The sequence below is a fragment of the Phyllobates terribilis genome, unplaced genomic scaffold (genome assembly GCF_046119375.1).
Source record: "Phyllobates terribilis strain yellow unplaced genomic scaffold, ASM4611937v1 Scaffold_23__1_contigs__length_19252631, whole genome shotgun sequence".
Classification (NCBI taxonomy): Eukaryota; Metazoa; Chordata; class Amphibia; order Anura; family Dendrobatidae; genus Phyllobates; species Phyllobates terribilis.
In genome coordinates this window covers 17,447,952-17,520,040 of record NW_027362783.1, presented here as the reverse complement: position 1 = coordinate 17,520,040, position 72,089 = coordinate 17,447,952, and positions in this window count along the sequence as shown.

Genomic DNA, 72,089 nt, shown 5'->3' with positions numbered 1-72,089 from the left:
ACATGGAGAGCCTGGTGTGGGTGGGGACAGCTTTCTCAGCTCTGCTTCATTCTAAATCTAAAAGCTCTGATTGGGTCAGAACTGCTGCAACCAGTAATCTAAGTGATACATTGTTGGATTCAGCTTCTATTTGTCTACATTACGCTCCTCTCAGATGAGTAGTAAAACCTGCCGACAAATTCCCTTTTAGATTTTATTGCCGGTGTCAAGCTATTGTTTATATGTACATTTTATAAAACCTATAAAAAGTTTGGAATCAATAAAATATAAAGTCATAGATTTCATTATACCTTCTGAATGCTCGTAGAGTTGTTCGCTAGGCCCACTTGCACTGCAGATTTAAGAAAAAAAAAGACATTACTACATGCATGTGAGAATTATTAACTACAATAAAAAATGGTTCTTTCCTTAAAGGGAACCTGTCACCTGAAAAAAACACAATCAGCCTGCAGATATGGGGATAATCTCCAGATTAACCCTGCTCTGAACTTTATTTCTCCCGGCATCCATTGGATTCAGTCACCGCTCTGCGTATAGTGAGAAGTGGCTGCAAACACTCCCCCTGCACTGACTTACAGCAGCTCAGCAGTAGGGCCGGCTGTCAATCACTGGCGGGGACGAGGTTACAGCCACCGCTCTCTATACAGAGAACGGTGACTGAACCCGCGCCGGCGCCGCCCGTGACTGAAACCAGAATGCTAAAAGGAGGAATAAAGATCATTTCCTCATGACAGTAGGGGTCTAAGTGCTGGGCAGGTTCAGAACGCTATTATTCTGCAGATTAACCCCATATATGCAGAAAAATAGCTTCTTTCATGTCACAGGTTTCCTTTAAGGAAAGAAAAAGTAATATTACATCAGTTGAGACCCTAGAAAGACCTAGGTGCATTCTGACCATAGGAAGAATCACCAAATACCAAGGTTCAGGAAGAACCAAATAGAGGACAATATACAGTAGGTACGGAAAGTATTCAGACCCCTTTAAATTTTTCACTCTTTGTTTCATTGCAGCCATTTGGTAAATTCTAAAAAGTTCATTTTTTTCTCATTAAAGTGCACTCTGCATTCCATCTTGACTGAAAAAAAAACAGAAATGTAGAAATTTTTGCAAATTTATTAAACAAGAAAAACTGAAATATCACATGGTCATAAATATTCAGCCCCTTTGCTCGGTATTGAGTAGAAGCACTCTTTTGAGCTAGTACAGTCATGAGTCTTCTTGGGAATGATGCAACAAGTTTTTCACACCTGGATTTGGGGATCCTCTGCCATTCTTACTTTCTCTAGTTCTGTCAGGTTGGATGGTGAACGTTAGTAGACAGCCATTTTCAGGTCTCTCCAGAGATGCTCAATTGGGTTTAGGCCAGAGCTCTGGCTGGACCAGTCAAGAATGGTCACAGAGTTGTTCTGAAGCCACGCCTTTGTCATTATAGCTGTGTGCTTAGGGTCATTGTCTTGTTCGAAGGTGAACCTTCGGCCAAGTCTGAGGTCCAAAGCACTCTGGTAGAGGTTTTCATCCAGGATATCTCTGTACTTGGCCACATTCATGTTTCCTTCAATTGCAACCAGTCGTCATGTCCCTGCAGCTGAAAAAGACCCCCATAGCATGATGCTGCCACCACCATGTTTCACTGTTGGGATTGTATTGGGCAGGTGATGAGCAGTGCCTGGTTTTCTCCACACATACCGCTTAGAATTATCACCAAAAAGTTCTATCTTCATCTCATCGGTCCAGAGAATCTTATTTCTCATAGTCTGGAGTCCTTCATGTGTTTTTCAGCAAACTCTATGCAGGCTTTCATATTTCTTGCACTGAGGAGAGGCTTCCATCGGGCCATTCTGCCATAAAGGCCCAACTGGTGGAGGGCTACAGTGATAGTTGACTTTGTGGAACTTTCTCCCATCTCCCTACTGCATCTCTGGAGCTCAGCCACAGTGATCTTGGGGTTCTTCTTTACCTCTCTCACCAAGGCTCTTCTCCCATGATTGCTCTGTTTGGCTGGATGACCAGGTCTAGGAAGACTTCTGGTGGTCCCAAACTTCTTCCATTTAAAGATTATGGAGGCCACTTTGCTTTTAGGAACCTTGGGTAATGCAGAAATTCATTTGCAACCTTAGCCAGATCTGTGTCTTGCCACAATTCTGTCTCTGAGCTCCTTGGGCAGTTCCTTTGAGCTCATGATTCTCATTTGGTCTGACATGCACTGTGAGCTGTGAGGTCTTATACAGACAGGTGTGTGCCTTTTCAAATCAAGTCCTATCAGTTTAATTAAACACAGCTGGATTCCAATGAAGGAGTAGAACCATCTCAAGGAGGATCACAAGGAAATGGACAGCATGTGACTTAAATATGAGTGTCTGAGCAAAGGGTCTGAATACTTATGACCATATGATATTTCAGATATTATTTTTTAATAAATTTGCAAAAATGTCTACATTTCTGTTTTTTTTCAGTCAAGATGGGGTGCAGAGTGTACTTTAATGAGAAAAAAAATGAACATTTTAGAATTTACCAAATGGCTACAATGAAAAAAAGAGTGACAAATTTAAAGGGGTCTGAATACTTTCCGTACCAGCATCTGTTTGCACTTAGCAGTGAGAGATGTCACCAGTAGCAGAAGAGGAAGGATTGTGAAATCTGGAGACAGATCCACTTCAACCATTCACATACACATACATGAAACCAAGTAAATTTAAAGGGGTTGTCTGGTCAAAAGTGATAAGTCTGCAGTCACTCTATGTGACTTCAGACTTATGAATACCAACCCCCAGCACAGGCACTGTGGGATGCGGGGATTTGCCGGTATGAGACCTGGTAATGGAGGGTATGCATGTGTTATATATACCCTTGGCCAGTGAACAGGCCTCACTCTCCATACACTTGTATTGAGCGAGGCTGCGTCTTCTAGTCGAAGCTCCTACTGGCAATCCACGGCACTAGACAGGGCCTGGCCTGGCTCCATACAAGTGAACGAAGCGAGGCGGCGCTGACTGGCCAGGGGTATGTATAACACATACATAGCCTCCGGTTCCGGGTCTCATATTGGCAAATCCCCATAGCGCAAAGTGCCTGTGCTAGGGGGATTCATGAGTCTGCAGTCACACAGTGTGACTGCAGACTTATCCATTTTGACCGGACAACCCCTTCAACATTTAGAACTTCAGGATATATGAGAAAAGAGGACAGCTTCTTGAGTAATAAATTACAAAGAGAAGAAAAAGTAACAGCACTGAAGGGGTTCACTATAAAGGGATGCTCATGTACAGTACCAATAAAAAGTTTGAACACAACAGTTGATGAAATAGTTTACCTTCATTTTATTGGAATGGGCTCATAGGTCGATTCACGGGTCACTCCCGGTCATGTCTCATGAGTAGTGTTGAGCATTCCGATACTGAAAAATCGGGTATCGACCGATATTCGCGGTATCGGAGTTCCAATACTGAGTTCCGATACTTTTAGAATATCGAATACCGAAATCGGAAGTTCCCATAATACCTGCGCTCTGCAGTGTCTCTGAAGGATGACAAGCTGGATGGCAGCGCTCAGCTTACTGTACTTGTCATTTAGTGTAAAGGATTTAAAAAAAAAATAATAGTGTTTTCATGTACCGTCTCTTAAAAATAGCCAGCCGGCAATTCAGCAGCGGTACCCGACAATTTAGAATAGAAAGAATAGAGCATCACACATAGATTAGATACATAGAAACATGTCATTTTTTTGGGGGGACCCCATTTTAATAGCTAGTAAAGGCGGGGCTGATATTAGTAGCCTGGGAAGCTCTATGGGTATTACCCCCTTCCCAGACTTCAAACATCTGCCCCAGCCATCTGCTTAACCTCCGCTAGAGCCTAAAATTACGGGGAACCCCATGCCAATTTTTTTTTAATAAATCCTTTATTTTAACACTAAATGACAAGTACAGTAATCAACACTGTCTCTGTACTTAGAAACATGTCAGTCACATACATAATATCTATCTAATCTATGTGTGATGCTCTGTCTTTCTGTTCTAAATTGTCGGGTACCGCTGCTGAATTGCCGGCCGGCTTTTTTAAAGAGACAGTGCATGAAAACACTATTATTTTTTTTAATAAATCCTTTACACTAAATGACAAGTACAGTAAGCTGAGCGCTGCCATCCAGCTTGTCATCCTTCAGAGACACTGCAGAGCGCAGGTATTATGGGAACTTCCGATTTCGGTATTCGATATAAATCCTTTACACTAAATGACAAGTACAGTAAGCAACACTGTCACTGTACTTCATATATATATGTGACTGACATGATTCTATCTATCTAATCTATGTGTGAAGCTCTATTCTTTCTGTTCTAAATTATCGGGTACCGGTGTATGCCGCTGCTGAATTGCCGGCTTTTCATGTTTCACTGTGAGCACTGTTCCCATCGATTTGGGCAACCACCTCCCCCAATACATTCTACATTATTGTTAGTTGTTTTCCTTCATGTATAATTAACCTACAAGGAAAGAAAGGGTTTATTTTCATTCCGATATTTGTGTCCCATTGACTTGCATTGGTTTCCGGTATCGGAATCGGCGATATCCGATACTTTTTGAGTATCGGCCCGATCCAATCCGATCCGATATTTCCTGATATCGGAAGGTATCACTCAACGCTACTCATGAGCGATGACATTACTAAGTTACTGACGTTATCGGTTGTGAGACATAACCGGGAGTGACCTATGAAGCATGGTTCTCAAAACGACGCTCCATAGCTTGCTGTACAGAATCGTTAGATGTCGTGGGAACCCCAATGGGTTACGTCGTAGGTGCAGAGATTGTAATTTAAAAATAAATTGGCGAATGAGCGAGAGTTTCTTCCTTTTATTTATTTAACTTTCCTTTTATGTCTTTCAGGTTCCCATTTTTGGACTTCTTCTGATTGGCTGGATTACGTTGGAACTTCATGGTTTTGTTTTGCTTTTTAATAAGTAGGTGAACGAGGTGTGGGGGAGTGTTCTTTAAAATAAACTATGTTTTCCTGTGTGTGTGTGTGTTTTTGTTTTTTTTTATTACTGGGTTAGTAATGGGGATGTCTGATAGACACCACTCCATTACTAACCCTTGGTTTTGATGCCAGCTGACATTACAAGGCTTACAATGACGAATCCCGTCACTCACGTGGTTGATGAAAAGTTCTTTTTAATGGAGGTCCACATACAAAACATTTCAGCCCATCCCAGACTTTTGTCAATCATTACATTACAAAGCTGACATCAACCTGATAAAACTACTACCCCAATTGCCACTGCACCATCGCAATCAGGAAAAGCCAGCAAAGAGCCTGAGTTGGCGCATCTCATTGATGCGCCAATTCTGGGGTAACTGCAGGCTTTTATTTTTAGGCTGGGAAAGGGCCAATATCTATGGACCTTCCTATCTTGTTAATACAAGAGCACACCTCTGTTCTTTACAAAGGCTGGTTATAAAAAGTAGGGGGGAACCCACATCATTTTTTTTATATGCATGTGTTTTTGGGTGCATTTGCGCTGTGAAAACACACGTTACAAACTGTGTTCTTTTTTTACTGCAGTGCTGTGGGAAAGTTCTCACCGCACATGCGTTAATGTCAGTGAGGTGAACAGAGTTCATTGGATAAGGACTCCGATGACCTTTCTGCCAGCACACTGAGGTGTGCAAGCTTGCACAGCTAATTGTCTCTGCAGGATGGCAGACTGTATAGTCGTATCTTGCGACAATACAGCCTGCCATCTTGATGTAGCAGACCTAGACCTGTCGCGCAACAAATGGATGATTTTATTCACGTCAGGGACAGGTGAGGATGATGATGCTTTCTTATTTTATTTCAATTGACATCGGCTTCAATGGAATGGGTGTTATGTTATTAGTTAAATTTAGATTTATTAAAGGAGTCTGTGTGTTTCTTTCAAATAAATTAATTGATTCTGGGTATTTAAAAATTGAACGGCACTCGCAAGGTCCGAGAGCCGTGTGATTTTTTTTTCTCGCACCCATTGACTTGCGATTTTTATTCTAAGTAAGATTTAAGCTGTGAAAAAAATCACAGATGAGCGGTAACTCATAGATTAATATTGGTCAAAGTAGAATCCAATTTTTTATCGGATTGCACTTGTTCGTTTTCCTTGAAAATGAATGTGAGATAAAACATTTCCCTGCCTGTTTTTAAAAAATGTTTTACCTCAAAGAAAGAATTTTTTGTGATCCAGTCCTGTAATGTCTGTAGACTTTTTTGCGTCTCCCCCTTCCCAGGAGCTGTGGAATTATCTGTCCATGTCCCTGTACCGTCAGTCAAAGCCATTACACAGTACACAGCAGGGGCCCATTTATAAGATTATCTCAGCACAGGAACATTTTATTTAAACACATCCAATTGTGGAATTTATTATTATCAAGATCTATTGATTAAAATGAACTTTGCAGGTAAACCCCTTTAAGTTTTACTTTGGCTGTGTTCACACATGTTGTGTTTTTCAGCTTCAGAAAACTGCATCAAAACACAATCTCTGGAAGGAAATCAGCTGCGTCAAAAACGTTTTGCTGCATTTTTTGATGCATTTTTTGTGAGTTTTTTTGAGTGATTTTTTTCACTGTCCTGTCTCTATTTATGCATGTACATAAAGTTCTGTTAAAAAAGAACCCCATTCTATTTCACCATCAAAAACGCTGCTGCAAATTTTGGTGCATTTTTTCAGCGTTTTTTTCACCACTGTATAAGGACGTGATTTTCCTCCAAAATATCAGTAATTAATGGGGGCACTCTCCTACACCTCTACTGAAGTCCGATATTAACTATTAACATCAAACTTGACTATTAATAATTAATTTCCACTAACGTTATCTGTGCCTTATACTATATACCAACTGAGACAAAACCGTGTGCTAATAAAAGGTATTTATTACACAAAAGTCTACAGTTAATATATTACTAGGTATCACACTAACACAGTACACAAAACGGATTCACAATTCCCAATTACCTAATATATTTTCCACCCACATTTGCTAATCACTCATGCAATATCGGCCCACCCAACTATACCAACTTTGCCTATATATATCTATCAATATCTAGGAGGGTTAGTACAGGGTATGTAGGGCTAGTAAGTAAAGAAGTTACAGGGGAAGAGAGATACTCAGCCATGTGTTGTTATGTCCATCTTCAAGAGTCTAAGGGGCCTTAGCACATGTGCATTCTGGGTTTTTAAGTCCAGCCAGTGTACAGCTTCATGTCACAGGAAATGATGTATTATTCCCCGCCCACTGGCTAAGATCTTTGTTCATGTCCAACCATACTCGCAAAACCTGATTTAGCACATGGCTGGACATTCTATTGAAACCTCCTCCAGCAGCAAACAGACTGAAACACATGGGGAGATGTGGGGCCAATATATACATGTATACTTATCTGCAAGCATGGCTAGCATGTATATACATGTACAACCTGGGACACTTCCCTTTACAACCACCCATTATTTCCCATGGGTGAAAAAACACTGACAAAAATGCTGAAAGAAGTGACATGCTCTATTTTCCAAAAACCCAACCAAGGCACAAAATACACAACAACAAAAAAGCATGATGTGTGAACAGAGAATTCTGGTTTCTCATAGACTTTGCTGGTACTGCAAAACACAGCTGAAAATTTGCATAAAAATCTGCAGCAAAAAATGCTAAAAAAACACAACATGTGTGAACATAGCTTTTAAGTGAAGTTTAACTTGAACTTATTATATGTTGTCAAAATTACTCACAAAACGTCGCTTTCAAAAGCCACAAAAGACGACGGAGGGGTTTCCTCATTTCTTGTGAATTTCTTTCTGTAGAAACATACAAATCAAGGTCTGTGTTAAGAGTCAAAGTGAAAAGAAAAATACTATTTTAAATGATAAAACCATCAAGGTAGAGGGAGTTGTACTTGCAAATGTGGAGTGAAGAAATGTTCATTGTTCTCATGGGTCTTAATTCACCAACAACTACTTGGATATTGCATTTTACCTAACCAGGTGGGTGTCAAAAAGGGCAGATAGACACCTACACCATCACAAGACCCTACAATTACCATGTAAGGCAGCACCCACCACTTCCTCACTGATACCTCAGATGCCTCTCCTAGATAAGAGCAGTCTATGCGGTATGCAATGTATCGTCCTTCAGGGAGCGCTTCTTCCCAGACCATTTCAAGGTCTCCAGCATATCCAACTCCTTTTGAGTACCAGCCTACTGCTCCAATCATGCATTCCCCGTCACCTCTTTTGCCATACTTACGGATGCAAAGTCTGCTTCCAATATCACGGGCTGGAGTGACTTGTAAGTTTCGTAATAGTGAGATCACAGATGTCTATGCAAGCACCGTGTAACGCATGTTACACAAGTCTTGAATGGTGGCTCAAAAAAAAGATGAAGAAGCATCGACTTCAATATCATCATAAGAAGCGTCGACACAAGTTTGCAAAAAGGTATGAAAAGTGAACTGTAGAAGATAGGAAACGGGTGGTTTGGAGCTATGGGACAAAAGTCAATAGACTAGGCTATGATGGGTGCAAATGGGTCTGGAAGAAACAAAGGAAAATGGGGCTAAAGGATGGAGAAATTGAAGGAACTGACAAGTTCGGTGAAGGAAGCCTGATGATATGGGGTTGTTTCACAGCTAAAGGCGTTGGATACTTTACCAGAATCGATGGTGGTCTCAATGCTGAGCTATATGTGAGTATCCTACAAGATGAATTACTTTGTACACTCGAGTACCATCGGTATGAAAAGGACAACATAGTGTTCCAGCCGGACAACGACCCAAAGCATACGTTGAGATTGGCAAATAAATGGTTCAATGACAATGAAGTCGAAGTGCTGGATTGGCCCCCACAGACCTCAGACCTTAATCCAATTTAACACTTGTGGGTAGAATGGAATAAAAAACTATATACATATCCAAGCGAGTCGAAGAGCATGCACCAACTGGGAACATGTAAAAGAGACCCGGAATTAGATGTCGGTCAAGACATGTTTGAATCTGATCGAGAGCATGCACAGAAGGATTCAGGCAGTGTTGAAAGCCAAAGGTGGATTTACAAAATACTAATAAATAATAAAAAATTGTATTTAGATTTTTAGGAGCAAAACAGTAACAGTGCAGTGGCATGACAAGAATCTGCATAATTAATCATATGCTAAATAGTTGCAACTCAAGTTTATATATGAGATAGACAAGATGATTGTCTATAAAATGAGGGTAGTCTCACAATAAAATAAGTAGTGGATGGTGAGATATGGAGCCTGAAAGTCAAAAGTTCAAAACATTGATACTCTTTTGCTCTTCACTGTATTCATGTGCAGTTGGTGGTTCTGGCGATGTATTCAATTAATAATGATGGTCCCAGTGCTATATTCAATTACCGATTATGGTTCTAATAATGAATTAGTGTATTAATGGTTGTTTTGGTGCTGTATCTAAGTACTGATGATGATGCTGGTGCCATTCATGTACTGATGGAATGTTCTGGTGATGTATTCATTTACTGATCATGGATCTGGTGCGGTCTTCCCTCATTAAAAACAAATGAAACAATTAAAAAAAATTTGGTATGTCCACATCCTTAAAAGTCTGATCTATCAAAATATAAAAAGAACTAACATATGCAGTAAAGAGAAAAAAAAAATAGAAGAACTACTTTTTTTTTGTCACCACACCTCTTACAGCAAAAAGCCATCCAAATGTATGCACCCTGAATTGATAGCAATAAATATTTCAACTTACTATGCAAAAAACAGCCCTCACATAGCTTCATAGATATATTTTTATTGTTCTAACAGGTCCTTAAAAAAGCATCACAAGCTAAATGTTGTTTTTTTTTTTTAACAAAAATAAGAATCTCTGAAAGTTTGGGATTACTGTAATCACAAAGACCTGGAGAATCATGTTCACACGTGACTTTTACCACATAATGAATATCTTAAAAGCAAAACCTAAAAAACAATGATGGGATTGTGTTTATTCACTGCAGGTATACCATGAACTGCTGGGAGGGGTGCCACTTGAATTTTCGCCTTGGGCACCAAAAAAAAAAGCTAGAATCAGGCCTGTCCCCACAGACGTTAGGAAGCTAACCGATTCAAGCCAAAATCACCGGGTTTAGCCAACTTCTATCTCATGAGTCTGAGGGCATTTAGAATTAAATAACTGTTTGATCGCTGGGCATCAAAAGAGCTCAGACCCCAAGTGATAAAGTCACAATATGATGCTGTTTTTCAGTTACAGTATGGTGGTTCTAAAATCATGTTATAAAAGTATAATTTAGTAACTATATGGCAGTATTAGTTACGGTATTAACCACACATGGTATAGAGAGATTCAGTAATGCTATGGTGGTATGTGGTGGTACTGTTCAATCACTATAGTTGAGGATTTCTGTCCTTTAACCCTTTCACGACCTTGGGATTTTCCGTTTTTCGCTCCCCTTTTTCCCAGAGGCATAACTTTTTTATTTTTTAATATGTCCCTGTGATGGTTTATTTTTTCTGGGACGAATAGTAATTTTGAACGACATCATTGGTTTTACAATGTCGTGTACTGGAGAAAAAGGAAAAAATTCAAAAGTGCGTCAAAATTGCAAAAAAAGTATAATTCTACACTTGTCTCTTGGTTGTTTTTTTTTACCATGTTCACTAAATGCTAAAACTGACCTGCAATTATGATTCTCCAGGTCATTATGAGTTTGTAGATACCAAACATGAATAGGTTATTTTTTTTAAAGTGGTGAAATAAATTCTAAAGTTTGTAAAAAAAATTATAATGGCGCCATATTCCGAGACCCGTAGCGTCTCCCTTTTACAGGATCTGGGGCTGGGTGAGGGCTTATTTTTCGCACGCTGAGCTGAAGGTTTTATTGATAATATTTTTAGGTAGATATAATGTTTTAATTGCTTGTCATTACGTTTTATTGCGATGTTGCAGCGACCAAAATAACTTAATTCTGGTGTTTTGTTTTTTTTCTCGTTACACAGTTTACCATTTGGATTAATTCTTTTTATATCTTGATAGATCGGGCGATTCAGAATGCAGCAATATATGTATATTTTAGTTTTATTATTCATTTATTTTGAATGGGGCAAAAGGGGGGTGATTTGAACGTTTATATTTTTAAAAAAAAAAAACATTTTTTTTTTACTTTTTTCTGGCCTTAATAGTTTCCTTAGAAGACTTGAAGGTGCTTTCATCCGATCACTTGTGCTACACATGGTTAAAATGATCATCTGCTATGAGCGATGGCCAACGGGTAACGCTCATGGCAAATCGGCACATGATCCTGCTAAAAAACAGATTGCAGTAAAAAAGAAAACTATTTAAGACATTCCCGTCCTTATTTGAATGAACTATTTTTGCATTGTATCTTTTCATTTTTTATCACCCCTAACAAATCCAAAAACAGGTATAACTACCAGACATGTGAACATAGCCTTACAATACAATGTAACGAATGATAGTCGTATTTAGTGCTTACGTTGGCTGCACCTCCTCATCCTCACTGTCTTCAATTATTGGGCGCTTTAAGCCTCTTATTCTGGACTTCCTTCCTAAAATATATAACAAAACTGATTATGATTCTCATTCACCTCCAGATTTACACATCATCAGAGAAGCAGTCTCCACCTCTCACCATGGAAGAAGCAGAACCTATTACACACTGTAGGGATAAAATTATTGGGACACATACACATTACTCCTGGAGGAAATTTTATGACATTCCTTTTTAAATCCAGGGTCATTAACATGGAGTTGATCTCCCTTTGCAGCTAATAAAGCTTCCACTCTAAAAAAAAAAATTGGGGGATATTTCTGTGCAATTTGTTGTCCATTCTTCCAGAAGAGCAGTTATCAGGTCAGACACTGATGTTGGACAAGGGGACCTGGCTTGTAATCTCTGGTTAATCCAAAAGGTATCTATCTGATGGAGTTGAGGTTAGGTCTCTTGAAGGGTCAGTCATGTTCTTCCACACCAAACTCACCCAGCCATGTCTTATTTGAACTTTCATGAACTGACTTGTGACAACATATGACAGCAAGATGCTGAATTCAGGGAGCTCTTTAGAACGAGCCATTTTATCACAACTGTTCGCACAGGCAGACTACATGCTTAGATGCTGGATTTTATACCCATGGCAATGGAACCAAAAGAGAAAACCTTAATTCAATGATTAAGAGGTGACTTTTCATACTTGTTCACACAGTGTGTAAAGCTTCCTTCACATGTACATGTTTTCAGCACGTGTGGCATTCGCTTTCACATGCACTGAAGACACGTATGCACACATACCTATCATAATCTATGGAGATCTTTGCATGAGACCCGTCCGCATGGATTACAAGGGCCAATACACATTTCGGGCTCCGTGTGAAACATCCTTGTGACAACCGTGTGCTGTACATGTTTAACACTGCAAAGTATAGGAGAAGCTTTGGAATTGATATTTAAGTCATGGTGGAAAAAAAATGAATTGCACACGGATGGAACACTGATGGCACACGGATGACACACTGATCCAAAATACTTATGACACCGGTACCATTTTTCCAGTACCGGTATTATATGGACATGTGAAGGGTGGTTTAGTCAAAGGAATCTGTTAAACATGTCGTCGGTCGGGTAACAAACCCTGAGCTGGAGGTTTTCAGGAGGCAGACACAGAGCTTTTCCCCAGGATATTGTAACTTAGTTTTTCCTCTCCTTGTAACAAGAACCATAACCTTTCTAATATTTCGACATAGCCGCAAGAGGGCTTGTTTTTTGCAGAACACAACTTATTCTATGAAATAAGTGGAAACGGTGAGGAGAAAAACTGTAATTCCACATTTTCTTTTTCAAGGTTTTGTACTAGCGCAGCTTACTTTGTGGTAATCAGGTGGTGATCTGTTACCTTTGCTCTATGGGTCAGTATGGTTACAGGATCCCAAATCTATATATTTATATTCATGATTTACTAATTAAAAATAAAATAAAAACATTTACAAAAACAATTTGGCTTTTGTCACCATATTCTGAGAGCCATATATATATTTTTTTAAAGTGGTCATCCGGCAGTCAAGGTAACCCTTCGTCAATGTGCATTCATACTGCACGGTGGCCCCATGTTCATTAGAACTGATGGCCATTATGTTAAAGTCTGTTACATGTCACCATCACACTTGACAGCGGTATTAACCCCATAACGCCCAATGACGGACACTGCACGGCATGAGCAGGTGTAAGTTAATGCTCCTTGCCGTGCAGTGTCCGTTATGGCTTTAAACTGTCACAGCGTGTAAACACGCAGTGACAGATAAGTGTGGACAGCTATCTATGACAGCTGAGCAGCACAAGATGGGGTGCAGGGAGCCATATGGTCGGTCCGCACACCTAGATCGCTGCGATCGGTCAGTCAATCTGACTGACCGATCTCAGCATGATCGTGCAGAAGATGCTGAAATATCAGCGTCTCCAGCCCGATCAGTGCCGGAGTTCAGCACTGCCAGTGGCTGAGCTCCGGCACTAAACAGCTAGTAGCCGTGTCAGCACCACCCCTGGCTGTTAACCCCCTGACAGATCGGTGCCGCTGCGATGTCGTGGGGCCCAATCATTGCCATGGTGACCAGGGGTCGTCATGACGACCCCCGGGTCACCAAGCTACGGAAAGCTGCTGAAACCATGCTCACAGCATGGGCTCAGGAGCTTTCACTAAAGGTATAATGAATGCACTGCAATCTAGTACATTGCAATACATTATATCTGTGATCAAAGAGAAACAAGTGAAGGTCCCATAAAGGGACTAAGTAAAAAGTAAAGAATAAATGGCAAAAAATGTGTAAAAATATGTAAAAAAATTAAATAAATAATAATAATTTTAAAAAAATATTCACTAATAAATACACATTTTTATGTAAAAAATAAATAAATAAATAAAATAAAAAAAAGTACACATATTTGGTATTGCCGAGTCTGGAACAACCCGACCTATAAAAGTGTCACACTAGTTAACCCCTTCAGTGAACGCCACACAAAAAAAACTTAAAAAAACGAGGCTAACGATGCTTTATCACCATGCCACTGGGAAAAAAAGGGGAATGAAACACGATAAAAAAAACAAATATAAATAAAATTAGTACCGCTGAAAACGTCATCTTGTCCCACAAGAAACAAGCCGCCATACAGCCCCATCATTGATAAAGATGTTAAACAATACAGGTCCCAGGACAGAGCCCCGTGGTACCCCACTTCAGACATTCATCCAGCTGGATGTGAAGCCATTTACAACCACCCGTTGAGTCCGATCACTAAGCCAGTTATGAATCCACCTAACAGTTGCCTTGTCCTTTCAATACTTGGTCATTTTTTCAATAAGGATGGTGTGAGATACTTTGTCAAATACTTTGCTGAAGTCAAGATATACTATATCTACGCCATTTCTGTTAGGCGTCAGGTGTTTGCTGGATTTGAAATGGGTTCAGAACCATCAGTGGATTCTGTAGTCTCTCATTCCAGTCCAGCCAGGGCTGATGCTGCTCAGCATCATCATCAGTCCCAACGCCTAGCTGGTGCACGAGATGTACAGGTTGTCTCTTGGGTCTTTGTTCCTAGCAACATGAAGGATAGGTTGCGGAGGGAAACAGGGCTGCTAAAGCTTAAGACCAGGATTCTCTGCACTGAACATGCCCGTGACATGGTGGACCGTGATTGGTGGTGTGGGAGTCAGCTGATCCGGTGACCTGGCGCCGCCTGATTGGTTGCGGGTGACGTCACCAATAGTGCGACGGTGGGCAGGGCTTAATCTTTAAATAGCCCCCCCACAAACATGGCGGCGCGCTCTGATCATTGACCTGTGATGGTGTTGTGTGGACGCTTGGTCTTTTGGGCTCCACGTGTGCTTTAGTTTCTGGCAGGCAGGTTTAGTGGAAATAGGCAGGCTTAGATGAAATAGGCAGGCTTAGATGAAATAGGCAGGTAGCTTCATCTGACAGTCTGGCTCCGACAAAGGGGTCGCCATACACCCCGAGCAGTCTGCAGACACCCTATTCCCGGCACCGCCTGTAAGCCACGTGGAGAGATACTCCTCAGTCCGGTAGCACGCCGGCTGGGAGCACGTATTCGCCGACGTGAGTCACACACGCATCCTAGCGTCTGCTGTGTAGTCCCTGTGCAGTTAACAGGGCTACAGATATATTATTTATCGCACATCTCTCGTGCTGTTAACGGAGATAGTGCGAATCCCTATTCCTGTTCCGGTGTGCAGTAACACGGAAGGGATTGTTATTTAAGTTGGTTGTTTTACCTTCTCACCCGGAAGGTGTTTGGCCGCAGTCCACCAGGCTGCATCGCGGACCCCGTGTAAGGTTGCTTTCCATTATTTAATAAAAGTTGTTTGCAACCGTCCCCTTAACAATTTCCCTGATCCACCCAGTCAGTGATTCTGTCATAGAAGGAAATTAAGTTAGTCTGACATGATTTGTTAGTTACAAACCCATGCTGACTCTGGTTAATCACTTCATTCTTATCCAGGTACTTACATACATGTTGTTTAATAATTTGTTCAAAGATCTTTCCTGGTATAGCAGTCAGACTCACCGGCCTATAGTTCCCTGGGTCCACTTTCTTCCCCTTTTTGAAGATAGGAACAACATTTGCTCTTCTCCAGTCTTCTGGGACTTCTCCTGTTCTCCAAGAATTTTCAAAGATTATGGAGAGTGGTTCTAAAATTTCTTCTACGATCTCCTTCAGTACTCTGGGGTTTAATTCATCTGGACCTGGAGACTTGAACTCATTTATGTTAGCTAAATATTCCCTCACAATCTTTCTGTTTACAGATAACCTGGATTCTTCAATTCCTTTAATAGGACAGTGAAGATCAGTTGATGCTCCATTTTCTTTCTGAGAGAAAACAGATGCAAAATAGGAATTAAAAAGTTCGGCCTTCTCAACATCCTTTCTTACCATTTCACCATTTTCATCCTGTAAAAATCCTATAGCATCTTTGACTTTTCTTTTACTTTTGACATACCCCCAAAATCCTTTTTTATTGCTTTTGACATCTCTTGCAAGCCTTAATTCATTGTCAGCTTTAGCTGACCTGATACGTGCCCTGCAGGATCTGCAGACTGCATTATAATCTTCTTTAGATATGACTCCTTCTTTCCATTTGATAAACATTTCTTTCTTTCTTTTTAGCATGTGTTTAAGTTCTGTGTTCATCCATCCTGGTTTCCTTAAATGCTTCCCATTCTTCCTACTTTTCGGGATTGTTAACGATTGTGCTTTGAGAATCTCATTTTTAAAAATTTCCCATCCTTCCTGGACATTTTTGTCCTTAAGGACATCCAGCCATTGGATCCCTCCTATTCTCTTTCTGAGTCTCTTAAAATCTGCCTATTTAAAATCTAACCTTGAAGTTTGAGTCTTCACATGTCTTCCTCCTCTAGTTATCCAAAATTCTATAATAGCATGATCGCTGCCTCCTAGGGTCCCAGACACTTTTATCTCCTCAACCATTTCCTCCCTGTTTATAAGGATTAGATCCAAAGTAGCAGATCCCCTTGTTTTCTCCCCTACCTTTTGGAAGATAAAGTTGTCAGCAAGAGAGGATAAGAATTTGCTTGACCTGTTAGTTTTACTTGAGAGAGATTCCCAACAAATGTCTGGATAGTTGAAATCTCCCATGACCACTACGTCATATTTTTTGGAGAACTTGGTCATTTGATACATAAAGAGTTCATCCATATCTTCAGCTTGCCCAGGTGGCCTGTAGTAAATGCCTACAATGGTGTCCTTTCCGTTGTTCTCTCCTTGTATTCTTACCCAAACACTTTCCACAGAACTCCCAGTCTCTGCTTCAATCTCTCTGCAGATATACGCTTTTCTAACATACAATGCGACACCTCCTCCTCGTTTATCAAGTCTGCTTCTTGCAAATAAGTTGTATCCTTTTAGCCTTGTATTCCAATCATGTGTATCGTCCCACCAAGTTTCAGTGATTCCAATGACATCATATTTCTTTTCCTGCGTTAGTAGTTCCAATTCTCCTTGTTTGTTGCCCATGCTTTGTGCATTTGTATAAAAACATTTTAGTTTGTGATTGGTTTCTCTTCCTCCCATATTTTTATTACTTAGATTTTTTTGTCTTTGTTCTTCCTTTCCGCTTCCAATAGCAGAGATCTCAATAGTATTTGTCAGCTGTATGGCTTTTTCTGGCCTTTTGCTTCCCTTTCCACATTGTTCTAGTTTAAAGCTCTCCCGATGAGTGTAGCAAGGCGACTTCCAAATACATGTTTTCCAGTCTTCGTAAGGGGCACCCCATAGATAATTCATTCCGTGATCCAGAAATCCAAATCCTTGTTGACAGCACCATCGACGTAGCCAGTTGTTCACCTGTAGAATCTTATTCCACCTCATTGTTCCATGGCCATCCACTGGGAGGATGGATGAGAAGACCACCTGCGCTCCCAATTCTTTCACTTTCTTGCCTAAGTCTTCAAAGTCACTGCAGATGGTTTCCAGGTCCTTTCTTGCAGGGTCATTTGTCCCCACATGTATTAGCAGGAATGGGTAGTGATCTGTAGGTCTGAAAAGTCTTGATATCCTGTCAGACACATCTTTAATTTTTGCTCCTGGAAGACAGCACATTTCTCTTGAGGTTATGTCTGGTCTGCAGATAGCGGCCTCTGTTCCTCTCAACAGGGAATCCCCCATGACCACCACTCTCCGTTTTACCTTCACAACATTTTCTTTCTCTATCCAGGAGCATTCTGAGGGCTTACAAGGTTATTCATTGTGGGCAAAGTCTTATCTTGCTGTATTTCTTCATGGTTCTCCTGTGTGAGAGCCTGGTACTGGTTCCTGAGCAGTATGGGTGCTGACTGCATCTCGATACTCCTGCTTCTCTGGGTCACATGCTTCCATTCCTCTGTTTCATCAGGTGCAGTTCGAATTTCTTCTCTTCCTATATCATGAAGAGATAATTCTCCTCTGTCTAAGAACTCTTCACCTTCCTTAATGATTTTCAAGGTAGTTAACCTCTCTTCTAGATTTCGCAACTTTTCCTCCAACAGGGACACAAGCTTGCATTTCTGGCATGTGAAGTTTGGCTTTTCCCTGGCAAGTATGTGAACATGTATCAGGATATGCAGCTCACCAAATGGCTCCTGGACTCTTCCATGTTCTTATTGTTAATGTGTTATGAAAACAGTGAAAAACGCTCCAAAATTCGGTTTACCAATGTCCTCCTTTCAGCTCCAACGGCCAAAATCCAGTGTTCTTTGAGCTCGCGGAGACTCTTCACTTATCCCAAAATGCAGTGGGAATATGCAAATTATCTCTTCAGGACTCCTCCCCTGGTTTCATCTGTCAATGTAAATATAGGGTGCTTCCACGTTACTGGTAGCACAAGGGCACTGGAAAAGTGAAATAACTCCTCGCCCCCAAAAGAAATATAGCAAATTCTGTGCTCTGAAATTTTAATGCTACCCCCCACCCCCGCCCTACAGAGCTCCAGTGTGTGCCTACATCAGATTTACCATCCACATGTTTGGCAGGGGTATAACTTACAAAATGGGGTCACTTGAGGGGGGGTATTCTGCTCTTTTAGCATTTAGGGTCTCTGTATATGGAGTCCGCAAACTATTCTAGGAAAACCTATACTGCAGCAGTCAAATAGCGCTCCGTCCTTCCCGAGTGTCGCCGTGTGGCTAAGCAGTACTGTACAGTCACATATGAGGTATTGCCACATTCTGCAGAAATTGTGGGCCACATTTGAGGGGCCAGTTTTATCCATTAACCCCATTTAAAATGTAAAATCTGGGGCTAAAACAAAATATTTGAGATAAAAATGTAATTATTTTTTCTTCACTGCCCAATGGTATAAAATTCTGTGACACACCCATGGTGTTAATATGATCATTGCACCCCTAGATGAGTTCACTGAGAGGTGTACTTTGTAAAATGCGGTCCTCAGGCTGTTATGGCACCTCTGGGGATCTCCCAGTGTATGATGGCACCCGATGCAGATCACGTAGGAGAGGGAGCCCTCTCACTCCTAAGCCTTCTAAATGCTGTTATTTCTATTGATAACGACATTTAAGGGGTTAAAAAGCTGGGAATGGTGAGGGCAATGCTCCTGACAGTGACAGCCGAGGCTCTGCTATCACTTAAGCCAAGCTCCCGACGATGATGGTGAGGGCACAGCCCCTGGGCCCCGCACAATCGTCATGATGTTACTGTATGTCAGTGGTTGGGAATCCCTTCCCGATCAGGACGTATAGGTATGTCAAAGGTCATGAAGGGGTTACAATTTTAGCAGCAATTTTTCATATTTCCAAGGAAATTTAAAATAAACTGCATTTTTATGGACCTATTCACTTTTGAAGTGACTTTGAGGCTATGTGCCCACGTTGCATTTATGAAGCAGAAAATTTCTGCTGCATAAATGCAAGTTCTCTCCCGGAAAAATGCATGCGGAATTCCGCACGCGTTTATCGCGCATTTTTCGCGCGTTTATCATGCGTTTTCCACATGCGGAATTGCCTTGCGTTTTTTATGCATTGGACAAAGGCAATTCCGCTTGCGGAAACGCAAAATTAAATGACATGCTGCGGATTTTTGAACGCGGCATAAACGCTGCGGAAAAATCCGCAGCATGTGCATAGAACTTGCGGAATCCCATTGGGGACCATGGGGTGCGGATATACATGCGTTTTTCAAGCGTTTACGCTGCGGAAATTCCGCAGCATATACGCTTGAAAAATGCTACGTGGGCACACAGCCTTAAGGGCCTTTTATTGTAACCCCCTAAAAAACACCCCAATTTAAAGAATGGAGGTTTCAAAGCATACAAGAAGTTTGCTATTCCTTGAGGTGCTTTGCATTAATGAAAATATAAGAAAAAAAAATTAATAATTCCATTTAGTCAAATTCCATTCAGCTAAAATGTTACTTCAGCCCTAATATTTAGACTGCACAATTTATTAAACAATTTATCCTGAATGCAGCATTACTCCTTGTATAGCAGACACTAATATTGTATAGCTACTGTACGGTTTGGTACTCACTCGGCTGCGGCTGAGGTAGGCACAGGAAGCATTTTCATTGAAATCCAGGCTAGTTTATTCAGACAGCATAAACTGCTCAGGTAGCAAAACTAAAACACCCTTTTCCGGCACAAAGTGGAAATACAAAGTAAAATGTCCATACAATGTTGCGGGTTCGACCGCTCAGGTCAGTTTCAAATCCTTAGGTGTTTAGCACAGACCAGCATCCTGGAGATCCACATATCTCCAGACACAGAATGAGACAATTGGTCTCCATTTTATTTACCAAACCACGCCCCCGGGGTGGGGATATGTGAGCAGCCATTCCCACCAATCTCTTATGACTGCTCATAAAAGCGGCCCTCATACGTCCTATTAACCCTTTCAGTACTATATGTGCTGGAGCATGCTTTTCTGGGTTTACATCACCGAAGTTAACAACCTCGAGGACCTGTCCGGTGGCCATCTTACATACCCTCCTCTGCCCAAAGCTGGCGGGCTTGGCTATCAATAAGCAAAAAAACTCAAAATTCGAAAATCACGATACACATGAAGATTAGAAAAGGAATAATCAGTTCTGAGAAGGAAATGCATTAAGTATAACACTGTGTGTGTGTGTGTGTATGTATGTACAGTACAGACCAAAAGTTTGGACACACCTTCTCATTTAAAGATTTTTCTGTTTTTTCATGACTTTGAAAATTATACATTCACACTGAAGGCATCAAAACTATGAATTAACACATGTGGAATTATATAGTTAACAAAAAAGTGTGAAACAACTGAAAATATGTCTTATATTCTAGGTTCTTCAAAGTAGCCACCTTTTGCTTTGATGACTGCTTTGCATACTCTTGGCATTCTCTTGATGAACTTCAAGAGGTAGTCACTGGAAATGGTTTTCACTTCACAGGTGTGCCCTGTCAGGTTTAATAAGTGGGATTTCTTGCCTTATAAATGGGGTTGGGACCATCAGTAGTGTTGTGCAGAAGTCTGGTGGATACACAGCTGATAGTCCTACTGAATAGACTGTTAGAATTTGTATAATGGCAAGAAAAAAGCAGCTAAGTAAAGAAAAACGAGTGGCCATCATTACTTTAAGAAATGAAGGTAAGTCAGTGCGAAAAATTGGGAAAACTTTGAAAGTGTCCCCAACTGCAGTTGCAAAAACCATCAAGCGCTGCAAAGAAACTGGCTCACATGATAACCGCCCCAGGAAAGGAAGACCAAGAGTCACCTCTGCTTCTGAGGATAAGTTTATCCGAGTCACCAGCCTCAGAAATTGCAGGTTAACAGCAGCTCAGATTAGAGACCAGGTCAATGCCACACAGAGTTCTAGCAGCAGGCACATCTCTTCAACAACTGTTAAGAGGAGACTTTGTGCAGCAGGCCTTCATGGTAAAATAGCTGCTAGGAAACCACTGCTAAGGACAAGCAACAAGCAGAAGAGATTTGTTTGGGCTAAAGAACACAAGGAATGGACATTAGACCAGTGGAAATCTGTGCTTTGGTCTGATAAGTGCAAATTTGAGATCTTTGGTTCCAACCACCGTGTCTTTGTGCGACGCAGAAAAGGTGAATGGATGGAATCTACATGCCTGGTTCCCACCGTGAAGCATGGAGGAGGAGGTGTGATGGTGTGGGGGTGCTTTTCTGGTGACACTGTTGGGGATTTATTCAAAATTGAAGGCATACTGAACCTGCATGGCTACCAAAGCATCTTGCAGCGCCATGCTATTCCATCCGGTTTGCGTTTAGTTGGACCATCATTTATTTTTCAATAGTACAATGACCCCAAACACACCTCCAGGCTGTGTAAGGGCTATTTGACCAAGAAGGAGAGTGATGGGGTGCTACGCCAGATGACCTGGCTCCCACAGTCACCAGACCTGAACCCAATCGAGATGGTTTGGGGTGAGCTGGACCGCAGAGTGAAGGCAAAAGGGCCAACAAGTGCTAAGCATCTCTGGGAACTCCTTCAAGATTGTTGGAAGACCATTTCCGGTGACTACCTCTTGAAGCTCATCAAGAGAATGCCAAGAGTGTGCAAAGCAGTCATCAAAGCAAAAGGTGGCTACTTTGAAGAACCTAGAATATAAGACATATTTTCAGTTGTTTCAGACTTTTTTGTTAAGTATATAATCCACATGTGTTAATTCATAGTTTTGATGCCTTCAGTGTGAATGTGCAATTTACATAGTCATGAAAATACAGAAATATCTTTAAATGAGGTGTGTCCAAACTTTTGGTCTGTACTGTATGTATGTATGTATGCATGCATGCATGTATGTATATATATTATATATATAAACATATATATATATATATATATATACACACATACATACATACATACACTACCTAGTCAGGATGCATGTTTAAAAACGACTGTATAGACCAATCGGTAACTAAAACACAGAAAACCAATGATATATAACCAAAAAGAAGACCAGAGTATGCTGAAATATAACAAATTTTAATGGATCAAGCTAAAATACGAATAGGGGTGGGAACAAAGCAACCAGGAGAAAGCGCTGAACAACATGTGTTTCCCACATGCAAATGTACAGTACAAATCAATGGAATATATACCATTGCCACCAGAATACATATATATACATACAGTGGGCACGGAAAGTATTCAGACCCCTTTAAATTTTTCACTCTTTGTTTCATTGCAGCCATTTGATAAATTCTAAAAAGTTAATTTTTTTCTCATTAAAGTACACTTTGCATCCTATCTTCACTGGAAAAAAAAACAGAAATCTAGAAATTTTTGCAAATTTATTAAAAAAGAAAAACTGAAATATCACATGGTCATAAATATTCAGCCCCTTTGCTCGGTATTGAGTAGAAGCACACTTTTGAACTAGTACAGCCATGAGTCTTCTTGGGTATGAAGCAACAAGTTTTTCACACCTGGATTTGGGGATCCTCTGCCATTCTTCCTTGCAGTTCCTGTCCAGTCCCGACAGGTTGGATGATGAACGTTGGTGGACAGCCATTTTCAGGTCTCTACAGAGATGCTCAATTAGGTTTAGGTCAGGGCTCTGGCTGGACCAGTCAAGAATGGTCACAGAGTTGTTGTGAGGCCACTCCTTTGTCATTATAGCTGTGTGCTTAGGGTCATTGTCTTGTTCGAAGGTGAACCTTCGGCCAAGTCTGAGGTCTAGAGCACTCTGGAAGAGGTTTTCACTCAGTATATCTCTGTACTTGGCCGCATTCATGTTTCCTTCAATTGCAACCAGTCGTCATGTCCCTGCAGCTGAAAAACACCCCCATAGCATGATGCTGCCACCACCATGTTTCACTGTTGGGATTGTATTGGGTAGGTGATGAGCAGTGCCTGGTTTTCTCCACACATACCGCTTAGAATTATCATCAAAAATATCTATCTTCATCTCATCAGACCAGAGAATCTTATTTCTCATAGTCTGGGAGTCCTTCATGTGTTTTTGAGCAAACTCTATGCGGACTTTCATTTGTCTTGCACTGAGGAGAGGATTCCGTCGGGCCACTCTGCCATAAAGGCCTGACTGGTGGAGGGCTGTAGTGATAGTTCCACAAAGTCAACTTTCTCCCATCTCCCTACTGCATCTCTGGAGCTTAGTCACAGTGATTTTGGGGTTCTTCTTTACCTCTCTCACCATGGCTATTCTCCCACGATTGCTCTGTTTGACTGGATGGCCAGGTCTAAGAAGACTCAAACTTCTTCCATTTAAGGATTATGGAGGCCACTGTGCTCTTAGGAACCTTGAGTAATGGAGAAATTATTTTGTAACCTTGGCCAGATCTGTGCATTGCCACAATTCTGTCTCTGAGCTCCTTGGGCAGTTTCTTTGAGCTCATGGTTTTCATTTGGTCTGACATGCATTGTGAGCTGTGAGGTCTTTTTACAGACAGGTGTGTGACTTTCCAAATCAAGTCCTATCAGTTTATTTAAACACAGCTGGACTCCAATGAAGGAGTAGAACCATCTCAAGGAGGATCACAAGGGGTCTGGATACTTTCCATACCCATTATGTATATGTGTATATATATATATATATATATATATATATATATAATACACATATAAATAAAACAATAAGAAACCAGGTGTATATCAATACAGACTATATGTATTAGATATGGGGAAAACATATGTACTACCTCTATCAAGGTGTAAATAAATATTGTGCAAAAGAACCACAGGATGCAAGAGAGGGGCAATGATGGAAATAGCTCCTAACGTATAAACTATTCCATAATAATAAACCAATATAGGCGGGTATAGAATAGTCTATATACCTGTGTATGAGTCTGGAGTAGAGGGGGCATACGGTGCAGCGTCGCCACCCCGACACGCTATCAAGCAGTGGACCCACGACAGTGCATCAGCATTGCCATGCAGTTTCCCGGGCCTATGCTCTGCATGGAAGCTAAAATCCTGAAGGGCTAGGGACCATCTGGTCACTCCAGCATCGTTCCCCTTCTTGTCCCTCATCCACCTTAGTGGGGCATGGTCTGACACTAGCCTGAACTTCGTGCCTAAGAGGTAGTATCTTGAAGTGTCCAACACCCACTTGATGGCCTTTTCCACAATGGAGTAATTCTTCCCACAGGATGTCACATTCTGACTTAAATACATTATGGGATGCTCTTCCCCGTTCACTTCTTGTGATAGGACAGCACCCAGCCCGACATCTGACATGTCTGTCTGGACCACAAACTTATTTGAGAAATCCGGTGCCACCATAACTGTCTGTTTACACAGAGTTACCTTCAGTTCCGCAAAGGCAGTCTCAGCTTCTGGAGATTACTTACCCATATCCGACTTTGTCCCTGTAAGGAGGTCTGTCAAAGGGGCCGCTATCATGACGAAGTTAGGGATGAACCGGCGGTAATAGCCCACGATGCCTAGGAACGCTTTGACCTGTTTCCCTGAGAGGGGTTGTGGCCACCTCTTGATCACTTCGACTTTATTTGGGGCTTTATTTCACCTCTCCCTACGACATAACCCAAGTATTTGGTTTCTTCAATGCCCATGGCACATTTCTTCAGGTTTATAGAAAACCCTGCCTTCTTTAAAGAATCAAGTATCGCCTGGACTTTGCTCAGATGGCTTCCACAATCCTGGCTATAGATCACGATGTCATCCAAGTAGGCTGCTGCATACTTCTTGTGGGGAGCTAGAATCAAGTCCATGGTCCTCTGGAAGGTAGCCAGGGCTTCTAGCAACCCAAACGACATCCTTGTGAAGTAGAATCAACCATCTGGCGTTGAGAAGACCGTCTTCTCCTTGGCATCTTGGGACATGGGTATTTGCCAATTCCTTTAGCGAGGTCAAGGGTGATAATAAACCTGGCTGGCCCCAATCTTTCAAACAGTTCATCTACACTGGGCATTGGGTAGGTGTCAAACTTCAAGACTTTGTTGAGTTTCCTATAGTCATTGCAAAACTGCCATTCTCTATCTGGTTTTGGCACTAAGACTTTGGGACTGGACCAGCCACTCCTGGACTCCTCAATGACTCCCATGCTCAGCATCCGCTTCACCTCTTTTGCAATCACCTCTCGGTGGGCTTCAGGAATCCGATACGGCTTCATATTTACTTGGACATGATGACGCGGAAGAAACTCATGCTCTATGATCCGAGTACACCCTGGTAGTTCTGAGAACAGGTCTCAGTTCCGCTGTAGCAACTCTCGGCACTGTGGCTTCTGGGCATGTGACAGCAACTTTGCCAGCTTGACTTCCTCCACGTGGGCTTTGGTCTTCGCCACCAAACAGGAGCTTCCACAAACTCCCTATGTCGCCATGGCTTGATCAGGTTGACGTGGTACACCTGGTAGGGCTTCCTTTTCCCTGGTTAGTGGACTCTATAGTTGACATTGCCAAGCTTTTCAAGAACTTCATAGGGGCCCTGCCACTTGGTCAGGAATTTGCTCTCCACCGTAGGCACTAGTACCCAATTGCCAAGGTGGAAGTGTCTCACCCTCGCCGATCTTTAGTACACCCTTGACTGTGCCTCTTGTGCTTTGAGGAGGTGTTCTTTCACAATAGGCATCACCTCAGCAATCCTCTCTTGCATCTGGGCCACAAGTTCCATTACAATCCTGTAGGGTGTAGACCCTCCTTTGCTACATCCAGGAGTCCAAGGGGCTGTCAGCTATAAAACAGCTCAAATGGGGAGAAGCCAGTAGAGGCCTGTGGGACTTCTCTAATAGAAAACAGAAGGTACGGCAGTAGACAGTCCCAGTCCCGGCCGTCTTTCTCTACGACCTTCTTCAACATGGCCTTCAAGGTTATATTAAACCTCTCCACTAAGCCGTCTGTCTGGGGGTGGTAGACTGAGGTCCTGAGTTGTGTGATTTGCAGGATTTTTCACAACTCCCTCATCCCCCTTGACATAAATGGGTTCCCTTGGTCCGTTAGGATCTCCTTACGCAACCCCATTCTAGAAAAGACGTGGACTAGCTGTTATGATCTGCTACAGAGACTAAGGAAAGAGAGGAGATCTGTCCCTACAATAGAACTAAACTAGATCCCTACGATGTAACGGGGAACCTGATCCTGCGATCAGACCCGCTAAAGTCCTCGGCTAGTCTGAACGCAGACCTATAGATGTGAGGGAGGGATCCCTACAAGATCTAGGGACTGGGAAAAGTTGGACACCTCCTAGCAGAAATAGTAGCAGTCAAAGACAAACACACAACAAAAAGGCATAGGGGTCAGAAGACCTAGCAAAACTAACAGAGAACGGCAACAGAGCAACAAGCTAGCTCAACAGTAGTAAATACAAATGAAGTCCAGCAAAGCCAGGAGGGCGGAGCCGGATTAAATAGGCAAAAATGGTCATGTGACCAGCAAACTAAAAAAAACCTAACAGGAGAGTTGTAACACTAGCTCCTGGACTATGCACTTGGCAGAGGAGTTTCGTGGTGGTACAGCCTCCGGGTAACATGTAGCGTTGTCCAGTACCACCAAGATATACTGATGTGCTCTGGCGGACTTGACCAGGGGTCCCACTAGATCCATGGTGATGCGATCGATTGGGACCTCAATGACAGGTAGTGGCACTAAAGGGCTACGGAAGTGAGCCACAGGGGAGGTCAGCTGATAGGTGTGACAGGACCTACAGTAATTCACAATCTCTCGGTGACAACTGGGCCAGTAGACCTTCTGGAAGATTCTTTCCTGGGTTTTTTCTACCTCCAGATGACCACCTAAGACATGTGCATTGGCCATATCTAACACCCTGCGTCTGTACGGCCCTGGCACTAGTAACTGATCGATTATCTCTCTTCTGAGCTTCGTGACCAGTCATATTAACTCCCCAATTCCAGCAAAGTACGGATATCAGGTATCAGCCATAGACTCTTGAGCAACACCATTCAGAACAGTGACATTATTAAACACACCTTTTAGAGTTCAGTCCCTGAGCTGGGCGTTTCCAAAGTTTCCCCACCTCCAGCTCAGGGATGCTGCCTCATCCTCACCCCCAACAAGCACATGAAAGGGAAAACTGTCGGTTGCGGCCTGCGACGAGGTTTCTTTAGGAGCGACCTGGTTGTGGTCTGGGCAACCTGGCTTCCTCCCTTTCTCCCACAAGTCCCAAAACAAGGCAAAGTCCTGCCCTATTATAACAGGGTGCAACAGGTCCTTGACTACGCCCACCTCATGGGACTCGGTGCTACAGTTTGTGCCTATGACCACTAGGACCACAGGGTAGTCCTTAACGTCTCGATGGATACAGCAGATGTCCACTTTTTTCTGCAGAATCAGACGATGAGGAATTATGGCCCTACTAGGGTTACCAAACTCCCAGAATCGAACAGACCAGTCATTTGCGCTCCATTCACTGACACGGGGCATGCTTGCGGTCCTACGCCTCGTGGAGGGACAGCACTGCAGGCAGGATATGCAAAGTAGCACCGTCCTGTGCTGCAGTCTACTGGCTGTTTGGTCATAGGGCAACAGGCCACTATTAGACCCGGGGTGTGACATCGCCAACAAATTAAGTTATTGGATGGGGCCTTTGGTAGCAACTCAGACCCCTCCTGAACTCTAGGATGCCCCCCAGATGTGGTTCTAGTTCCCCTCTTTTGGGTGTCCATCCCCCCTGTTGGGAACCACAGTATGGAGATGCTCCCACCCCTTACTTCCCCAAAGCACTCTTGACCGCCTGGTACCTTTCTACCAACCTCACAAGGTCATTGGCATTATGGGGATCTCCCTGGGCAACCCAGGATTGCACCAGCCTTGGAAGGGAGTGTATGAACCTGTCCATCACAATCCTTGCCACTATCTGTGCTGGAGAGGAAGATTCCGGTTGCAACCACTTTTGGACCAAGTGTAGGAGGTAAAACATTTGGGACCGGGAAGATTTGTCACTGCAATAGGCCCAGTGGTACACCCGCATCATGTCAGTCAGAGTCACTCCTAAGCACGCCAAAATCTCAGTCTTCAACTTGGTGTACTCTTTTGCATCTTGCAAGGCCAAGTCATAATAGGCCTTCTGCTGTTGCCCTGTTAAATATGGTGCCAGAACCTCCGCCCACTGCTCTGGAGGCAATATCTCTCGCTCCGCCACCCTCTCAAAAATTGTCAGGAACGCCTCGTCCTCATCACCCGGGATCATCTTTTGTAAGGCTCTTCTTAACGTCTTCCTGGCAAGTGAGTCATCACTTAGACTTGGGGGTGGGGCGATTGAACTGCCATGGGTTAACTCGGCTAGGAGGTTTATCTGCTGCTTGTACTGCTGTTGCTGCCACTACTGCTGTTGATGCTGTCGGAGATTAGCCTGCACCAGTTGCTTTATCAGCTCCTCCATGATGCCAGACGTCCCCTACTGGCTGACGGCCTTCACCCAAGACATAAACGGTTTCCTGTAGCAGTCACACTGCCCCTTGGGATTTGTGACTGTGCTTCTAGCACCAATTGTAGGGTTTAATACTCACTCGTCTGCGGTTGAGGTAGACACAGGAAGCATTTTCATTGAAATCCAAACTGGTTTATTCAGTCAGCATAAAAAAAACAGCCTTTTCCGGCACAAAGTGGAAGCACAAAGTAAAATGTCCACACAATGTTGCAGGTTCGCCTGCTCAGGTCAGTGTCCAATCCTTAGTACAGACTAACGCCTTGGAGATCCACAGGTCTCCAGACACAGACACTGAATGAGACATTTGGTCTCTATTTTATTTACCAAACCACGCTCCAGAGGTGGGGATATGTGGGCAGCCATTCCCACCCATTTTTTATGACTGCTCTTAAAACCGGCCTGATACGCCCTATTAACCCTGTCAGCAGTATACGTGCTGGAGCATGCTTTCTCGGGTTTACATCACCGAAGCTACCAACCTCGATGATACATATTTCCCCTCAAGGACCTGTCCGTCAGCCATCTTACACTATATACATGTCATTAAGGGTATACAAGTTTAAAGATTGCACATTTTTCAAAATCTTCTGAAAATTTGGAATATTTTCATGAATAAAGACAAAACAACAGATCTGAATTTACCGGTAGTAACAGGTAAAATGTTTTACAACAACAAAATCACAATCTCAGAATCACTGACAGAAGCATTTTAAAGTTATTACCACAGAAAGTGACGTATCAGACTTGAAAAATGGGGCTGTCAGGAAGTTTAAGGCTGATTTACACGAGACAGGGTTAAGAAACATGGAATGGTATTGTGCAGTACATACCTATAGGTGAAGCATCCTCTCCCTCTGAATCTTCCTCTGTATAGTAATGAAACACTTATTAGTAAGGGTGAAAAAATAATATATATATACATTATATATACAGTACAGACCAAAAGTTTGGACACACCTTCCCATTTAAAGATTTTTCTGTATTTTCATGACTATGAAAATTGTACATTCACACTGAAGGCGTCAAAACTATGAATTAACACATGTGGAATTATATACTTAACAAAAAAGTGTGAAACAACTGAAAATATGTCTTCTATTCTAGGTTCTTCAAAGTAGCCACCTTTTGCTTTGATGACTGCTTTGCACACTCTTGGCATTCTCTTGATGAGCTTCAAGAGGTAGTCACCGGAAATGGTTTTCACTTCACAGGTGTGCCCTGTCAGGTTTAATAAGTGGGATTTCTTGCCTTATAAATGGGGTTGGGACCATCAGTTGTGTTGTGCAGAAGTCAGGTGGATACACAGCTGATAGTCCTACTGAATAGACTGCTAGAATTTGTATTATGGCAAGAAAAAAGCAGCTAAGTAAAGAAAAACTAGTGGCCATCATTACTTTAAGAAATGAAGGTCAGTCAGTGCGAAAAACTGGGAAAACTTTGAAAGTGTCTCCAAGTGCAGTTGCAAAAACCATCAAGCGCTACAAAGAAACTGGCTCACATGAGGACCGCCCCAGGAAAGGAAGACCAAGAGTCACCTCTGCTTCTGAGGATAAGTTTATTAGAGTCATCAGCCTCAGAAATCGGAGGTTAACAGCAGCTCAGATTAGAGACCAGGTCAATGCCACACAGAGTTCTAGCAGCAGACACATCTCTACAACAAGTGTTAAGAGAAGACTTTGTGCAGCAGGCCTTCATGGTAAAATAGCTGCTAGGAAACCACTGATAACGACAGGTAACAAGCAGAAGAGACTTGTTTGGGCTAAAGAACACAAGGAATGGACATTAGACCAGTGGAAATCTGTGCTTTGGTCTGATGAGTGCAATTTGAGATCTTTGGTTCCAACCACTGTGTCTTTGTGCAACGCAGAAAAGGTGAACGGATGGACTCTACATGCCTGGTTCCCACCGTGAAGTATGGAGGAGGAGGTGTGATGGTGTGGGGGTGCTTTGCTGGTGACACTGTTGGGCATTTATTCAAAATTGAAGGCATACTGAACCAGTATGGCTACCACAGCATCTTGCAGGGGCATGCTATTCCATCCGGTTTGCGTTTAGTTGGACCATCATTTATTTTTCAACAGGATAATGACCCCAAACACACCTCCAGGCTGTGTAAGGGCTATTTGACCAAGAAGGAGAGTGAAGGGGTGCTACACCAGATGACCTGGCCTCCACAGTCACCAGACCTGAACCCAATCAAGATGGTTTGGGGTGAGCTGGACCGCAGAGTGAAGGCAAAAAGGCCAACAAGTGCTAAGCATCTCTGGGAACTCCTTCAAGATTGTTGGAAGACCATTTCCAGTGACTACCTCTTGAAGCTCATCAAGAGAATGCCAAGAGTGTCCAAAGCAGTCATCAAAGCAAAAGGTGGCTACTTTGAAGAACCTAGAATAGAAGACATATTTTCAGTTGTTTCACACTTTTTTGTTAAGTATATAATTCCACATGTGTTAATTCATAGTTTTGATGCCTTCAGTGTGAATGTACAATTTTCATAGTCATGAAAATACAGAAAAATCTTTAAATGAGGTGTATCCAAACTTTTGGTCTGTACTGTATGTATTTAACAGTAAAATTATGTCAACAGATATCGCTAATCCACTGGTTAAATAACACAGAGGAAACAAAGGAATATGTTAATCAATAAGACAGTTCATACTCTGGATTGAGGCCATATGCCTGCCTCTCCTTCAATCTGTGTATTCTGTTGCCACCTCGCCTTTTCAAAGGAATAGACTCCAAGTAGCGTAATTGTGAAACGTTATGTCCGGCAGAAACAAAATGAAAGGGAACTGGCAGCATTGTCCTCTTACACCTAATGGTAGATTTATGCTGAGGTGCGCTTTTAAGGGGTTGTACACTAATATTTAAAATATGCCAAAGCGTTTTTATAATGAAAATCAACTTCTTTATAATTACCTTCCTCTGCCAGTGGGCGGCGCTATCAACCCCCGCTGACGTCACGTTTATTGAGGCGTGACTCAGCGCTGGGGTCCCAGTGGTGGCTTCTGGGTTGTAGGCGGGGTTACCCCACCGTGTCACACCCAGCATCCACCGCGCGCTTTCCCAATGAATGGGGAGAAGGACAGCGTGCGGTGGATGCTGGGTATGACTTGCGGGGATAATCCCACACACAACCCAGCAGCCACCATGGAACGCGGAAGAGAGAGACCCCCGGCAGCAGTCTGGACTTGTCGTGACATCAGCGGATGTCAGAGCCGGCTGCAGCCGGGGGTTAAGTGATGCCTGTGAGTGGTCAGTCATAGCGCCACTCACAGGCAGAAAAGGAAGAGGGAGGCAGTTACAAAGAAGCTGCTTTTCAACATAAAAATGCTTTGGCATATTTTACATAGTAGTGGACAACCCCTTTAAGTACCATGGACCTGGGTGTATGGATATGTCCAAGTCCATAAAGGGGTTAATTAATGCAAAATGGAATGAAAGAATTAAAAATGCCATTAAGTCAAATTCCATTCAGCTAATATGTTACTTTAGACCCAAATTTTAGCCTGCACAATTTATTATGTAATTTCTCCTAAACGCAGCATTGCCCCATACATAGCAGACACTAATATTTTCTAGCTATATACAGTACATGGCATTAAGGGTAAACAAAGCGGTTGTGCCACCATAAAGAATACAGTTAACCAACCAGAAAAGGTAGAAATAAATAGTTTTGTAATTTACAGTGATTCAAAATTATGCTTCATTCAAAAGTTACCAAGCTTTTACTTTTATGAATGCTGCTCTCTGGCGCCGCCTGGCGTTATTCCCCCTACGTCCTGGTAGTGGGTGATCAGCTGGTCGGGTTTGGGCAGTTACTGTCATAAGAGCTCCCAACCGGCAGTCTGCACAATGTATTGCAAGAAAAGAAATGAAAAATTCCATCTCCAAAAAAGTTGTATTAAAAAATTCCAAGTTGTTATTACATCATTTTAAAATCTGATGAGGTCACAAGGTACATGGGGATTCACATAGCAACACGTTTCCAAAGCCAACCAGCTTTCTTTGTCAAGCTACTATGACATGATTCTGTGATCTTTTAAATATTTCCGAAACCAATGTGATGCAGTGACCGGGATCGTATACGAGGGACGTTATATATCCCCCAGAATGTGTACAGAGACCTATTAAATCCATTGGAGTGCATTGCAGTCACACGCTCACCTCCGGCTGCAATGCAGGAATGAAGGTGAGCATTAGAAGAAATCTAAAGACCAGGCTCAACTATATGAGATAGGTGCCAGGAACACAACGTGATTCCATGCAGTAATTTCCCCCCCCCTGGAGTCTGGTGGCCATATGCCACATACTACTTATCACTGGGGACTCTAAATCAACCTCCACATTTGGTATATATCCGACCATGTTTTACCTTTGTTTTTCTTTTCTTTCTCTTATTCATTTAAATTTCTCCTGGTATTTGAATTTTCATTTTAATCTCCGTTCCAGCTGTCAGAGATTCATCCTGAGGAATACTTACCTCCTATGGCTCCAAACTCAATTGATTTAGGGTATTTAGGTCTCCTTGGATTTTAACTATCTACTGCTCTCTATTTTTTGTTCCCCTTTTTTCTGCTTTTCTCTACCTGTTTATTTCACATACATCTGATTTTTTCCACAAATGCCTTACTTGTATTGTTCCTTAATGTGCACCATAGCACTTTTCTAGATCAAACCTTTTCAGTCACCAACACTGGTTCTGCTATGTCATTTGAATTTTATGGCACCCTGATGATTAACTACAACTCTCTTCAGATAAACACACCGGTCCTCATACGAGGCATCGATCACTTATTTGTTGTTTTTTCAGTTATTTTTTCTATGCATGTAATCAGTACTAGATGCTAATTATTTTTTGTCTGTTTTTCCATTTACATGTATAATCTCGTTTAAAGCCTCTGATGAAAACCCTGGTGGGGTTGAAACGTTGGGCAAATCACTCACTGGAGCAACAATAAAAGAAATTGAGTTTAATTTAATATTTGACTTTTTGATCATTTATGAGTGCCGGAACCTTATTTACTCGATTGAAGGTGAGCATTGACCTGGTCAGGCTATCTGGCTAAGGCAGATTAAGTAAAACCCGGCAGGGCCTTCATTTCTTGGGGGAGGCTACAGGAAGGCAGTGGGGCGGCCTCCTCCCTCCAACCCGGGTTTTCCAGTGGCTCTTGCCACAGGTCCTTTAAAAACCCTGCACTAAGGATTAGTGTGGTTCTATGTTGGAACCTACTAGCAGCATAGCAGGAAAGCTCAGCAGGATTGAGTGTGGCTGAACCCACGCCTGGGAAGGCTCTGCACCTGTCAGGCTCTGAGTGGCCTGGCGCAGCCGTTGCCTATGGCAACCGTTGTTTAAGGACTTGTGTTATCCCAGAGGACTTTTCTGTTTACCGGTGAGTTGCTGAATAAAGCTGTTTATATTGGACTTGCTTGGGTCACTGCCTCAGTTACTGCACGGTGTGAACACCGCTGCCTTACAGCTTGGTGGAGAATGCGGGCATAGTGACTGAGGCATACCCCACTGGCCGCTGCATGACCACAATCCGGCCGGCCACCTTTCAGCCCCACCCCGTGGATAAAATGGAGGAGCTGTTAAAGCAGCTGGTACTTACCCAGCAGCAGCAGCTGCAGTCTCAGAGGCAGGAGCGGGAACAGCAGCATAATCAGCAGCAGCAGCTACTGTACCAGCAGCAGCAAAAACCAAAGAACTGTTGCTGCAACAGATTGCTGCCCTGCGGGAGAGGCCGACGGCACCAGCCCCGGAAAGTCGCGAGGCCAGGGACAAGGTTCGCTCAGCGTTGAGGAAGATGGGACCGGAGGACGATGTGGAAGCCTTCCTGACCATTTATGAGCGCACAGAGGAGCCGGAAAACCTACCGGATGGCCAGTGGGCAGAAGCGGTGGCTCAGTTTCTGGTCGGCGATGCCCAAAAGGCTTTCTTCGACCTCAGTCGGGAGGAAAAAAGGACTACCAGAGACTGAAAGGTGAGATCCTTGCCCGACTGGGGGTCAATACATATGTGAGGGCTCAGCATGTATTTTCATAGGCTTATGTGGATACCCGACACGCCCGGTCTCAGGCTTATGACCTCCTGCAGCTGGTAAAGAGGTTGCTCCAGCCTGAGACTTTGTCTCCAGCCCAGATGGTGGAGAGGGTGCTGTTGACCGGCTGGTGAGGACTCTGCCAGCCGCTATCCAAAGTTGGGTGGGGCAAGGGGACTCCAGCACACTCGACCAGGTGGTCAGCCTGATCGAGCGCTACTCAGCCATTCAGGACTTTATCCGGGACTCTGCCCCCTCGCGGCTGTCACGCCGATCCCTGCCAAATCAGGAACCTGGAAAGGGGTCGCGTCCCTCTGCTGAGGACAGTCAGCACCGTACCCGTGCTGAAGGGGTAACCTGAAATGAGAGTCGCAGGAGACCTGTTCCCTCCCAAACAGTCATAAGACCTAACAGTACCTCCACCATTAGGTGCTGACGGTGTCAGGGGAAGGGACATGTGGTTGCTAACTGCCCCCTAACTACGGAACCCATGGACTGCGGGATTATCCACCGGGTCTCAATGTACGCCCAGACTGTCTGCACTGCGAGCGCCGACCCCCCTGACAGTGAACCCCAACTGTGTCAGGTACTGGTTAATGGGTACCCCACAGAGACCCTCCTAGATTCGGTGAGCCTAGTGACTTTGGTACATGGGTCGATGGTGGCAGGAGACAACCTCAGTGGACGGACTGTCGGGGGTTGTGTGCATTCATGGGGACCTCCGAGAGTACCCAACCGCAGGTAGTTTTATCCAAGCCATGTGGAGACATAAAACATGTGGTGGGGGTGGTAAAAACTCTAACCTATGGGACTGTGTTGGAAAGAGACTTGCCCCCCGAGCCGGAAGTGTCCCGGGGCACGTTTGGGACAGTTCAGCTACAGGATGCCACTCTGACTCGGGCGCGGGAAAGGGTGTTAGAGGTAAATGGCGTAGCTCAACAGCTCCGTGCAGATACTGTATTTACACGCATGGTAGTCAAGAGTGAGTTGCTCTATAGGGTAGACAAAATCAGGGACCAGGTCGTGGAACAGTTAGTGGTATCTCAGTTGTACCGTCTGCAGTTGGCACACACACACCTGCTGGGTGGACACTTGGGGGTTAAAAAGACGTAAGAGCGTATCTTGCAGCGGTTCTTTTGGCTGGGGATTTACGCGGAGGTCCAAAAGTACTGTGAATCCTGCCCTGAATGTCAGTTGACCACACCCACCGCAAGTTTCCGTAGCTCATTGGTACCCCTGCCAGTAATAGAGGTACCTTTTGAAAGGATTGCAATGGACTTGGTAGGGTCCATTGTAAAATCCGCTCGTGGCCTCCAACATATACTGATGGTCGTCGACTGTGCCACCCGGTGCCCGGAGGCTATACCGCTACGCCACACCTCGGCATAACAAATTGCACGGGACCTGTTTGCCATGTTCTGTCGCCTTGGACTACCTAAGGAGATCCTGATGGATCAGGGGACCCCTTTTATGTCCAAAATGACAAGGGAAGTGTGCAAACTGCTAAAAATTAAACAATTGCGCACCTCGGGGTACCAACCTCAAACCGACGGGCTAGTAGAACGGTTCAATAAAACCCTCAAGTTCATGTTAAAATAGGTGGTTTCTAAGGACGGAAGGGATTGGGACATGTTGCTACCCTATTTGATGTTCGCCATCATTGAGGTACCCCAGGCTTCCACAGGGTTCTCTCCCTTTGAGTTATTGTACGGCAGACACCCTAGAGGTCTGTTGGACGTAGCCAAAGAGACGTGGGAACAAGAGCCGACTCCACATAGGAGTATAACTGAACACGTGGCTAGCATGCAGGACTGGATTGCGGCGGTCATGCCCATCGTGAAAGAACATTTGTTAGATGCCCAGGCAGCCCAGAGGCGCACATATAATAAAAGAGCCAGAGTCAGGTCTTTTAACAAGGGCGATCGGGTGTTAGTACTTGTACCCACAGCCGAGAGTAAGCTCATGGCCAAGTGGAAAGGGCCATATGAGGTTCGAGAAAAGGTGGGGGAGGTAAATTACCAGGTGTATCAGCCCGGAAGGAGGAAATCTTAGAAAGATCGAGAGTGGTTAGTTACAGACATCACTCCGGGCATATCACCAGAGAGTTCTCTACCTTCAGCCAGGGATGCGTCCGGGGGAGAGGTCAGGATAAGTGATGCTCTCACTAAACAGCAGCGACGGGCGGCTCGCTCACTGGTGCAGCAGAATACCGACGTGTTCTCAGAGCTACCGGATAGGACTACAGTTCTCCAACATGACATTGTCACCGAACCTGGGGTAAGGGTGCGAAAGAGACCGTACCGGGTAACCGAAGCCCGGAGGCAAGCCATCACGGCTGAGGTAAAACAGATGCTCCAGTTAGGCGTCATCGAGAAATGACAGAGTGGGCTAGCCCCATTGTACTGATTACGAAACCAGACGGATCGTTACGCTTCCGTAACGATTTCCGAAAATTAAATGAAGTGTCGAAGTTTGACCTTTATCCAATGCCCAGGGTGGATGAGCTGATTGAGAGACTGGGGTAGGCCCAGTACTTTACCACGCTCGATCTCACCAAGGGTTACTGGCAGGTAAGTCTCACGAAATCGGCGGAGGAAAAGACCGCCTTCATAACTACGGAGGGTCTATATCACTATGCGGTCTTACCTTTTGGGTTACATGGGGCCCTGGCTACATTCCAGAGGTTGATGGACATAGTGCTCAAGTCTCATCAGTAGTACGCCTCCGCATATCTAGATGATATTATCATCTTTAGCACCGACTGGCATACGCATCTATCCCAGGTACAAGCAGTGCTGGATTCTCTCAGAGTCGCTGAGTTAACGGCAAACCCAAAAAAATGTGCGATAGGGCTAGAGGAAGCCCGATATTTGGGGTATGCGATTGGCCGAGGAGTTATCAAGCCCCAAATCAATAAAGTTGAGGCCATAAAAAATTGTCCTAAACCGTCAAATACACAGCAGGTGAGGGCGTTCCTTAACATCCTTGGGTATTACCGCCGGTTTATACCTAATTTTGCTGGGAGAACGGCGGCCCTGACCGATCTCTTGAAAGGAAAAAAATCAGTAATGGTTCAGTGGAACCTTCAGGCAGATGAAGCCTTTCAGTCCATGAAGTTGGCCCTGTGTGAACAGCCGGTCCTCATCAGCCCCAACTTCAAGGAAACTTTCATTGTACAGACAGATGCCTCAGAAGTAGGCCCAGGGTGCCAGTGGCGACTTTGCCAATCCTGGTGTTATGTGTCAAATGCCAAGTGTCCTGCACGGTGTTGGGCTGTGAGCACAACCCCCATCTGTGGACGTCAGACCCTCATACCACCCTCATGGAGTCGGTTTCCAACTGATTGTGCAGACACATGCACATTTGTGACCTGCTGGAGGTCATTTTGCACGGCTCTGGCAGTGCTCCTCCTGTTCCTCCTTGCACAAAGGTGGAGGTAGAGGTCCTGCTGCTGGGTTGTTGCTCTCCTACGGCCCTCTCCACGTCTCCTTTTGTACTGGCCTGTCTCCTGGTAGTGCATCCAGCCTCTGGACACTACGGTGACAGACACAGCAAACCTTCTTGCCACAGCTTGCATTGATGTGCCATCCAGAATGAGCTGCACTACCTGAGCAACTTCTGTGGGTTGTCGAGTCCGTCTCATGCTACCACAAGTATGAAAGTACAACCAACATTCAAAAGTGACCAAAACATCAGCCAGAAAGCATTGGTACTGAGATATGGTCTGTGCTCCCCACCTGCAGAACCACTCCTTTATTGAGGGTGTCTTGAAAATTGCCAATCATTTCCATCTATTGTCTATTCCATTTGCACAACAGCATGTGAAATTGATTGTTAATCAGTGTTGCTTCCTAAGTGGACAGTTTGATTTCACAGAAGTTTCATTTACTTGGAGTTATATTCTGTTGTTTAAGTGTTCCCTTTATTTTATGAGCAGTGTATTTGATATGTAACTTTCTATGTATTTGTCTCATTGGTCATGTAATGGGTGTGATCTCATTGGTCATGTAATTGGTGTATTACTTGTAATTGGTTTCGGAAATATTTAAAAGATCACAGAATCATGTCATAGTAGCTTGACAAAGAAAGCTGGTTGGCTTTGGAAACGAATTGCTATGTGAATCCCCATGTACCTTGTGACCTAATCAGATGTTAAAATGATGTAATAACAACTTGGAATTTTTTAATACAACTTTTTTGTAGATGGAATTTTTCATTTCTTTTCTTGCAATACATTGTGCAGACTGCCGGTTGGAAGCTCTTATGACAGGAACTGTCCAAACCCGACCAGCTGATCACCCACTACCAGGACGTAGGGGAATAATGCCAGGGGGCGCCAGAGAGCAGCATTCATAAAAGTAAAAGCTTGGTAACTTTTGAATGAAGCATAATTTTGAATCAATGTAAATTACAAAACTGTTTATTTCCACCTTTTCTGGTTGGTTAACTGTATTCTCTATTGTGGCACAACCGCTTTGTTTACCCTTAATGCCATGTACTGTATATAGCTAGAAAATATTAGTGTCTGCTATGTATGGGGCAATGTTGCCTTTAGGAGAAATTACATAATAAATTGTGCAGGCTAAAATTTGGGTCTAAAGTAACATATTAGCTGAATGGAATTTGACTTAATGGAATTTTTCACTTCTTTTTTGCATTGATTCCAAGTGTGACCACACGTTGTTCCTGGCTTCAACACACTGAAATCCTGGAGGGTGAGCTGACTTCCATTTGTTCTCTATTGTTATGCACAACGTATTCTTTGTCACAAGGCTCCCTGCTGTAAACACAGAGTGTCTGTCATTCACCCCCTCAACCTGTGCTCATAGCGGATCTCCAGGTGGGACACCTCCTCCCCCTGCTTCATAGCTGATCTCGGGGTGAGACACTCCCTCCCCCTGCACTCACAGCTGATCAACAGGTGAGATACCCCCCCCCTGTGTTCACAGATGATCTCCAGGTGAGATACTCCCTCCCATTGTGCTCACAGCTCATAGCTCATCTCCAGGTTAGACACCCTCTCCCCCTGCGCTCACAGCTCATCTCCGGGTGAGATCATCTGCTTCACAGACTTGAGAGCCCGATAGCAGGGAAACACTTCCCATACTTAGTCTGTGAAGCAGATGATCTCACTCGGAGATGAGCTGTGAGCACAGGGGGAGGGGGTATCTCACTCGGAGATCAGCAGTGAGCGCAGGGGGAGGGGGTATCTCACTTGGAGATGAGCTGTGAGTGCAGGGGGAGGGGGTATCTCACCTGGAGATCAGCTGTGAGCGCAGGGGGAGGGGGGTATCTCACCTAGAGATCAGCAGTGAGCGCAGGGGGAGGGAGTATCTCACCTAGAGATCAGCAGTGAGCGCAGGGGGAGGGGGGTATCTCACTTGAAGATGAGCTGTGAGTGCAGGTGGAGGGGGTATCTGACCTAGAGATCAGCAGTGAGCGCAGGGGGAGGGGGGTATCTCACTTGGAGATGAGCTGTGAGTGCAGGGGGAGGGGGTATCTCACTCGGAGATGAGCTGTGAGTGCAGGGGGAGGGGGTATCTCACCTAGAGATCAGCAGTGAGTGCAGGGAGAGGGGGGTATCTCACTTGGAGATGAGCTGTGAGTGCAGGGGGAGGGGGTATCTCACCTAGAGATCAGCTGTGAGCGCAGGGGGAGGGGGTATCTCACTTGGAGATGAGCTGTGAGTGCAGGGGGAGGCTGTTTCTCACCCGGAGATCAGCAGTGAGCGCAGGGGGAGGGGGTATCTCACCCGGAGATGATCTGTGAGTGCAGGGGGAGGGGGTATCTCACCCGGAGATCAGCAGTGAGCGCAGGGAGAGGGGGATATCTCACTCGGAGAAAAGCTGTGAGTGCAGGGGGAGGCTGTTTCTCACCCGGAGAACAGCAGTGAGCGCAGGGAGAGGGGGGTATCTCACTCGGAGATGAGCTGTGAGTGCAGGGGGAGGCTGTGTCTCACCCGGAGATAAGCTGTGAGTGCAGGGGGAGGCTGTGTCTCACCCGGAGATCAGCAGTGAGCGCAGGGGGAGGCTGTGTCTCACCCGGAGATCAGCAGTGAGCGCAGGGGGAGGCTGTGTCTCACCCGGAGATCATCAGTGAGCGCAGGGAGAGGGGGTATCTCACCCGGAGATGATCTGTGAGTGCAGGGGGAGGCTGTGTCTCACCTGGAGATCAGCAGTGAGCGCAGGGAGAGGGGGTATCTCACCCGGAGATGATCTGTGAGTGCAGGGGGAGGGGGTATCTCACCCGGAGATCAGCAGTGAGCACAGGGAAAGGGTTTATCTCACTCGGAGATGAGCTGTGAGGACAGGGGAGTATCTCACTCGGAGATGAGCTGTGAGGGCAGGGGAGTATCTCACTGGGAGATGAGCTGTGAGGGCTGGGGAGTATCTCACTCGGAGATGAGCTGTGAGGGCAGAGGAGTATCTCACTCGGAGAAGAGCTGTGAGGGCAGGGAAAGGGTTTATCTCACTCGGAGATGAGCTGTGAGGGCAGGGGAGTATCTCAATGGGAGATGAGCTGTGAGGGCAGGGAAGTATCTCGGAGATGAGCTGTGAGGGCAGGGGAGTATCTCACTCGGAGATGAGCTGTGAGGGCAGGGGAGTATCTCACTGGGAGATGAGCTGTGAGGGCAGGGAAGTATCTCACTCGGAGAAGAGCTGTGAGGGCAGGGGAGTATCTCACTCGGAGAAGAGCTGTGAGGGCAGGGAAGTATCTCACTCGGAGAAGAGCTGTGAGGGCAGGGGAGTATCTCACTCGGAGATGAGCTGTGAGGGCAGGGGAGTATCTCACTGGGAGATGAGCTGTGAGGGCAGGGAAGTATCTCGGAGATGAGCTGTGAGGGCAGGGGAGTATCTCACTCGGAGATGAGCTGTGAGGGCAGGGGAGTATCTCACTGGGAGATGAGCTGTGAGGGCAGGGAAGTATCTCACTGGGAGATGAGCTGTGAGGGCAGGGGAGTATCTCACTCGGAGATGAGTTGTGAGGGCAGGGGAGTATCTCACTGGGAGATGAGCTGTGAGGGCAGGGAAGTATCTCGGAGATGAGCTGTGAGGGCAGGGGAGTATCTCACTCGGAGATGAGCTGTGAGGGCAGGGGAGTATCTCACTGAGAGATGAGCTGTGAGGGCAAGGGAGTATCTCACTCGGAGATGAGCTGTGAGGGCAGGGAAGTATCTCGGAGATGAGCTGTGAGGGCTGGGGAGTATCTCACTCGGAGATGAGCTGTGAGGGCAGGGGATTATCTCACTCGGAGTTGAGCTGTGAGGGCAGGGGAGTATCTCACTCGGAGATGAGCTGTGAGGGCAGGGGAGTATCTCACTCGGAGATGAGCTGTGAGGGCAGGGGAGTATCTCACCTAGAGATCAGCAGTGAGCGCAGGGGGAGGGGGTATCTCACTCGGAGATGAGCTGTGAGTGCAGAGGGAGGCTGTGTCTCACCCGGAGATCAGCAGTGAGCTCAGGGGGAGGGGGTATCTCACCCGAATATGAGCTGTTAGCACAGGGGGAGGGGGTGTCTCACCCGGAGATCAGCTGTGAGCCCAGGGGGAAGGTGTCTCACCCGGGGATCAGCTGTGAGTGCAGGAGGAGGGGGTATCTCACCTGGAGATGAGCTGAGAGGGCAGGGGGAGGGGGTATCTCACCTGGAGATGAGCTGAGAGGGCAGGGGGAGGGGGTAACTCACCCGGAGATGAGCTGTGAGCGCATTGGGAGGGGGTGTCTCACGCTGAGATCAACTGTGAGCGCATTGGGAAGGGGTATCTCACCCGGAGATTAGCTATGAGCTCAGGGGGAGGGGGTATCTCACCCGGAGATCAACTGAGAGCTATGAGCAGAGGAGGAGGGGGTTTTCTGACCCAGAGGTGAGATGTGAGCACATTGGGATGGGGTATCTCACCCGGAGATCAGCTGTGAGCTATGAGCACAGGGGGAGGGGGTGAATCACACACAGGCTGTGCTTACAGCAGGGAGAGTTGTGACAGAGAATACATTTTGCACGCTGAGAGTAGGGAGCTCTTACGCCAGGAACTGCGCAAACTCGACCAGCTGATCACCCACTACCAGGACGTAATGGAATAATGCAAGGGGGCGCCAGAGAACAGCATTTGAAAAATAAAAGCTTGGTATCTTTTGAATGAAGCATAATTTTGAATCACTATAAATTACAAAACGATTTATTTCTACCTTTTCTGGTTGGTTTACTGTATTCTTTATGGTGGCACAACCGCTTTAAGTTTAAAATTTCACATTTTTCTAAATTTTTAGAAAATCTGGGATATTTTCATGAATAACAACAAAACGTATTAATTTAAAATTTACCAGCTGCAACAGGTACAATTTGTTCCAAAAAGAAGATCAGAATATCAGAATGACTAGCAGAAGCATTTCAAAGTTATTACCAAATAAAGTGACGTTTCAGATATGAAAAATGGGGCTGTCAGAAAGGTTAATACTGATTACCACGAGATAGGGCTAAGAAACATGAAATGGTAATGTGCAGTACATACCTATGCTCAAAAGTGCAGGCATATCATGCCAGTAATAAAAGGAAATACTGATTAGTCAGGGTGATAAAACAATGTATGTAACATGTAGGTGTGTGGTATGTATGAATATCATTTTTTTTTCAGTGCCCTGGATAAAGTGACAATAAGAAGTAGGATTTTAGTTAATACCTCACTGAACACAAGAACGGTTTCCAAAATACTAACAAGACGGAGTTTCACAGAACATTTTTTTCACCCATAGCATGAAAGTAATGTTAATATCATAACTTTCATTACAAAATCTTCAGTTTTACCCAAATTCAGTGATGCACCCTACACCAAAACTACTACATGTAGTATTTTGTATGACCTCTATGATAGTTAAGGACAGCACCAAGTCTTCTACACATGGAACGAATAAGTTGGTGACATAAAGTAACATCTATCTCTTTCTATTCCTCCAGAACGACCATTTTAGAACCTGAATGTAGAGCCATTCTAACTTGTCTCTTCAGAATTCCTCGGTATGTCCTGCACTTCTGTGATGCGTGTTGGAGTACTTGTAAGATGTGTGCAGCTTATTCTTGTGATCTTTCTGATATGTGCACATCTACTTGTGTAATTTGTGCACTGTGCTTGTGTGACATCTCTCAAGTCTACGCTGTGCTTGTGTGACATCTCTCAAGTCTATGCTGTGCTTGTGTGACATCTCTCAAGTCTGCACTGTGCTTGTGTGACATCTCTCAAGTCTACGCTGTGCTTGTGTGACATCTCTCAAGTCTGCGCTGTGCTTGTGTGACATCTCTCAAGTCTGCGCTCAGCTTGTGTGACATCTCTCAAGTCTACGCTGTGCTTGTGTGACATCTCTCAAGTCTGCGCTGTGCTTGTGTGACATCTCTCAAGTCTGCGCTGTGCTTGTGTGACATCTCTCAAGTCTGCGCTGTGCTTGTGTGACATCTCTCAAGTCTGCGCTGTGCTTGTGTGACATCTCTCAAGTCTGCGCTCTGCTTGTGTGACATCTCTCAAGTCTACGCTGTGCTTGTGTGACATCTCTCAAGTCTGCGCTGTGCTTGTGTGACATCTCTCAATTCTGTGCTGTGCTTGTGTGACATCTCTCAAGTCTGTGCTGTGCTTGTGTGACATCTCTCAAGTCTAAGCTGTGCTTGTGTGACATCTCTCAAGTCTGGGCTGTGCTTGTGTGACATCTCTCAAGCCTGCGCTGTGCTTGTGTGACATCTCTCAAGTCTGCGCTGTGCTTGTGTGACATCTCTCAAGTCTGTGCTGTGCTTGTGTGACATCTCTCAAGTCTGCGCTGTGCTTGTGTGACATCTCTCAAGTCTGCGCTGTGCTTGTGTGACATCTCTCAAGTCTGCGCTGTGCTTGTGTGACATCTCTCAAGTCTGCGCTGTGCTTGTGTGACATCTCTCAAGTCGGCGCTGTGCTTGTGTGACATCTCTCAAGTCTGTGCTGTGCTTGTGTGACATCTCTCAAGTCTGCGCTGTGCTTGTGTGACATCTCTCAAGTCTGCGCTGTGCTTGTGTGATGTGTCTGGTGTGTGATGCACTCATGTTACTTGTATGACAAGTGATTTTTTGATGTGTGCCTAACATGTTTTTATTGCATCAAATAATGTTACTTAAAGTGAATTTCTGTTTTAATTCTTTTACTGTCCTTAGGCTTGCCCTAGAGAAAAACAATAAAATCAGGGATACTCTCAGGGTCAGCAATTCCTCTTCCGCTACTGCCCTGGTCTTTGTTTTCAGGCTGCAGCCGTGATGTCCTGACTAAAACACGTGACTGCTGGAGCTTAAAGGGGTTTTCCCAGAAACAAAAGTTCATTTTAAAAATGGTCTGTGTCTGACCGTGTATGGAAAATACCACAGCTCCTGAGCGGAGGAGGAAGCCAAAGACAATACAGAAATTACATCAGGGGATCACAAAGGATTCATTTTAAGAGGTAAAATATTGTTTAAACACAGGCAGTGAAATATTTTACCTCACAAAATGAATCAATCCTATGAGATCCCGTGCTGGAATGTCTGCATTGTCTTTTGCAGCCTTCCCTGCCCAGGAGCTGTGGTATGATCAGACCATGTTCCGCACACGGTCAGACACAGCCAATTTATAAAATTAACTTTTGTTTGTAGGAAAACCCTTTTAATGACTGAGCTCAGCAGTAATGCCAAGGTAGATGGAACAAGCTGCTGACCCTATGATTGGCTACAGTGGTCACATGAGATATTACCACTGCAGCCTGTAAACACGGACAGGCCAGGAGCATAAAGACATCAATAGACTAGGTGAAAATGAGTAACTCTGATTTTATTATTTTTAGACTAGGTGAAAATGAGTAACTCTGATTTTATTATTTTTAGACTAGGTGAAAATGAGTAACTCTGATTTTATTATTTTTAGACTAGGTGAAAATGAGTAACTCTGATTTTATTATTTTTAGACTAGGTGAAAATGAGTAACTGATTTTATTATTTTTAGACTAGGTGAAAATGAGTAACTCTGATTTTATTATTTTTAGACTAGGTGAAAATGAGTAACTCTGATTTTATTATTTTTAGACTAGGTGAAAATGAGTAACTCTGATTTTATTATTTTTAGACTAGGTGAAAATGAGTAACTCTGATTTTATTATTTTTAGACTAGGTGAAAATGAGTAACTCTGATTTTATTATTTTTAGACTAGGTGAGAATGAGTAACTCTGATTTTATTATTTATAGACTAGGTGAAAATGAGTAACTGATTTTATTATTTTTAGACTAGGTGAAAATGAGTAACTCTGATTTTATTATTTATAGACTAGGTGAAAATGAGTAACTGATTTTATTATTTTTAGACTAGGTGAAAATGAGTAACTCTGATTTTATTATTTATAGACTAGGTGAAAATGAGTAACTGATTTTATTATTTTTAGACTAGGTGAAAATGAGTAACTCTGATTTTATTATTTTTAGACTAGGTGAAAATGAGTAACTCTGATTTTATTATTTTTAGACTAGGTGAAAATGAGTAACTCTGATTTTATTATTTTTAGACTAGGTGAAAATGAGTAACTCTGATTTTATTATTTTTAGTCTAGGTGAAAATGAGTAACTGATTTTATTATTTTTAGACTAGGTGAAAATGAGTAACTCTGATTTTATTATTTTTAGACTAGGTGAGAATGAGTAACTCTGATTTTATTATTTTTAGACTAGGTGAAAATGAGTAACTCTGATTTTATTACTTTTAGACTAGGTGAAAATGAGTAACTCTGATTTTATTATTTTTAGACTAGGTGAGAATGAGTAACTCTGATTTTATTATTTTTAGACTAGGTGAAAATGAGTAACTCTGATTTTATTATTTTTAGACTAGGTGAGAATGAGTAACTCTGATTTTATTATTTTTAGACTAGGTGAAAATGAGTAACTCTGATTTTATTATTTTTAGACTAGGTGAAAATGAGTAACTCTGATTTTATTATTTTTAGACTAGGTGAGAATGAGCAACTCTGATTTTATTATTTTTAGACTAGGTGAAAATGAGTAACTCTGATTTTATTATTTATAGACTAGGTGAGAATGAGTAACTCTGATTTTATTATTTTTAGACTAGGTGAAAATGAGTAACTCTGATTTTATTATTTTTAGACTAGGTGAAAATGAGTAACTCTGATTTTATTATTTTTAGACTAGGTGAGAATGAGTAACTCTGATTTTATTATTTTTAGACTAGGTGAAAATGAGTAACTCTGATTTTATTATTTTTAGACTAGGTGAAAATGAGTAACTCTGATTTTATTATTTTTAGACTAGGTGAAAATGAGTAACTCTGATTTTATTATTTTTAGACTAGGTGAAAATGAGTAAGTCTGATTTTATTATTTTTAGACTAGGTGAAAATGAGTAACTGATTTTATTATTTTTAGACTACGTTAATATGAGTAACTCTGATTTTATTATTTTTAGACTAGGTGAGAATGAGTAACTCTGATTTTATTATTTTTAGACTAGGTGAAAATGAGTAACTCTGATTTTATTATTTTTAGACTAGGTGAAAATGAGTAACTCTGATTTTATTTTTTTTTTTCCCTAGCGCAAGCCGATGAGCACAAAAATAATTAAAATGAAAGTCCCCTTTAAGAAGGGGGGGCCATACACAATTCTTGCACAGGGACCCTTTGGTCTCAGTGCCCGCCCCTGCATGAGACGTTATAATAATTCATAAATCATATGGTTTTGATTGGCTGCTCCTAGTAAGAACACAATAAAATAAGCTCTAGTGGGCTGTGTGCCCACTATGCGTTTTTTAAGCGTTTCTGCAGCGGCAATTACGCTTAAAAAACGCTTGGTAGGAGGTCTGCAATGTTCCCCAATGATAATCCACATGTGCTGTGCACATGCTGCGGAAATATCCGCTGCGGATTATTATTACAGAAAAAAGCGCAGCACTACCAACTATTTTGCGTAAGCGCAGCGTTTTTGCCGCCATTGACTTGCATTGAATCGCATAATATCTGCATGACTACATGTACACATGCGGAAATTAAGCAATTCAATGTGCGGATGGAGAAGAGGAGACTCTCATCCAGACCCGGGTACCATAGTACCTGTAAAAAAAAAATTAAAATTAAAAAAAACATTATACTCACCTTCTGATGGCCTGCGGTCTTCTCTCCGGTGTGTCTTGGCTCCCCGGTGGCTCGTCAACGTCAGCGGTCATGTGACCTGTCACCTGACTAAATTACATCATGGAAGGTCCTTTTACACCACCACGGGCCACCAGGGAGACCGGAGAAGGAGACCGTGGGCCATCGGAAGGTGAGTATAATGGATTTTTTTAGAGTTTTTACCATTTTTATTCTTTTTTTTAACTAACTTGGTCACACGGTTGCATGGATTTATATAGTGTGACCAAGTTGTCAAGCACTTTTCCAAGCCAAAATCTTTTAGAAAACGCTTGACAACCCGCATGGGAAATCGCATGTGCTAAACGCGTGACAAACGCTTGTCCCGGGCTGAAAATACGCATGTAAAATCTGCATGAGTTTTTTCTGCCAGGGAGATGCAGAAAAGCTCAGGAAAAATCCGGAGCGTTTCTGCATTGTGGGCACATTGCCTAATAGTGGCAGTGGATCAACATACTTAATTCTCATCAATAGTAAGCAGTATAAATTAATATAACTTTGCTTAATATTTCCACTAATATTCTTAAATTCAGTGTGTTGGTTTAGCCCTGCACTACAGTCACAGTATTTCATGTGAGCCCTTGAGAAAACTAATTGCCGACCCCCGATCCATGCTCTGTTAACCCCTTTACACCTCTTTACAGCATTACTCACTGTTTCCGGCAATGTGATTGCCGGAAATAGAGGAGCACCGATCCTAGGCTGCAGATCAAAGAGCACCGATCCTAGGCTATTGCTAGGACACCCCAGCCCTGGCCCCAGACTGCTATGATCGGTGCGATCGCCGATCACATCGATCGCACCGATCGTAGCGCGACAACAGGACGGTCATGGGGCGGTGACCGGCTTGTGACCTGCCTGTCACTGCCCCATGACCCCCTGTAATGTAATCAAAGTCCCCAGACTGCTGTGATTGGAGCGATCGATGATGACATCGATCGCTCCAATCAGAGTTCCTGAATACAGGTGACCGGGCTGTCATAGGGAGGTGTCACCTCTCTGTGACCCCCTGTGGTGCGTGCTCTGCTACAGCCATGTCTGATTGGTGCAATCAATGTCACCAATCAGATGGCTAGGGCACAGCATGCACCACAGGGGGTCACAGAGAGGTGACACCTCCCTGTGACCGCCAGGTCACCTGTATTCAGGAACTCTGATTGGAGCAATCATTGATGACATTGATTGCTCCAATCAGATTACCTGACTACCTCCACCTGTCACCACCCCATCATCACCCTGTGACCGCCCTGCAGACCCTCACACTTGGTGAGGATTTCTACAGAGCGGTCACATCTGATGTGTGTGTGCTGAGCCTTGTAGTGCCACAGAATATTCTGTGACACCACAAGACCATCTTCTCACCTGTTCCAGTCGCTGCTGCTGCTCCTGGATCTTCTGCTCCAGCGTCTTGGGTATCCTGCTCCAGAGCCTGCTGCTGATCCTGCTGCTGATCCTGCAGAGAAGACTTTGGTAAGTCTGTTCTCCCCTCATCCACCCCAATCCCCCCTCCCCCCTCTTTTTACCCCCCCTTACCACCATTCTTTTTTCTGCGTCCTGCAGCGGTCTCCAGCTCCGGTCCGAGTCTCCAGCTCCGCTCCCGGTCACCAGCGCCGGGCTCCGGCACCGGGCTCCCGGTCACCAGCGCCGGGCTCTCGTTCCAGGCTCCCGGTCACCAGCTCCGGTCTCCTGCTCCGGGCTCCGTCTCCTGTTCCGGTCCTGCTGCTGATCCTGTTGACCCCTTGGTAAGTCCATCTCTGATCTCCCCTCATCCACCCCAATCCCCCTCTCCCCACTCCCCCATCTTTTTACCCCCCTTCCCACCCCAATCTCCCTCACCCCAGTGTCCCTGTTAATTCTCTTGGTTCTGTTCTCCAGCTCCAGTACTGGTCTCCTGCTCCGGGCTCCCGGTCTCCTGCTCCGGGCTCCCAGTCTCCTGCTCTGGGCTCCCGGTCACCAGCGCCGGTCTCCTGCTCCGAGCTCCCGGTTTCCTGCTCCGGGCTCCCAGTCTCCTGCGCCGGGCTCCTGGTCACCAGCGCCGGGCTCCCGATCCTGAAAGAAGAACAGAGAGGACTTTGGTAAGTCATCTCTGATCTCCCCTCAACCACCCCAATTTCCCTCTTCCCACTCCCCACACATCCGTGCGCACATCCAGCAGCCGCCGAGTATTGATCGGTGACATCGTTGCTGTTTGCACCACATACAGAATTTCCTTTTTCCACACACTCTAAATAAAGTATTGACACACACACACTCTAAATAAAGTATTAACACACACGCACCACATACATAAAAAACAATGTCCCGCTCATCCCAAACTCGCTATTCAGCGGAGGAGGCATACGCTATTCTTGCCACCGACACTGACAGCGAGGGCGAGGATCCCACATTTATTTAATTTTCCGACTCGTCTTCCTCTTCTTCCTCCTCTTCCTCCGGTTCTGCTGGACTGCCCCGCCATCGCCGCAGGAGAGACAATGATCCAGCGCTCCCCACTACTGATCCCATATGGACCTCGCCCCCCGAAAATGATGCACCACTGATTACTGATTTTGTGGCGGAATCAGGAATCAAGTTTGACACCACCGGCCTCACAGAAATAGACTTTTTCAAAGTCTTTTTCTCTGAGGATTTTGTAAACCTCATGGTGGGCCAAACTAATTTATACGCTCATCAATTTTTAGAACAAAACCCCTCTTCATCATTTTCTAACTGGTCTCCTGTAGACACAGTAGAAATGATGAAGTTTTGGGGCCTGGTCCTTCTTATGGGGATCCTGAACAAGCCCGAACTTCGGCAATACTGGAGTGTTGACGTTTTGTATAACACTCGTGTTCCGAATGGCCATGATCTGGAGACGCTTTCAGGCCATCCACAAGTTCTTGCATTACCAAGATAATGCAAGGTGTCCTGCACGCGATGACCCGAACTTTGATCGTCTTTTCAAAGTTCGGCCGGTCATCGAACACTTCAACAACAAGTTTGCTGAAGTGGACGTGCCCCAAAGGGACATCTGCGTGGATGAGTCCTTAATCTCTTTTAAAAGGCGGCTTGGATTCCGGCAGTACCTGCCCAGTAAGAGGTCCAGGTACGGGATCAAGCTGTATAAACTTTTTCAGAGTACCTCAGGGTACACTCACAAGTTTAGAGTTTATGAAGGGAAGGACTCCCAGATTGAACCCCCTGAATGCCTCCCCGTTCTGGGAGTGAGTGGGAAAATTGTGTAGGACTTGGTGCACCCACTGCTGGATAAAGGTTATCACCTCTTTGTGGATAACTTTTATACAAGTATCCTGCTCTTCAAGTCCCTCTCTGCGCGACGTACTGCAGCCTGCGGTACTGTCCGCAAAAATTAGAAAGGCCTCCCAAAGACGCTAATTGGGCAGCTGCTCAGAAGGGGTGAGAGCAGAGCCCAATGTAGCGACCACCTGCTGATGGTCAAGTACAAGGACAAGAGGGATGTCCTTTTGTTGACCACCATACATGGTGATGGCAGCACCCTCAGCTCTGTAAGAGGTTCCACTACACAGGTCGCCAAACCAGACTGTGTAGTGGGGTACAAGTACATGGGGGGAGTTGATCTTTCAGAAAGGACAAGGTATGGTATAAGAAGCTGGCCGTGCACATTGTACAGATGGCAATGCACAACGCTTTCCTTCTGTCACAATGTGCAGGCCAGACTTCTACGTCGTACCTTCACTTCCAGGAGACTGTTATCAAGGCCCTGATATTTGGCAGCGGTGACAGAGCAGGCCCTAGTAGTTCCGGAATTGAAGGACTGAGAATTGTACCAGGCCAGCATTTCCCAGGGCAGATCCCTCACAGCGGAAAAAAAGGAAAGTCACAAAAGAGGAGCCGAGTGTGTTATAAAAGTGGAATACGCAAGGACACCATTTATCAATGTGACAACTGCCCTGACAAACCTGGCCTGTGTATGAAAGACTGCTTCAAAAGGTACCATACTTTGATGGACTATTAAATTAATTTCTGACGTATGAGAACCTGACAAACACTACACAACTGACGTAGTGTTCGTCAGGTTGTCCTACACAACTGATGTATAACACTACTGTTAGGTGTTGGTCTGGTGCTGGATTCGAAATGGGTCCAGGACCTTCTATGGTCTCCCATTTCAGTCCAGCCAGGGCTGATGCTGCTCAGAATCACCGTCAGCCCCAACGCCTAGCTGGTCCGCGAGCATTGTTTTTCTCCCAGGTAGTTGTGCCTAGCAATGTTAAGCATAGGTTGCAGAAGGAGACAGGGCTTGTGGAATCTAAGTCCAGGATTTGCCGAACTGAGCATGTCCGTGACCTGGCGGATCATGATTGGTGGGTTGGCACTCACCTGACCCGGTGACCTGCCACCGACTGATTGGTCCACGGGTAACATCACCAATGGCGCGTGGGTAAGGGCTTAGTCTTTAAAAGGCCCCCCACAAACATGGCGAAGCGCTCAGATCATTTTGCAAGTGTTGTTTGTGTGGACGAGTGTATTCCATGTGCTCTCTAGCTGCTCTCTCCGTGACCTGCCGATGCCAGAGTTAGCTTGGCTAATTAGCGTAGGTCACTCAGGCAGGCTTAGATTTGCTTAGGCAGGTAGCTACGTCTAGCAGCCTGGCTCAGCCAAATAAGTCTCCTAATACCTCGAGCAGCCTGCAGACACCCTGTCCACGGCTATCGCCTGTCAGCCACGTGGAGTAGTAACCTTCTGTCCGGTGGCACGCCGGCTGGAGGCACGTGTACCCGTCGCGTAGTCATACACGCATCTAGCGCCAATCCCTACAGCGTAGCGCCTGTATCGAAGACAGGGCTACTGCTTTCCCTCCAGTCGCACGTCTCCCTGCAGGTCTTGGAGATTGTGTGAACCGCTGAAGCCAGCTCCGTGTGCATTAACACGGAGTGGTTCTTCAGTTAAGTAGGTGCTATCCCGGTCACTCTTCTCCCGTGCAGTTAACGGAGATAGAGCGAACCGCTATACCCGTTCATGTGTGCGGTAACACGGAAGGGTTTAACATTTAAGTTGGTTGCGTACCTTTCCACCCGGAAAGTGTTCGGCAGCAGTCCTCCAGGCTGCATCGCGGACCCCGAGGTCGGTTGCGTTCCATTTTAATAAAGTTGTCTGCAACCGCCCTCCTAACAACTACATTATAAAATTCAAAAATCAACTACCACTACCAAAAAGGGGGCACTTGTTGGGCATTTCCACTGTTTAGGCACATCAGGGGTTCTGAGAACGTGACATCACGCCCACAGACCATTCCATCAAAGTCTGCGTTCAAAAGCGTCACTCCTTCCCTTCCGAGCCCTGACATGCGCCCAAACAGTAGTTTTCTCCAACACATGGGGTATCTGCATACTTAGGAGAAATTGCACAACAACTTATGGGGTGCAATTTCTCCTGGTACCCTTGTGAAAATACAAAAATTGGGGTCTAAAATAAAATGTTAGTGAAAAAAAGTTAAATGTCCATTTATTCCTTTCATGTTCAATTAATTGGTGTGAAGCACCTGAAGGGTTAATAAAGTTCTTGAATGTGGTTTTGAGCACTTTGAGGGGTGCAGTTTTTAGAATGGTGTCACTTTTGGGTATTTTATGTCATATAGACCCCTCAAAGTGACTTCAAATGTGATGTGGTCCCTAAAAAAATTGTTTTTGTAAATTTTGTTGTAAAAATGAGAAATCGCTGGTCAACTTTTAACCCTTATATCTCCCTAACAAAAAAAAATGTTGGTTCCAAAATTGTGCTGATGTAAAGTAGACATGTGGGAAATGTTATTTATTGCAAAATTTTCAAAATTTTCACCAAATTTCCATTTTTTTCGCAAATAAACGCAAGTGATATCGAAGAAATTTTACCACAATCATGAAGTACAATATGTCACGAAAAAACAATCTCAGAATCAGGGAGATCCGTTGAAGCGTTCCAGAGTAATTACCTCATAAAGTGACAGTGGTCAGAATTGTAAAAATTGGCCTGGTCATTAACGTGCAAACCACCTTGGGTTGTAAAGGGGTTAAAGGGAATCTGTCAGCAGGTTTTTGCTATGTAATCTGAGGACAGCAGGAGATAGCGGCTGAAACACAGAATTCAGAGATGTGTCACTTGTCAAAGTGTGTGCGGTGTTGCTTAGTAATTGTCAAGGATTTATCAAGAAGAGATTAACATTGCTGGACAACACTAGTCCAGCAACGCCCCCTGCTGTGATAAGCAGCACACCGTCTATGGACTTTGAACATGGAGAGCCTGGTGTGGGTGGGGACAGCTTTCTCAGCTCTGCTTCATTCTAAATCTAAAAGCTCTGATTGGGTCAGAACTGCTGCAACCAGTAATCTAAGTGATACATTGTTGGATTCAGCTTCTATTTGTCTACATTACGCTCCTCTCAGATGAGAAGTTAAACCTGCCGACAAATTCCCTTTTAGATTTTATTGCCGGAGTCAAGCTATTATTTATATGTACATTTTATAAAACCTATAAAAAGTTTGGAATCAATAAAATATAAAGTCATAGATTTCATTATACCTTCTGAATGCTTGTAGAGTTGTTCGCTAGGCCCACTTGCACTGCAGATTTAAGAAAAAAAAAGACATTACAACATGCATGTGAGAATTATTAACTACAATAAAAAATGGTTCTTTCCTTAAAGGGAACCTGTCACCTGAAAAAAACACAATCAGACTGCAGATATGGGGATAATCTCCAGATTAACCCTGCTCTGAACTTTATTTCTTCCGGCATCCATTGGATTCAGTCACCGCTCTGTGTATAGTGAGAAGTGGCTGCAAACACTCCCCTGCACTGACTTACAGCAGCTCAGCAGTAGGGCCGGCTGTCAATCACTGGCGGGGACGAGGTTACAGCCACCGCTCTCTATACAGAGAACGGTGACTGAACCCGCGCCGGCGCCACCCGTGACTGAAACCAGAATGCTAAAAGGAGGAATAAAGATCATTACCTCATGACAGTAGGGGTCTAAGTGCTGGGCAGGTTCAGAACGCTATTAATCTGCAGATTAACCCCATATATGCAGAAAAATAGCTTCTTTCATGTCACAGGTTCCCTTTAAGGAAAGAAAAAGTAATATTACATCAGTTGAGACCCTAGAAAGACCTAGGTGCATTCTGACCATAGGAAGAATCACCAAATACCAAGGTTCAGGAAGAACCAAATAGAGGACAATATACAGTAGGTACGGAAAGTATTCAGACCCCTTTAAATTTTTCACTCTTTGTTTCATTGCAGCCATTTGGTAAATTCTAAAAAGTTAATTTTTTTCTCATTAAAGTGCACTCTGCATTCCATCTTGACTGAAAAAAAAACAGAAATGTAGAAATTTTTGCAAATTTATTAAACAAGAAAAACTGAAATATCACAGGGTCATAACTATTCAGCCCCTTTGCTCGGTATTGAGTAGAAGCACTCTTTTGAGCTAGTACAGCCATGAGTCTTCTTGGGAATGATGCAACAAGTTTTTCACACCTGGATTTGGGGATCCTCTGCCATTCTTCCTTTCTCCAGTTCTGTCAGGTTGGATGGTGAACGTTAGTAGACAGCCATTTTCAGGTCTCTCCAGAGATGCTCAATTGGGTTTAGGCCAGAGCTCTGGCTGGACCAGTCAAGAATGGTCACAGAGTTGTTCTGAAGCCACGCCTTTGTCATTATAGCTGTGTGCTTAGGGTCATTGTCTTGTTCGAAGGTGAACCTTCGGCCAAGTCTGAGGTCCAAAGCACTCTGGTAGAGGTATTCATCCAGGATATCTCTGTACTTGGCCACATTCATGTTTCCTTCAATTGCAACCAGTCGTCATGTCCCTGCAGCTGAAAAAGACCCCCATAGCATGATGCTGCCACCACCATGTTTCACTGTTGGGATTGTATTGGGCAGGTGATGAGCAGTGCCTGGTTTTCTCCACACATACCGCTTAGAATTATCACCAAAAAGTTCTATCTTCATCTCATCGGTCCAGAGAATCTTATTTCTCATAGTCTGGAGTCCTTCATGTGTTTTTCAGCAAACTCTATGCAGGCTTTCATATTTCTTGCACTGAGGAGAGGCTTCCATCGGGCCATTCTGCCATAAAGGCCCAACTGGTGGAGGGCTACAGTGATAGTTGACTTTGTGGAACTTTCTCCCATCTCCCTACTGCATCTCTGGAGCTCAGCCACAGTGATCTTGGGGTTCTTCTTTACCTTTCTCACCAAGGCTCTTCTCCCATGATTGCTCTGTTTGGCTGGACGGCCAGGTCTAGGAAGACTTCTGGTGGTCCCAAACTTCTTCCATTTAAAGATTATGGAGGCCACTTTGCTTTTAGGAACCTTGGGTAATGCAGAAATTCATTTGCAACCTTAGCCAGATCTGTGTCTTGCCACAATTCTGTCTCTGAGCTCCTTGGGCAGTTCCTTTGAGCTCATGATTCTCATTTGGTCTGACATGCACTGTGAGCTGTGAGGTCTTATACAGACAGGTGTGTGCCTTTTCAAATCAAGTCCTATCAGTTTAATTAAACACAGCTGGACTCCAATGAAGGAGTAGAACCATCTCAAGGAGGATCACAAGGAAATGGACAGCATGTGACTTAAATATGAGTGTCTGAGCAAAGGGTCTGAATACTTATGACCATATGATATTTCAGATATTATTTTTTAATAAATTTGCAAAAATGTCTACATTTCTGTTTTTTTTTCAGTCAAGATGGGGTGCAGAGTGTACTTTAATGAGAAAAAAAAAGAACATTTTAGAATTTACCAAATGGCTACAATGAAAAAAAGAGTGACAAATTTAAAGGGGTCTGAATACTTTCCGTACCAGCATCTGTTTGCACTTAGCAGTGAGAGATGTCACCAGTAGCAGAAGAGGAAGGATTGTGAAATCTGGAGACAGATCCACTTTAACCATTCACATACACAAACATGAAACCATACATAGCCTCCGGTCCCGGGTCTCATATCGGCAAATCCCCATAGCGCAAAGTGCCTGTGCTAGGGGGATTCATGAGTCTGCAGTCACACAGTGTGACTGCAGACTTATCCATTTTGACCGGACAACCCCTTCAACATTTAGAACTTCAGGATATATGAGAAAAGAGGACAGCTTCTTGAGTAATAAATTACAAAGAGAAGAAAAAGTAACAGCACTGAAGGGGTTCACTATAAAGGGATGCTCATGTACAGTACCAATAAAAAGTTTGAACACAACAGTTGATGAAATAGTTTACCTTCATTTTATTGGAATGGGCTCATAGGTCGCTTCACGGGTCACTCCCGGTCATGTCTCATTAAAATGGGGGACCCCCCAAAAAAATGACGTGGGGTCCCCCCTATTTTAATAGCTAGCAAAGGCTAGGCAGACAGCTGGGGGCTGATATTAATAGCTCAGGAAGGGTGCCATGAATATTGGCCCCCTCCCAGGCTAGAAACACCAGCCGTCAGCCGCCTCAGAAATGGCGCATAAATAGAATGCGCCAATTCTGGCACTTAGCCTCGCTCTTCCCACTGCCCTGTAGCGGTGGCAGTGGGGTAATAAGGCTGGGGTTGATGTCAGCTTATAATGCCAGCTGACATCAAGCCCAGGTTAGTAATGGAGCATAGTCAAAGTTAAAGAAAAAACATAAACACCCAGAATAAAGTCCTTTAATTGAAATAAAGACACAATTCTTTATTGTTCTAAATTAAACCATACTTACCATCACGCCCATTCCGACTGAAGCCAACGATCTCCTGCAATAAAAGTAAAATAATAAAGCAACATCATCCTTACCTTTCCATGGTTCCCATGACAGCTTCAGCTCTGCTACATTCACATGACAGGCTGGATCGCTGCAGAAAGCTGCCATCCAGCTAGCCATGCAGCAGACACTGAGAAGCGCAGGCATGCTTGCGCTCCTCAGTGTCTGGCTGTGACGGCATCCAGATGAGCCGAGTTCATGTTCAATGAACTCAGCTCATCTCATGCACGTCACTGACAGCGTGGGAGAATTCTCCTGCTGACGCGCTGAGTGCAGGAGAATTTTCCCACGCTATCAGTGACGTGCATGAGGTGAGCTGAGTTCATTGGACATGAGCTCACCTCATGCACGTCACTGACAGCGTGGGAAAATTCTACTGTACTCAGCGCTTCAGAGTGAGAAATTTCCCACGCTGTCAGTGACGTGCATGTCCAATGAACTCAGCTCACCTCATGCAGCGTGGGAGAATTCTCACGCTGAAGCGCTGAGTGCAGGAGAATTTTCCCACGCTGTCAGTGACGTGCATGAGGTGAGCTGAGTTCATTGGACATGACCTCGGCTCATCTTTGTGCCGTTACAGCCAGACACTGAGGAGCGCAAGCATGCCTGCTCTTCTCAGTGTCTGCGTCATGGCAAGCTGGATGGCAGCTTTCGGCTGCGATCCAGCCTGTCATGTGAATGTAGCAGAGCTGAAGCTGTCCTGGGAACCATGGAAAGGTAAGGATGATGTTGCTTTATTATTTTACTTTTATTGCAGGAGATCGTTGGCTTCAGCTGGAATGGGCGTGATGGTAAGTATGGTTTAATTTAGAACAATAAAGAATTGTGTGTTTATTTCAATTAAAGGACTTTATTCTGGGTGTTGTGTTTTTTTAAATACTTTACTAGAAATTCATGGCGGTCATGTCTAATATTGGCGTGACCCCATGAATTTCGGGCTTAGGGCCAGCTGATAATACCAAGCTGGCCCTAACCCCTTTATTACCCAGTGAGCCACCGCACCAGGGCCCTGGATGAGTTGGGTACAGCGCCAGAAGATGACGCTTCTATGAACGTGCCATTTTCCGGGGTGGCTGCGGACTGCAATTTGCAGCGGGGGGGGGGGCAGAAAGCTTGGGCCTCCCTGCGCTGCAGATTCCAGCCCCCAGCTGCCTAGTTGTACCTGGCTGGACACAAAAATAGCGCGAAGCCCCACGTATCTTTTTTTAAATTATTTCATGAAATTCATGAAACAATTAAGAAAAAAAGGGCTTCCCTATATTGTTGTGTCCGGCCAGGTAAAAATAGGCAGCTGGTGGTTGGGGGCTGCCCCTTCCTGCCTGCTGTACCTGGCTGGACACAAATATAGTGCGAAGCCCCATGTCAATTTTTAAAAAATTATTTCAGGAAATTCACGAAATAATTTAAAAAAAAAATTGACGTGGGGCTTCGCCCTATATTTGTGTCTAGCCAGGTACAGCATCCATGAACGGGCTGCCCTCAACCACCAACTGCCTATTTGTACCTGGCCGGACACAACAATATAGGGAAGCCCTTTTTTTTTAAATTATTTCATGAATTTCATGAGATAATAAAAAAAAAAAAATACGAGGGGCTTCACCCTATTTTTGTGTTCAGCCAGGTACAATTAGGCAGCTGGGGGCTGGTATCCGCAGAGCAGGGAGGCCCAAGCTTTCTGCCCCCCCCCCCCCCGCAGCAAATTGTAGTTCACAGTCACCCCGGAAAATGGCGCGTTCATAGAAGCGCCATCTTCTGGCGCTGTACCCAACTCATCCAGGGCCCTGGTGCGGTGGCTCACTGGGTAATAAAGGGTTTAGGGCCAGCTTGGCATTATCAGCTGGCCCTAAGCCCGAAATTCATGGGGTCACGCCATTATTAGACATGACCGCCATGAATTTCTAGTAAAGTATTTAAAAAAAACACAACACTCAGAAAAAAGTCCTTTAATTGAAATAAACACACAATTCTTTATTGTTCTACATTAAGCCATACTTACCATCACGCCCATTCCAGCTGAAGCCAATGTCTTCTGCAATAAAAGTAAAATAATAAAGCAACATCATCCTTACCTTTCCATGGTTCCCACGACAGCTTCAGCTCTGCTACATCGAGATGACAGGCTGGACCGCAGCAGAAAGCTGCCATCCAGCCTGTCATCCCGCAGACACTGAGAAGAGCAGGCATGCTTGCGCTCTGCAGTGTCTGGCTGTGACGGCATCCAGATGAGCCGAGGTTATGTCCAATGAACTCAGCTCACCTCATGCACGTCACTGACAGCGTGGGAAAATTCTGCTGCGCTAAGCGCTTCAGCGTGAGAATTCTCTCAAGCTCGCCGCATGCGCAGGAGAATTCTCCCACGCTGTCAGTGACGTGCATGAGGTGAGCTGAGTTCATTGTCGGCTCATCTGGATGCCGTCACAGCCAGAAACTGAGGAGCGCAAGCATACCTGCGCTTCTCAGTGTCTGCGGGATGACAGGCTAGATGGCAGCTTTCTGCTGCGGTCCAGCCCGTCATCTCGATGTAGCAGAGCTGGAGCTATCCTGGGAACCATGGAAAAGTAAGGATGATGTTGCTTTATTATTTTTCTTTTATTGCAGGAGATCATTGGCTTCAGCTGGAATGGGCGTGATGGTAAGTATGGTTTAATTTAGAACAATAAAGAATTGTGTGTTTATTTCAATTAAAGGACTTTATTCTGGGTGTTTGTGTTTTTTTGTAACTTTGACTATGGGGTTAGCAATGGGGGTGTCTTATAGACGCCTCTCCATTACTAACCTGGGCTTGATGTCAGCTGGCATTATAAGCTGACATCAACCCCAGCCCTATTACCCCACTGCCACCGCTACAGGGCAGTGGGAAGAGCGAGGCTATGTGCCAGAATTGGCGCATCCTATGGATGCGACATTTCTGGGGGCGGCTGACGGCTGGTGTTTCTAGCCTGGGAGGGGGCCAATATTCATGGCACCCTTCCTGGGCTATTAATATCAGCCCCCAGCTGTCTGCCTAGCCTTTGCTAGTTATTAACATAGGGGGGACCCCACGTCATTTTTTTGGGGAGGTCCCCCATTTTAATAGCTAGAAAAGGCTAGGTATTCAGCTGGGGGCTGATATTAGTAGCCTGGGAAGCTCCGTGGGTATTACCCCCTTCCCAGACTTCAAACATCTGCCCCAGCCATCTGCTTAACCTCCGCTAGAGCCTAAAATTACGGGGAACCCCACGCCAATTTTTTTTTTAATAAATCCTTTATTTTAACACTAAATGACAAGTACAGTAACCAACACTGTCTCTGTACTTAGAAACATGTCAGTCACATACATAATATCTATCTAATCTATGTGTGATGGTCTATCTTTCTGTTCTAAATTGTCGGGTACCGCTGCTGAATTGCCGGCCGGCTTTTTTAAAGAGACAGTGCATGAAAACACTATTTTTTTAAATAAATCCTTTACACTAAATGACAAGTACAGTAAGCAACACTGTCACTGTACTTCTTATATATGTGACTGACATGTTTCTATCTATCTAATCTATGTGTGAAGCTCTATTCTTTCTGTTCTAAATTGTCGGGTACCGGTGTATGCCGCTGCTGAATTGCCGGCTTTTCATGTTTCACTGTGAGCACTGTTCCCATCGATTTGGGCAACCACCTCCCCCAATACATTCTACATTATTGTTAGTTGTTTTCCTTCATGTAGAATTAACCTACAAGGAAAGAAAGGGTTTATTTTCATTCCGATATTTGTGTCCCATTGACTTGCATTGGTTTCCGGTATCGGAATCGGCGATATCCGATACTTTTTGAGTATCGGCCCGATCCAATCCGATCCGATATTTCCTGATATCGGAAGGTATCACTCAACACTACTCATGAGCGATGACATTACTAAGTTACTGACGTTATCGGTTGTGAGACATAACCGGGAGTGACCTATGAAGCATGGTTCTCAAAACGACGCTCCATAGCTTGCTGTACAGAATCATTAGATGTCGTGGGAACCCCAATGGGTTACGTCGCAGGTGCAGAGATTGTAATTTAAAAATAAATTGGCGAATGAGCGAGAGTTTCTTCCTTTTATTTATTTAACTTTCCTTTTATGTCTTTCAGGTTCCCATTTTTGGACTTCTTCTGATTGGCTGGATTACGTTGGATCTTCATCGGTTTTTTTTTGCTTTTTAATAAATAGGTGAACGAGGTGTGGGGGAGTGTTCTTTAAAATAAACTATGTTTTCCTGTGTGTGTGTGTGTTTTTGTTTTTTTTTCTTACTGGGTTAGTAATGGGGATGTCTGATACACACCACTCCATTACTAACCCTTGGTTTTGATGCCAGCTGACATTACAAGGCTTAAAATGATGAATCCCGTCACTCACGTGGTTGATTAAAAGTTCTTTTTAATGGAGGTCCACATACAAAACATTTCAGCCCATCCCAGACTTTTGTCAATCATTACATTACAAAGCTGACATCAACCTGATAAAACTACTACCCCAATTGCCACTGCACCAACGCAATCAGGAAAAGCCAGCAAAGAGCCTGAGTTGGCGCATCTCATTGATGCGCCAATTCTGGGGTAATTGCAGGCTTTTATTTTTAGGCTGGGAAAGGGCCAATATCTATGGACCTTCCTATCTTGTTAATACAAGAGCACACCTCTGTTCTTTACAAAGGCTGGTTATAAAAAGAAGGGGGGAACCCACATCATTTTTTTTTATTTATTTATGATATGCATGTGTCTTTGGGTGCATTTGCGCTGTGAAAACACACGTTACAAAGTGTGTTCTTTTTTTACTGCAGTGCTGTGGGAAAGTTCTCACCGCACATGCGTTAATGTTAGTGAGGTGAACAGAGTTCATTGGATAAGGACTCCGATGACCTTTCTGCCAGCACACTGAGGTGCGCAAGCTTGCACAGCTAATTGTCTCTGCAGGATGGCAGACTGTATAGTCGTATCTTGCGACAATACAGCCTGCCATCTTGATGTAGCAGACCTAGACCTGTCGTGCAACAAATGGATGATTTTATTCACGTCAGGGACAGGTGAGGATGATGATGCTTTATTATTTTATTTCAATTGACATCGGCTTCAATGGAATGGGTGTTATGTTATTAGTTAAATTTAGATTTATTAAAGGAGTCTGTGTGTTTCTTTCAAATAAATTAACTGATTCTGGGTATTTAAAAATTGAACGGCACTCGCAAGGTCCGAGAGCCGTGTGATTTTTTTTTCTCGCACCCATTGACTTGCGATTTTTTTTCTAAGTCCGATTTCAGCTGTGAAAAAAATCACAGATGAGCGGTAACTCATAGATTAATATTGGTCAAAGTAGAATCCAATTTTTTATCGGATTGCACTCGTTCGTTTTCCTTGAAAATGAATGTGAGATAAAACATTTCCCTGCCTGGTTTTAAAAAATGTTTTACCTCAAAGAAAGAATTTTTTGTGATCCAGTCCTGTAATGTCTGTAGACTCTTTTGCGTCTCCCCCTTCCCAGGAGCTGTGGAATTATCTGTCCATGTCCCTGTACCGTCAGACAAAGCCATTACACAGTACACAGCAGGGGCCCATTTATAAGATTATCTCAGCACAGGAACATTTTATTTAAACACATCCAATTGTGGAATTTATTATTATCAAGATCTATTGATTAAAATGAACTTTGCAGGTAAACCCCTTTAAGTTTTACTTTGGCTGTGTTCACACATGTTGTGTTTTTCAGCTTCAGAAAACTGCATCAAAACACAATCTCTGGCAGGAAATCAGCTGCGTCAAAAACGTTTTGCTGCGTTTTTTGATGCATTTTTTGTGAGTTTTTTCAGTGATTTTTTTCATTGTCCTGTCTCTATTTATGCATGTACATAAAGTTCTGTTAAAAAAAAACCCCATTCTATTTCACCATCAAAAACGCTGCTGCAAATTTTGGTGCATTTTTTCAGCATTTTTTTCACCACTGTATAAGGATGTGATTTTCCTCCAAAATATCAGTAATTAATGGGGGCACTCTCCTACACCTCTACTGAGGTCCGATATTAACTATTAACATCAAACTTGACTATTAATAATTAATTTCCACTAATGTTATCTGTGCCTTATACTATATACCAACTGAGACAAAACCGTGTGCTAATAAAAGGTATTTATTACACAAAAGTCTACAGTTAATATACTACTAGGTATCACACTAACACAGTACACAAAACGGATTCACAATTCCCAATTACCTAATATATTTTCCACCCACGTTTGCTAATTACTCATGCAATATCGGCCCACCCAACTATACTAACTTTGCCTATATATATCTATCAATATCTAGGAGGGTTAGTACAGGGTATGTAGGGCTAGTAAGTAAAGAAGTTACAGGGGAAGAGAGATACTCAGCCATGTGTTGTTATGTCCATCCTCAAGAATCTAAGGGGCCCTAGCACATGTGCATTCTGGGGTTTTAAGTCCAGCCAGTGTCCAGCTTCATGTCACAGGAAATGATGTATTATTCCCCGCCCACTGGCTAAGATCTTTGTTCATGTCCAACCATACTCGCAAAACCTGATTTAGCACATGGCTGGACATTCTATTGAAACCTCCCCCAGCAGCAAACAGACTGAAACACATGGGGAGATGTGGGGCCAATATATACATGTATACTTATCTGCAAGCATGGCTAGCATGTATATACATGTACAACCTGGGACACTTCCCTTTACAACCACCCATTATTTCCCATGGGTGAAAAAACACTGACAAAAATGCTGAAAGAAGTGACATGCTCTATTTTCCAAAAACCCAACCAAGGCACAAAATACACAACAACAAAAAAGCATGATGTGTGAACAGAGAATTCTGGTTTCTCATAGACTTTGCTGGTACTGCAAAACACAGCTGAAAATTTGCATAAAAATCTGCAGCAAAAAATGCTAAAAAAACACAACATGTGTGAACATAGCTTTTAAGTGAAGTTTAACTTATACTTATTATATGTTGTCAAAATTACTCACAAAACGTCGCTTTCAAAAGCCACAAAAGACGACGGAGAGGTTTCCTCATTTCTTGTGAATTTCTTTCTGTAGAAACATACAAATCAAGGTCTGTGTTAAGAGTCAAAGTGAAAAGAAAAATACTATTTTAAATGATAAAACCATCAAGGTAGAGGGAGTTGTACTTGCAAATGTGGAGTGAAGAAATGTTCATTGTTCTCATGGGTCTTAATTCACCAACAACTACTTGGATATTGCATTTTACCTAACCAGGAGGGTGTCAAAAAGGGCAGATAGACACCTACACCATCACAAGACCCTACAATTACCATGTAAGGCAGCACCCACCACTTCCTCACTGATACCTCAGATGCCTCTCCTAGATAAGAGCAGTCTATGCGGTATGCAATGTATCGTCCTTCAGGGAGCGCTTCTTCCCAGACCATTTCAAGGTCTCCAGCATATCCAACTCCTTTTGAGTACCAGCCTACTGCTCCAATCATGCATTTCCCGTCACCTCTTTTGCCATACTTACGGATGCAAAGTCTGCTTCCAATATCACGGGCTGGAGTGACTTGTAAGTTTCGTAATAGTGAGATCACAGATGTCTATGCAAGCACCGTGTAACGCATGTTACACAAGTCTTGAATGGTGGCTCAAAAAAAGATGAAGAAGCATCGACTTCAATATCATCATAAGAAGCGTCGACACAAGTTTGCAAAAAGGTATGAAAAGTGAACTGTAGAAGATAGGAAACGGGTGGTTTGCAGCTATGGGACAAAAGTCAATAGACTAGGCTATGATGGGTGAAAATGGGTCTGGAAGAAACAAAGGAAAATGGGGCTAAAGGATGGAGAAATTGAAGGAACTGTCAAGTTCGGTGAAGGAAGTCTGATGATATGGGGTTGTTTCACAGCTAAAGGCGTTGGATACTTTACCAGAATCGATGGTGGTCTCAATGCTGAGCTATATGTGAGTATCCTACAAGACTAATTACTTTGTACACTCGAGTACCATCGGTATGAAAAGGACAACATAGTGTTCCAGCAGGACAACGACCCAAAGCATATGTTGAGATTGGCAAATAAATGGTTCAATGACAATGAAGTCGAAGTGCTGGATTGGCCCCCACAGACCTCAGACCTTAATCCAATTTAACACTTGTGGGTAGAATGGAATAAAAAACTATATACATATCCAAGCGAGTCGAAGAGCATGCACCAACTGGGAACATGTAAAAGAGACCCGGAATTAGATGTCGGTCAGGACATGTTTGAATCTGATCGAGAGCATGCCCAGAAGGATTCAGGCAGTGTTGAAAGCCAAAGGTGGATTTACAAAATACTAATAAAATAATAAAAAATTGTATTTAGATTTTTAGGAGCAAAACAGTAACAGTGCAGTGACATGACAAGAATCTGCATAATTAATCATATGCCAAATAGTTGCAACTCAAGTTTATATATGAGATAGACAAGATGATTGTCTATAAAATGAGGGTAGTCTCACAATAAAATAAGTAGTGGATGGTGAGATATGGAGCCTGAAAGTCAAAAGTTCAAAAGATTGATACTCTTTTGCTCTTCACTGTATTCATGTGCAGTTGGTGGTTCTGGCGATGTATTCAATTAATAATGATGGTCCCAGTGCTATATTCAATTACCGATTATGGTTCTAATAATGAATTAGTGTATTAATGGTTGTTTTGGTGCTGTATCTAAGTACTGATGAGGATGCTGGTGCCATTCATGTACTGATGGAAAGTTCTGGTGATGTATTCATTTAATGATCATGGATCTGGTGCGGTCTTCCCGCATTAAACACAAATTAAACAATTAAAGAAAATTTGGTATGTCCACATCCTTAAAAGTCTGATCTATCAAAATATAAAAAGAACTAACATATGCAGTAAAGAGAAAAAAAAATAGAAGAACTACTTTTTTTTGTCACCACACCTCTTACAGCAAAAAGCCATCCAAATGTATGCACCCTGAATTGATAGCAATAAATATTTCAACTTACTGTGCAAAAAACAGCCCTCACATAGCTTCATAGATATATTTTTATTGTTCTAACAGGTCCTTAAAAAAGCATCACAAGCTAAATGTTGTTTTTTTTAACAAAAATAAGAATCTCTGAACGTTTAGGATTACTGTAATCACAAAGACCTGGAGAATCATGTTCACACGTCACTTTTACCACATAATGAATATCTTAAAAGCAAAACCTAAAAAACAATGATGGGATTGTGTTTATTCACTGCAGGTATACCATGAACTGCTGGGAGGGGTGCCACTTGAATTTTCGCCTTGGGCACCAAAAAAAAAAGCTAGAATCAGGCCTGTCCCCACAGATGTTAGGAAGCTAACCGATTCAAGCCAAAATCACCGGGTTTAGCCAACTTCTATCTCATGAGTCTGAGGGCATTTAGAATTAAATAACTTTTTGATCGCTGGGCATCAAAACAGCTCAGACCCCAAGTGATAAAGTCACAATATGATGCTGTTTTTCAGTTACAGTATGGTGGTTCTAAAATCATGTTATAAAAGTATAATTTAGTAACTATATGGCAGTATTAGTTACGGTATTAACCACACATGGTATAGAGAGATTCAGTAATGCTATGGTGGTATGTGGTGGTACTGTTCAATCACTATAGTTGAGGATTTCTGTCCTTTAACCCTTTCACGACCTTGGGATTTTCCGTTTTTCGCTCCCCTTTTTCCCAGAGGCATAACTTTTTTATTTTTTAATATGTCCCTGTGATGGTTTATTTTTTCTGGGACGAATTGTAATTTTGAACGACATCATTGGTTTTACAATGTCGTGTACTGGAGAAAAAGGAAAAAATTCAAAAGTGCGTCAAAATTGCAAAAAAAGTATAATTCTACACTTGTCTCTTGGTTGTTGTTTTTTTTTACCATGTTCACTAAATGCTAAAACTGACCTGCAATTATGATTCTCCAGGTCATTATGAGTTTGCAGATACCAAACATGAATAGGTTATTTTTTTTAAAGTGGTGAAATAAATTCTAAAGTTTGTAAAAAAAATTATAATGGCGCCATATTCCGAGACCCGTAGCGTCTCCCTTTTTCAGGATCTGGGGCTGGGTGAGGGCTTATTTTTCGCACGCTGAGCTGAAGGTTTTATTGATAATATTTTTAGGTAGATATAATGTTTTAATTGCTTGTCATTACGTTTTATTGCGATGTTGCAGCGACCAAAATAACTTAATTCTGGTGTTTTGTTTTTTTTTCTCGTTACACAGTTTACCATTTGGATTAATTCTTTTTATATCTTGATAGATCGGGCGATTCAGAATGCAGCAATATATGTATATTTTAGTTTTATTATTCATTTATTTTGAATGGGGCAAAAGGGGGGTGATTTGAACGTTTATATTTTTAAAAAAAACAAACATTTTTTTTTACTTTTTTCTGGCCTTAATAGTTTCCTTAGAAGACTTGAAGGTGCTTTCATCCGATCACTTGTGCTACACATGGTTAAAATGATCATCTGCTATGAGCGATGGCCAACGGGTAACGCTCATGGCAAATCGGCACATGATCCTGCTAAAAAACAGATTGCAGTAAAAAAGAAAACAATTTAAGACATTCCCGTCCTTATTTGAATGAACTAATTTTGCATTGTATCTTTTCATTTTTTATCACCCCTAACAAATCCAAAAACAGGTATAACTACCAGACATGTGAACATAGCCTTACAATACAATGTAACGAATGATAGTCGTATTTAGTGCTTACGTTGGCTGCACCTCCTCATCCTCACTGTCTTCAATTATTGGGCGCTTTAAGCCTCTTATTCTGGACGTCCTTCCTAAAATATATAACAAAACTGATTATGATTCTCATTCACCTCCAGATTTACACATCATCAGAGAAGCAGTCTCCTCCTCTCACCATGGAAGAAGTGGAACCTATCACACACTATAGGGATAAAACTATTGGGACACATACACATTACTCCTGGAGGAAATTTTATGACATTCCTTTTTAAATCCAGGGTCATTAACATGGAGTTGATCTCCCTTTGCAGCTAATAAAGCTTCCACTCTAAAAAAAAAAATTGGGGGATATTTCTGTGCAATTTGTTGTCCATTCTTCCAGAAGAGCAGTTATCAGGTCAGACACTGATGTTGGACAAGGGGACCTGGCTTGTAATCTCTGGTTAATCCAAAAGGTATCTATCTGATGGAGTTGAGGTTAGGTCTCTTGAAGGGTCAGTCATGTTCTTCCACACCAAACTCACCCAGCCATGTCTTATTTGAACTTTCATGAACTGACTTGTGACAACATATGACAGCAAGATGCTGAATTCAGGGAGCTCTTTAGAACGAGCCATTTTATCACAACTGTTCGCACAGGCAGACTACATGCTTAGATGCTGGATTTTATACCCATGGCAATGGAACCAAAAGAGAAAACCTTAATTCAATGATTAAGAGGTGACTTTTCATACTTGTTCACACAGTGTGTAAAGCTTCCTTCACATGTACATGTTTTCAGCACGTGTGGCATTGGCTTTCACATGCATTGAAGACACGTATCCACACATACCTATCATAATCTATGGAGATCTTTGCATGAGACCCGTCCGCATGGATTACAAGGGCCAATACACATTTCGGGCTCCGTGTGAAACATCCTTGTGACAACCGTGTGCTGTACATGTTTAACACTGCAAAGTATAGGAGAAGCTTTGGAATTGATATTTAAGTCATGGTGGAAAAAAAATGAATTGCACACGGATGGAACACTGATGGCACACGGATGACACACTGATCCAAAATACTTATGACACCGGTACCATTTTTCCAGTACCGGTATTATATGGACATGTGAAGGGTGGTTTAGTCAAAGGAATCTGTTAAACATGTCGTCGGTCGGGTAACAAACCCTGAGCTGGAGGTTTTCAGGAGGCAGACACAGAGCTTTTCCCCAGGATATTGTAACTTAGTTTTTCCTCTCCTTGTAACAAGAACCATAACCTTTCTAATATTTCGACATAGCCGCAAGAGGGCTTGTTTTTTGCAGAACACAACTTATTCTATGAAATAAGTGGAAACGGTGAGGAAAAAAACTGTAATTCCACATTTTCTTTTTCAAGGTTTTGTACTAGCGCAGCTTACTTTGTGGTAATCAGGTGGTGATCTGTTACCTTTGCTCTATGGGTCAGTATGGTTACAGGATCCCAAATCTATATATTTCTATTCATGATTTACTAATTAAAAATAAAATAAAAACATTTACAAAAACAATTTGGCTTTTGTCACCATATTCTGAGAGCCATATATATATTTTTTTAAAGTGGTCATCCGGCAGTCAAGGTAACCCTTCGTCAATGTGCATTCATACTGCACGGTGGCCCCATGTTCATTAGAACTGATGGCCATTATGTTAAAGTCTGTTACATGTCACCATCACACTTGACAGCGGTATTAACCCCATAACGCCCAATGACGGACACTGCACGGCATGAGCAGGTGTAAGTTAATGCTCCTTGCCGTGCAGTGTCCGTTATGGCTTTAAACTGTCACAGCGTGTAAACACGCAGTGACAGATAAGTGTGGACAGCTATCTGTGACAGCTGAGCAGCACAAGATGGGGTGCAGGGAGCCATATGGTCGGTCCGCACACCTAGATCGCTGCGATCGGTCAGTCAATCTGACTGACCGATCTCAGCATGATCGTGCAGAAGATGCTGAAATATCAGCGTCTCCAGCCCGATCAGTGCCGGAGTTCAGCACCGCCAGTGGCTGAGCTCCGGCACTAAACAGCTAGTAGCCGTGTCAGCACCACCCCTGGCTGTTAAATCCGCTGACAGATCGGTGGCCCTGCGATGTCGTGGGGCCCAATCATTGCCATGGTGACCAGGGGTCGTCATGACGACCCCCGGGTCACCAAGCTACGGAAAGCTGCTGAAACCATGCTCACAGCATGGGCTCAGGAGCTTTCACTAAAGGTATAATGAATGCACTGCAATCTAGTACATTGCAATACATTATACCTGTGATCAAAGAGAAACAAGTGAAGGTCCCATAAAGGGACTAAGTAAAAAGTAAAGAATAAATGGCAAAAAATGTGTAAAAATATGTAAAAAAATTAAATAAATAATAATAATTTTAAAAAAATATTCACTAATAAATACACATTTTTATGTAAAAAATAAATAAATAAATAAAATAAAAAAAAGTACACATATTTGGTATTGCCGAGTCTGGAACAACCCGACCTATAAAAGTGTCACACTAGTTAACCCCTTCAGTGAACGCCGCACAAAAAAAACTTAAAAAAACGAGGCTAACGATGCTTTATCACCATGCCACTGGGAAAAAAAGGGGAATGAAACACGATAAAAAAAACAAATATAAATAAAATTAGTACCGCTGAAAACGTCATCTTGTCCCACAAGAAACAAGCCGCCATACAGCCCCATCATTGATAAAGATGTTAAACAATACAGGTCCCAGGACAGAGCCCCGTGGTACCCCACTTCAGACATTCATCCAGCTGGATGTGAAGCCATTTACAACCACCCGTTGAGTCCAATCACTAAGCCAGTTATGAATCCACCTAACAGTTGCCTTGTCCTTTCAATACTTGGTCATTTTTTCAATAAGGATGGTGTGAGATACTTTGTCAAATACTTTGCTGAAGTCAAGATATACTATATCTACGCCATTTCTGTTAGGCGTCAGGTGTTTGCTGGATTTGAAATGGGTTCAGAACCATCAGTGGATTCTGTAGTCTCCCATTCCAGTCCAGCCAGGGCTGATGCTGCTCAGCATCATCATCAGTCCCAACGCCTAGCTGGTGCACGAGATGTACAGGTTGTCTCTTGGGTCTTTGTTCCTAGCAACATGAAGGATAGGTTGCGGAGGGAAACAGGGCTGCTAAAGCTTAAGTCCAGGATTCTCTGCACTGAACATGCCCGTGACATGGTGGACCGTGATTGGTGGTTTGGGAGTCAGCTGATCCGGTGACCTGGCGCCGCCTGATTGGTTGCGGGTGACGTCACCAATAGTGTGACGGTGGGCAGGGCTTAATCTTTAAATAGCCCCCTCACAAACATGGCGGCGCGCTCTGATCATTGACCTGTGATGGTGTTGTGTGGACGCTTGGTCTTTTGGGCTCCACGTGTGCTTTAGTTTCTGGCAGGCAGGTTTAGTGGAAATAGGCAGGCTTAGATGAAATAGGCAGGCTTAGATGAAATAGGCAGGTAGCTTCATCTGACAGTCTGGCTCCGACAA